Source organism: Cygnus atratus, chromosome 1 (assembly GCF_013377495.2).
Source record: "Cygnus atratus isolate AKBS03 ecotype Queensland, Australia chromosome 1, CAtr_DNAZoo_HiC_assembly, whole genome shotgun sequence".
Classification (NCBI taxonomy): domain Eukaryota; kingdom Metazoa; phylum Chordata; class Aves; order Anseriformes; family Anatidae; genus Cygnus; species Cygnus atratus.
In genome coordinates this window covers 189,083,955-189,156,043 of record NC_066362.1, presented here as the reverse complement: position 1 = coordinate 189,156,043, position 72,089 = coordinate 189,083,955, and the positions used below count along the sequence as shown (strand labels likewise).

The following is a 72,089-nucleotide window of genomic DNA, read 5'->3' as shown; positions in this document are numbered from 1 at the left end:
CTATTCCAGGCATATGCCCCCTCTCAGGCACAGGCTGTGCATGTTTTCTGTGCTCGTTCTGCATGAGAAACTCTCATTGACCCACATAAGGGCTCAGTGCACGGGCCATATGCTAAGAATATGGAAATTGCTTTGAGAATATGTGAATTTTCCATACCCCCATTGTAACTGCAGCAAGGGTATCACTGCTGGATGGTCTCTTGAAAATGGATAAACCTGCATCGCTGAAGTCAGTGGAAGTTTTGTCTCTGAATAAATGGGAGGATGCTTTTAAGCCTGTTGCCCCTTGGGCTGCTTTTGGCTGCCTCTGGTTCCTCTGATCAAGGCTGATGTGCACAGACCTGTGGTGTTCTGTGGGAGCAGGAATGACCCTCTCCTGGGTCATTCCTGCATGCCTGGAAGAACCCCAGAATAATTTTAAGGCCATTTCTTTTGCCCGTAGTTTCCTCACATTTCCCAATGAGCTCATTAAGGTTTGGGGTGAACTCCTTCATGAATGCCATTTGTAGCCTGATCAGGTGCAGCCCAGGCAACCTAATTCAGTGCACAACAAGGTGGGATTTATCTCACCTCACTTTTGCTGTCAGAAAGCTAGGCACCAAGTGTGAGTCAGTTGTATAAGTCTCTCTTCATTAAGAGGGGAGAATTAAGCACCACCTCACAGCTATTCATTCCATCTTTAGATAAGAAAAACAATGTAACAAGGAAATTAACATCTGGATGTACAATTATTCAGTTTAGAAATGGCTTCGGATCCTGCTGTAGAAAAGGCCATAGCAAAGCAGGATTGGGTAGTTGGATAATAACCCTGGACTGAACAGCCAGGATCCTGAAAATGATGGTATTATTCAGTGATAGCAGCTATAGGAGACAGCACAGATCTGATGTAAACAAAACCAACAACAACAAGGTGATCTATTGTGGTATAAGGGGTTTAGATGTTTGGTTTTATTTTCCTTTTAGAAATATTTATTTATTTATTTTTATTATTATTATTGAAGAGGAAATCACTGAAACGAGGAACAAGTCCTTAGCAACAGTATATGTGAAAATGTTTGTGCTACTATTCCCATTCGGATTTTAAAGTTTCCCTAATATTGTCTAGTCCTATTTCAGGTACCTTGGTCAGCTGACCGACTCCATGCATCAAGATTAAAATGTTTTCACAGTTTTTCTTGCACACTCTGCTTTAATTTTGAGTTCTTTTCTTGAGCCATTAACAGGAAAGTTATTTTAAAACAAAGATTCATCAATTTCTTAAAATGCTGCAAAAAACAAGAACCCAGTACCTCCATTTAGACTAACACTGATGCCACATCCATTAAAGAAATGTAGGTTCACTACAGATCTCAGTCCTTTTCACATAACCCATTCCATCCAAATTTCAGCTTGAATGGGCACATTAGCACTGCTTTAAAAGACATTAGCAGGGAAGGTACTGCCTTGGTACACGTTGGTGAACACTATCATCTTCTCAAGCAATGCTCATGTTTTATTTCAGAGATGGTTGTATTACATTAAAATAATCCCTTTGCAAACAGTTTGTTCAGAGCTCAGGGCAGCTCTAAGCTATACATTCAGCAATGTATTCTGCTTACTAGCAGTTGTGACATCTTGTTTCTAGGTCTGTATACCTACATGTGTGTGTACCCAAACTTATGCATGCTTAAGGCACTCATACTTAAAAAGCAAGTCTGCGCATCTGTCATCTTTGGGTGTCAGAACATCAGCCCTGGAGAGCTGTCTAGTTTTTCCATACATGAACCTCAGCATTACTGCAAAAAGACAGCTCTAATGGCTATGCTGCCATAGACCCTTATCTCTGGGCATTATACATCTGTATGACCCATAGAGGTAGCAGGAGATCATACTTCCAAGTACCTATTCCTATTCTTTTTGGCTTATCTGACAGCAGCACTGCCTGGCAGGGGGGTTTTGTGGGATGGTGAGAGTTCAGTAGGACGTGGGTGAAGCCACCATCCCATTTCACATCAGGCAAGGCCAAGTGCCTTATGCTGCTACACTCTGTAAGTTTCATGTTCTTACTGACTACAGATTTGGGTGGTGATATACCTCTGTGCAAAATGAGTGAAGGGTGAACAGAGAATACAGCAGCACATGTGTTTGCACTGCCTTTGTACTGATGCAAATGATGATGCAAAGTGAAAGGCAAGGGTAAATTATGTACCTTAGGGCAGGTTGTGAGCCTTTACATGCAACATTGATTAATTACTGACATAAACAGCCTGATTAACTGTAGTGAGATTATAATCAGGTCTCAAGCCTTTTGTTTTCACAACAGTAAATCAAAGGAAAGTGAAAAGGCAGAAATTAGATATATATGTTTCTGTATGTCTGTATATACACATACAAAGACACATCGCCACAGAGTAGGTAGAAGGGAGGAATAAATATCAGCAGGGAAAGCCTGTTGGCTTTCCTTATGTTATCAACTGTGTGGACAAACGTGATTTATTTTCCATATTTTGGATGCAACCGGTCAATGTGTGCTGTGCAGCTGTGACATAAAACTTTTTTCAAAGAGGGCTAATGCTAAAGAAAGATATTGCAAATATGTGACCTGTGTTCTGGTTTTGTAAAATATTTTTCTAATTTCATCGCTCCAGGATAAAGCTTTATGACTTAAGCCAGAATTGTTGAAAAATGTTGCTGCTTTGCTACTGCAGGCAAAATCTGTACAGAATAGGATTTATAATATATACAAACTCTCAGACAGTTCCTTTAAACTTACGGAAACTCCTATAATAGAGTTTTACTGAAGTCCAAAATAAGTCCTGGCCAAGGGTTTGCTGAATCTGTTGAATTCTAAAGCAGGTCTGGGTCTCAGCATGATTTTCCTACTGTCTCCTGAACAAAAACCACCTTATATTCCACCCAGGAGCATAACCTATAAAACATGCACAATAAGATGTATAGAAATCCATCTCTCCCAGCCTAATGAATTTAATCAAGATCAACAGTTGTGTGAGATCAGTTTTGGCAGAAACTTGTGCAGGTGCAGATTTCTATTGTTGTTCAGTCAAACCATCGAACAGCAGTTCTCTTGTGCTTGAATAACCTCTACCTTTCTTTTCGACGTTTTAATGAGTGAGTGGCGTATGTTTTAGACACAATATTGTGCACGATACAAAGCATGCACACCATGACAGACTCAAGAGGAATTCGTGGGGTGTTTTTTTTTTTTCCTGAACCTTTTTGAAAGACTGTATGTGTGCTCGTGTCTTGCAGCTGTCTTAGCTGTAGACCTTGAATAACAAGGATGTTCCCTAGGCACAGAGGGTGTAAAAGCAGGAGAAAAGCCACAGAAGAGGCCATTTGTCTGCCAGCAATATTCTTCTTCTTCCTCTTAATGTGAGTTGTAGTGCTGCATTGAATGTTTCTTGCACGAGCCAAAGATTAGCAGCCAGCTATCTCCCATTTTCCTACTTCTGTTGCCCTCCAGCAACAGAATATTATGTCCCTATTTGCTACCAGATGTTTCTTGCCACTGCTATGGTATACATGAGCCCTTTTTTTCCAGGTGCAATAGCAGGAAGGAAAGGTTTTGGCCAAAATGCCACCATTTGTCTCCTACTGCACCTTACCTTTGCTAAAGTCCTTCTGCACCCAAATGTACTACAGAGTTAGGGTGGCTTCTCCAATGAAAAAATCCCGAACTTTCTCTTTAAGGTTGGCATCAACATGTGCAACACAAGTGTTTGTCTTACGGCAACCTCCTTTTTGAGGGCTGTGGCCCCTCTATGTGGCACAAAGCATCCATCATCAGCTGAGAGTACTGACTTATGGGGAGGCATGGGCCAGCCGACGTGCCCTGTTCACGGCTGGGGACTGATCCAGAGCCCACCAGAGCAAGTGGAAAGATTCTCATTGACTCCGGTGAGGTCTGGACGAGATCCCTGTGGAAAAATGTGCTCGCCATGAACAGCATACAGGGAAATTCCATTTATAGAGGAGTCAAATGAAATGCTCAGATTGCTTCAATCCATGAACAAATTGCATTTCTATTTATAATGAATTTTGTCTTATAGGCCCCAGTCCAGTCAGGCACTTAGGCACCTGCGTATCTTTTAGCTGATGAATAAATCTCTCAGAGACAGTGTGACCAGGTTGCTGAATCTGGGCAGAAGTGCAGGTTTTCTCAGTGAAAAATAAACAGGGTTTATTGTTTTTTACCCGGATATATATTATATGTGTAATTTTGCATTAGCATGTGATTAAAAGAAACCTGACTTTTTCAATCGTACATTTAGTGCCTGCATGTTTAGGAAATTAGCTAGCTTAGCTTTTAATGTGTAACTGTATAAGCTGGTTCTTTACTAGAAATGGCACCATTTCATCTTTTTAGCTAATATTCTTCATTCATTTACATGTGTCATAGTCTTTCAAAATATGTTTAGATGTTGTATTTCATAGTATGTCTTAATAAATACTTAAGAGAAAATTAAAGCACAATTTTATTTTCAGCTGCTCACAGATGGCATCTTATGTTGCCAAAATCACCTAATGAAGCTTTCATCTGACTCGCAACATTCTGAGTTTATTTATTGTGCTCTGAACTGCACATAGTGACCATTTCAGTGCCATCTGATAGCTGAAGTTTCAGGGTTAGAGATGTAACTTCTTCTTTTATTTTTGTCCCCTAGTTGCAAAAGTAAACCTCAAAACCATTAGCTTGGGTTAGTCCAAGCTATGAACTTGTGGTTGTTGCTATATAAAAACATAGATATATATTTAAATACATGCTGCACTTTCCCTGCCCCAGACAGACATCTGGCCAGTTCCCATCTGCTGACTGTGACCTGAAGCATTTTTCTCTCTCTCTCATTAGTTTGGGCTTTTGCTGAGGTTCAGTAGCTCACACATGCTGATCCATCAGTTGTTTTTATTGGCAAACAGGTCCATCATTAATGATCAGATACTATAGCATCTGCTAATTTAAGTGGGAGCCACATCCTGTTGTGCATTAGGTGCCTAGCAGTGTGGACATCTATCAAAACAATGATTAAGTGAAATACACATGTGTGCAATGTTAAGGACATTTCAGGCTATAAATAACACATTTCATTTCTCTTCATCTTTAAACTAACATATGCACTTTACCATAGGGAAAAATTTGTCTAAATCTTTCTGGGTAGTTTAACACTGGAAACCTTGGTCAACACAATGCTTGTCTGCTAAAATCGTTTGCCTGCCTTTCTGGGCTGGGTGGGCTGCCCCTACCAGCGAACACAAAAGATTAGGAAGGGTTCGAAGACTGCAGAAGTGGTTCAGTGCATCTTGGTGGCACCCAGCCCACACGGGTGTTTGCTTCCAGGACCTCAGAACTGCAAAGTAATGAATTAAGTTCAGTCAGAAATGCATTTTCAGTATTGTAATGGCATCAGCAGCAGCACAAATTGCCCCAAACTTAACAAGTACCTTAGTGGAAAGGAAACATTTTTTAAGATAAACTGATTTCCAGAACTTGAATTTTGAACATGCATTTAGCAATCTCCATGAGCTACCAGGATCCACTTTTAGATATTAACACTATCAGATTTGGCTTTGTTAGATGACAGGGATCCATTAATTAATTGCAAACTGGTTTGTGGCATACCATTTACAAAATACATTCAAAACTCTGGGTTCAAAGCTGGTATTTTTGTCAGTCAGATGGTTTACTTAATCCTAGGACAGCTGGCACTCAAACAAAATTGAAAATATCAGCAAGACTTGCAAAGAAATAGAGCTTTGAAACAAAATTTCCCTTGAACTATGAGAGCATAAGAAGCATAACAAAACCAGTGGGAGGCAGTGGAGGTACAGAGGCTGACAGCATCACTTTCCATGGCTGTCCCTTCTCCCAGAAAAGTGGCTTTTGGTAGCTGTATCCCTTTAAGAAGCTAATGGCTGAGGGTGTGATGGACACATACTGCATACCAACTGCATTGAAACCTGTCTTTATTGTCAGTGAGGAGGAAAAAAGTTTAATCACAAGAAACTGAAGAACAAGCAGAGGCTAGATGAAATGTCCATTGAAGTCAATGGGAAGACTCCTGCTGACTACACCGAGATGTGGATTGGGTCCCAGTTTTAGACCTCTGAAACAAATGCAAAATGTGTTTAGTTTCATGCTTTTGAACACAGCTTTATTTTCCAAACAGGGCACAGTTATGTGTCTGTTTCTGTGATCCTCTCCTCTTATGAAGTCATTCCAGCTCTTCTATCAGTAAACTTGTTGTAATATATTTCATGCTTAGTCTTCAAAGAAATGTTAACATTCACAGATAAAAGACTCCGTATGCCGTCCATGCCACAACTGTCACCAGAAACCCAGCAATGATGACATGAGCGGATGATAAATATCCTTACACAAAAAAACTATTTTTCATGGGAAGCAAGAGAGCCATAAGCAAACCTTTGTTGCTCTCTCTCTGATCCAAGGGATGTGTCCGTGGAGATGCCTTTGGGCCAGCTGATGCCAGGGGCAAAGCAAAGCCTCTGCCTGTGGCCTGATCCTGCCATGGGGAGCAGGTGCCCCATGGATGCTCGCCTCTAGCCCCACAGTGGGAAAAAGCTGCTCATCAGCTCCTTGCTGCAAAAGCACGCCGTCCCCCACATCAAAAAGGCACCAGCAGCCTTCATACAGGTCTGCACTGTATAATGGGCAGATTTTCGGCAAGGGCTCAGAAGACAAATGAAGCTTTTATCTGCTTTCCAGCCCTCTGCAATAGGAGTTTATGTTAAAGCCACTTAACCGTCTAGAGTGCAGCCCTGTGGATTACCTGTTTGTGTGAATCGAGTACATTACCTGATCACATGAGCGCCGGGGATAAGTTTTCTATAACTCGCTTTTCTTTGAAGGGATCTTCAGCTACTTCGGGATTCTCACAAAGAAGTGCCCCAAATGAGGCAGGATTAAGAATAAGCAATACTTCACTTTGGCTTGTGTTTCTCTGGCTTCATTTATTTAGCTTTACTTACTTACTTACTCGGTCACTTATTTGTGTGTCATAATGGTGGGATGAGGAATAAACCTTCCGAAGTATGCAGTTCATATAACCTTTACAGCTCCATGGGTTAAATATTATATAAAGAAGGGAGTGAGAGTCATAAAAGGAAATATATCTTTCTGAGCTGCAATTCAAATGACTGCTAGTAATTTTCTAAAAGTTTCCAATTTAAAATACTAGAGTTAAAAACATTATTTTACCACACCTTTTTTTTTGGTTTTTAAGAAGAAGAAACATTAAAAAATAATTAGTTCTGCAGAACATTTTAAAATTAAAATAATGACAAGGGATGTGTAAGCTATTTAAGAACAGTTTGAATGATACACCCTTTTTCAGGAAATTGCATGTGGCGGAGAAGAATCAGGGAAGGCTGAACACTGGAGTCTGTGTTTATGGGGGCCTGGGCAGCTCTGCCCCCCCTGGCTTCAAGCTCACCCCTACACATGGTGCTATCTCAGGGCACCTTCAGAAACTGCTCTGCCACCCCCACTGCTCCACCAGCCTGAGGACTTTGGTCCCCTTTGTGGCTGGGGGACGAGTCCACATGTGCGGTCCCCATTAGGAGTGAGGAGAGCTCTGGGGGGCTGGAGGACACCCCACACCACCGCCACCACCTCCACAAGTAGCCATGCTACAGTGTGTTGCAGCTCCCTTTCTTTGCTCTGAAAATACTGATTTTGAGTTGTTACCCAACCGCCCTGGAGAAGTTTGGGGCTCTCAAGAGCCACTGGCTGCCTGTGTGAGTCCATTTTCCTCTTGCCAGGAGCAGCTTCAGGGAAGGGGAGACCATAACTCCCAGTCCCCTGGGCAGATGCTTGGTTCAGTGAGAGGTGGCATGACGGTCAGGAGTGGAGCTGCTCGCCCCAAAGCCCCAGAGAACTGTGAAACACAAGATGGGATTTCGCGATGTTGAATTCCTCATTTTGAGATGAGGAATTGCAAGGGTCAAGCTGCCTTTCTTGCCACAACAAGGAAGGAAAGCAAAGGGAGATACCTCCCAAACTTCCAGAGGGTACAAACTAGAGTTTGAGGGCATGGTTAGAAAGAGCTCGTTTTTCCAATCAGCAGTTTTGCTTTATTTAGTGAAGAACTTATGGCTTCTTTATAATGTTCCTTTAAATCTGAAAACCGTCTGCTATCTGAAAAGCAGCTCCAGCACTATGCCTGCTGCCTCGTCCATGCTGCCTGTGTACATGAGACGGCTCATTGTCTCTCTTTAGAAAGACATTACAGTTTTTGCTTCCTTGTCATGTTGTTGTAATAAATTAAAAAGACCATTTTGACTGCAAGTCAGTACTTCTGTATGGAAAATAACATAACTTATCACTCATCACTGGTAATAATACACTGCCTCAAGACATTCCTTTGTCAAGCCTGTTGGTGATCAGTTTATGCCCTAAGGGATTATACTTCTGACTCAAGATAATACAGCTTCAGATGATATTTTATTTATGAAAGTATAATCTACCTTCGAAAGAATCTGAACTACTTGCTCTAGTTATATCTTGTGACAATGAGAAGCCTTCTCCTTGGAGCTAAGTAAAGCCAAACTTCAGACTGAAGAATGAAGTCTCTGTGACAGAGGGGAGAAGGGCAGCAGGACAGAAAAGAAGGAAGACATAGGAACAGACTTACACATCCTTCACCTCCCCTCTGCAGTATAAAAAATACACAACTTCAATACAGTCTTATCTTCCACATTTTGTCCCTATTCTTCTGTAGCTTTTTTTACTTACTGCGATTAAAATTAAAAAGTATCTGTCCTTTTCTGTATTTCCTTCTTTCTTCTGCTCAGGTAAGTGTCAAAAAATGCTACTTTTTTCTTGTATAGCTTATATATACGGCCTCTTTAAGATTTTTTTTTTCTGAGAATGCTTTCCAGTTGTTTGATAATATCTCATAAACCTAAGTAAATAAACAAATAAGAAATCTTTTCACTGGAGAGCTTGTGGTTGCATCGTGTAATTAAATAGAAAACATTTGGCAGGTTCAGCTAAACAATGACTGTGCTTCCAAATGCTGATGGCGTAAATCAAACTGAACCAAAACACGTCATGTTTGTCCATCGCATGAGGACAGTGAGGGTCTAATGGTGTTATTTTATGCGTGGATTTGGCCATAATTCTCTTAGTTTTGGGCAAAGAGAATGAAAAAAATCTGAAAAGATTTCAAAAGATTGCAGTGTTGCCAATTAAATCTGTAAAAAAAGCTGAGCTAAGGACTTTAATTTAAGCTTACAGTTAGCACCATGCTTGTACTTCGATACTTCAGTTGGCTTTGGCAGGAAGGTGAAGATAAAATGCATCTCCGAATGAACCAGCCAGTATCTTATTCTCAAACAACATAACTACAAGGGTGCAAAATCTTTAACATGCATGAAAGCAAAAGGGGACTTTGCAGAGCCACGTGGCCAGAGCGCAGCGTGTGTCACTTCTGACCTGCACTCAGGCACGCATGGGGTAGGTGCTAGAGCTTGCAAAAGTAGATGCTGACCGTGGGCCCTACTTTGTGGAAATCAGACCCTTGGTATCAAGTTAGGATAGAAAGTCTACAGACAAAACAAAGAGTAGAGCTTGAAATGCACCACTTCCCCCTGCAGAAAGGGTCTGCCAGAACCCGCAGTAAATTTAGTCGCAGCACAATGCCGACTGCTCTCAGAGCATGATTAAAGCTGCTTTCTCTTGGACCACACACACATGTAGCCTGTCCCTCTCTTGGGAGAAATGTCTCCTTCTGCCCACGGCCCAGATGAATTATAGTCACAACTGCTTTGAAGATTTACAGAATACACAGAGGGGCAACCTGAAACAATAATGGTATTTTCTTAGAATGCAACTCTTCTCGGTGAAAGCATTTTCTCAGGAATACACAAGATGTAATTCCAGTTTTCCAAGATAAGTCTCGTTATTACAAAGCCGGTTCATAGAGAACTAGAATTTCTCATTACTCTAAATCCCATTACTTTATACCCCATTGCAGAAATGCTGGAGAAGAGGTGTGGGACAACAGTCCTTTGGTGATGTTCTCTGGCTTCAGGAATTTGGCTCTGTGGCTTGGCAGAATGCGTCATCACTCTCGCTGCATGCTGCGTACCCTCTCTCCCTTGGCCAAATATCTATGTCCTTTAGGGAATTTGTTCTGTGCACTACCTGCTTTTCCTGGGGAGTTACCAATAGGTCTTTAAATATGGTGCTCTAGATCTGGGATTCTACATAGAAAAATATGTTCATAGTGCCCTTACCAGGGTGTCCCTACTGTCTGGTTCTCCAGGTACTTGCATGCTGGGCTAGCTCACCCAGATGTGGACCTGGGCTCAAACCCAGATTCTACTTCAGCTTAGTCTGCAACTTGTCCTCTTGGAAAGGAAACCATATCATGTTAGAGCTGATGGTCAGCTTGTATTTTCCTGCAAAATTTTCATTATCTGGGAAGAACTGTAGCACAAAATTTCGGTGATCACAAGGGCAAATGTACCATGCAATGGGGTCACATCAGTGGGGATGAGACTTTGCCATGGGAAACTGTGGATTGTCAAATCTTTGTGCCATTCCTCCAGATTAATTCAGGGTAGGTAGGCACTGGCTTGGCTACTGCTTCTTTGGGGAATAATAGGAAGCCCTATAAAAGCTGGATTGTCTCCACCATCTTGCACAGGTTAAGAAGCTGGACTGCCCTTCAGAAAGATCAGAAAGATCTTCCTACTGATACTGTTTATGATAGACAGTGTTGCAGACTAAAGATTTGACTATTAGGTTGCTTTTAAACATCAGATTTCTCAATTTTATTTAAAATGATTCCTCAGACATTAAAAATAGACCCCAAAAAATGTCATTTGCAACTTATATCCAATGGGGAAAAATATATATATTTCCAAAGGAAAAAAAAAATTAAGAGAAAGTATTTTATGAGAGGTATTTGTTTTCCATAGAAAATTTCAATACTTACTTAGAGCTGAAGAGGAACAGACCTAAATCTGAAAAGAGGTTTTGAAACTGAAAAGGTTTTGGTCAGAAAGCATAATATTTGGTTTTGGAGATGCTGTTGTAGTATCTCATGGGAGACGTGGTTCAGCTGCCTCAAGTTTCCACCCACCTTATGCAACAGACTGCTTGGCCAAAGGGCCTCTTTCACAGTGCAGCGTGGGCAACTGCTGCTGAGTCCTCTTTCCTCACCTAGAGCCCTGTTCTGCAGGAAACCCCACTCACAGCAGATGCAGACACATGTGGCATGGCTGTCACAATTCTTACAAGGTCCCATGGCAGCATTGCTGATTCACAATTTGGTGTGTTCACTGGAGAGGATTCGGGTTTTGATTATTTCCCAACAACACCAAACTATTCCTGGAGGAAATAAAAACAATCGGTTCTAATTAAAACTCTGACAGATGGACTTCCCTCTCTTTTCTAAGTATCTGGCTGTTATATGTAATTATAATGTATGTTTTGACAACTGATTGAAGACAGACTCTCAGTCATTGCCCAGACATCTCAGGTGACCAGGCGATGTGTTTCAGCCCCTCCAGGCCTTGTGGGCTGTATGTTGAGTACCAACATGCCATCTATCCCCAGCTGGCAGGAGGATATTGGGTGTTGTATTGACAACCAAAACACGAGGATGATAAAAAATGTGCCCACTCTAATCCTGCTTTACTATGAAAATGTTTTGACAGGTCAGCCATGATATTTGTTATAAAGTAAACCAATTTTAATACAGAAACTGGTGTAATGAATTAATCATTAAAATGTTTATCTTTATTTTGCGTGTTATCACTATAAACAGAAAAATGTAAATAATGTTAGTGTATCGTACTTGATTACAGGAATTTCACCAGTTTTCAGAAGAACTGGGAAAAAATGGAATTTGAGGCTTTCTACAAGATTTTTCCTGATTCTTATCAATTTCTGCTTGTACTGCTGATATTTTGATTACAATCATAGAACTCAGCATAAAGCTGCTGTATGTCCAGCCAGTAATCAGACTGCGTAGCTTGTGGAATTTCATTACCTGATTTTTTAGAAGATGTTAACAAATTTGTAGGAGCCGACTATCTGCACAGAAGACCTTGGTGTATATGAAATCTCTGCATAGGGTGCATAGAGAACAGGTACTGGAATTACCAAGGGGTTGTCAGTGTTACTGCAGCAGCAGCCCACATCACTGTGGTTATATGGCCACCATGTGGATATACAGAGAAGAGCTAGACTGGATTTTAGCTTGCTGCTTCTAATTTTTCTGTGAATGACCTGCAGAAGTGTATACATTCCTTTCTCTCAAGGACATTCCTTGAATACACTACTCTTCATTTACAGAGCAAAGTCAGTAAAAAAACTAGATCACTTCCATTGCAGGACCGGATTCACAGTACAGGAATGATCCTTACAATGGGATTCCATGTGTCTGCCTGCAAGTCCAGTTCATTTAGTGGGAAAAAGAATCCTGTGTTACTTGCAAAAACACTGATGGATATACAGTCAAAATCAAGACCTGTACCTCAACTCATAGACAGAAAATGGTTGTCCTGAAAATATATGAAAAACATATATTTGAAGTTGAATCAATGTATAGTTTAATGGAGAGCTGCTTGACAACTATCAAGAGTAACGAACAGGCCCTGAAGCAGTTTGAAATAACATTCATCTTTTTTTTTGCAGAAATTGAAAAGCCCCATGTCTACATTCTTTTGTATGAACACAAATAATGATGTTAAGGATACACGTGGTAATATGATTTGCATACAAGTAGTAACTAATTAATCCTCATTTCTGTTGACATACTCTGGTCACAAGCAGGAGGGAATTTCACTGGATGTCCAGTTAGAAATAACACCCAGAATTTAAAAGTAAGTTTGGAATGATTTCCTTACTGCTAAAGATTCACACTTCTCCGGTATTGTTGCATTATCATCTATTAGCATTAGTAATCATAAAACCAATCATACAAAAATTAAACCAAGAGCTAAATTATTGCTGCCACATCTAGGAATATTAAATTCCTCTTTGTCCTCTAAGTACAGGTGTTCTCTGTCACACTGGCAAACTTCCTCTGGGCTATCAGCATACTCTGTAACAAGGGAAAAACATTGCCAATTTGTGTTGGCTTGTTGTTTTCTTTCTTAATTCCAAGAAAGTAAAGAGTAAATGTCAAAATTTCCATTGTCCCATCTCTCCAGTGCTCAGGGACACAGGTCCTTGAAACAGAGTTAATGAAAGGCCAAGGGAGAAATGTTCATAGGAACTCCCTGTTAAATATTGGCAGATATCACTGTGAGATTTATTTGAAGTTAATGCTCAGCTACCATTAACTTGCAAAGCAAATATTGACCCAAACTATGGCATTTTGGTAGTGGGAACATCACTTGCAGCTAGGTGGTATGTCCCTCTCCTAAACACCTCCCCTGTCATTTTCCCACCAGCCTCCCAGCATAGATTTTGGTGTAGGTAAATATATGACAGTTTTCTTCCTTGTATGTAATTTCCCTAAATCCAGTTACTTATTCTGCATAAGCTGCATCAGATGCTTTGGGTAACTAAAACTTTCAAATCAAGGGGTTTAGGACACCAGATCTAGAATGGGCTGCTCCCAGGCACATTCTTGTTTTTGCCTCAGAAGTCACTTCTGAGAATAAACAAGTCAAATAACCATCATCCAGCGAAGACCATAGGAATGTTCTTAATGCTGTTTCTATTCAGCAGAATACATAAAAATACTTCAAGAATTGAATAGAATTAAGCATGTGCTTATGTGTTTTGCTGACTTGGGCTCTTTATACCTAAATTTCAAGTCTGTCAAAGGGGATAATACTACTTTATGCTTATCTCTTTTTCTCTTTTCTACTTAGCATTTAAGCCCTTTGGCACAGGAAAGATCTTTCTTTTTATTTTGTAGTTGAACAGAAATGAGGCATTGAGCTATCTCACTTGCTGCCTGTAGGCACTACTGCTAAGAGGTATTCTAAAATAAATTCCATGAAGAACTTACATATGTACATAAGTATCTGATTTAACATTTATTATTTGTACGTTTAGCCTATTCATCTCCTGTGGGATATTTCCTGCTGATAAAGCCAAGGTTGCTTTTTGTAATCAAAACTTCAGAAGTGTGCTTGCTAATAAATGTCAGCGTAAATAGAGTTTACATCACTTTTGACTAGCACCTTTCCACATTTTCATGAAAATTATGAATACTTTTAGAGCAGTAATAACTGTAAGGTCTTTTTATGGTTATATGTACTGGTTATATGGTTATATAACTGTTATGTAACTGGTATATGGTTATATATACTACTAATTTTCCTAAATAGAAGGTACATACACGGGAATATCTCTATATCTAATCTTTCAAATGCAGGGGTATGACCTGTTCTTTGATGCCCTGTCTCAGAAAGACTACATTTTGAAAATTCTGTCACATATAGGCCTAAAATTTAACTTTTCATCTACAAAACATGTCCCTGTCCTGTTCAGTCCCCTCTGCTCTTCTCCACTACAATAGGAGACCATTAGGTGCAGACATACAAGTGCTGTGCTAACCATTAACCCTGTTACCCTTTGAAAATGTTTTTTGCCTGCAGGGTACAGGATTTTTGGCAGCTTACATTCGTTTTTATCATCTGTGTGCTGAAGGTACCCCCTGATGAGGCAAATGTTGCTCGACTTCCACCAGAGAGCACTATCGCACTACTTGCTATCCCCCTGTTCTCTTGCACTCAACTTTGAAGGTAAAGTTTAAACTGTGGAATGTTCTTCAACTTTGCATGTAAAATTTGTTATTTTATTACAGTTTTGCTTGTATTGGTCTAGTGATTTATAGATAGATATGGTATAGTGGTATGATATAGTGGTATGATATAGTGGTAGGATAGATATGGTATAGATATAGTGGTGCAGAGCCATCCAGACAATGTAATCATCCTTTTGTCTAATTGCTCACTTGCTGCTTTATTTTACTGTAAAACAGAACTTCCACTAAAATATTACCTCTGAGTGACAACAGCAAATTGAAAATGGCATTCTTCAGTTCGCAGTTTTCATACTTACAAAGCACTCTTGTAAGATCTCACCTGATGAATATGTCTGAAGATCTTGTCAACCCTTTCACAAGCCTCCCAGTTAACTTTTGTCTTTACCTTCCCATTTACGACAAGGTCTGCTGAATACTGGCTTCAGTATTTCTACAAGCAACAGTCTGCTCCTCATTGCTTCTTACACTGTTTTTCATCACTTCGAACCCAAGCACTTTCCATTGTTGTGACCATGAACGCAGTTGCATCACATCCTCAGGCTAGCAAAGACGCATCTTTGTTTTTCTATTTTCTTCACAATGTACAAACTCTTATACATCAGTTTAGAAATACAGCAAAATCTAATAAAATGCAGCTTGCCCTTGGAAGAAAGGGTTTGCAGACAGACAGCATTCCCATAAGCAGAAAGAGGTCCCAAAAGAGCTAAGGTTCCTGTGTAGTAACATCCCCCCAAAAGGTCCTGCTACAACAGCAGCCCATCAGTCAAGCCAAGGGCACACTGAATATGCAGCAGCCAGAATCCCAGTAAAAAATGTCACAACAGGGCTTCAGGTTTCTGAAGCATCTTTCTCAGGGCATGAGGCTCACAGTGTAAATGCAGTTTGGATCGTCAGGTTCAGACTTACCACTCTCCCAGGCTTTGTCCTCCCCATCTAAAACCACACTACCCCAGCCTGAAGGCCATGCTCCACTGCTCAATCTGGTAGTCTTCATCCAGGTTCAATCTGGTGCTGCAAAAGGAGGTTATATGCACTTGTAAAAGAGGGCACGATGGAGAAGATATAAAGCAGAATGGCTGATATTTTTACGTAGGACTTTGTTTTTGAGAGGCTATGAGAAAAGTGTGTTGTGTTTAATTGTAAAGAAATGGACACTACACAGAAAAGCTATTGCTGCCTTTGGAAATTTCAATATGTAATTGTAGCTATTGGAAACATAAATAAAACTTTTCCTTGAGAGATGGGAAAGAGATGCCTGCAGATTTCTAAGCTTTAAAAGCTGCTTATTCAGACCCAATTAAAGTGCCTGAGCCAGACCAAAAACAACAGCTACACATTTTTTATTTTTTTCTGGTAATTTGTTTTAGAGTAAGTGCACAGGCTGGCTGACTACATGACAAACATTTGCTTTCCATGCTCAGGATCACATTCATGTGATTATTTTTCTTTAATTTGGGGCAATTTGGATTTGGCAGAGTTATAGGAAGACTAACTTCCACTAGCTGTTCTGAATGAGTGAAGCGAACACATGTGTTATCAGTTTAGTTAGTGTTTAAAGTTCACACAACAAAAAACATTGACAACACTTCATCTGTTTACGGCAGTGTGACTAGCAATGTGGTGAAGCTTTACTGACAACAAAAATACCCTGGTGTAATGAACAAAACTATGTTTATGTGCAACACCAGGTCAGGTCAGGTCAGGCTCCCTAAAACTTAGTCCAATTTCAAATTTAATTGTAACATTCAGGTCTTGCTTGATAAGTGGTGAAATTACATGGGTTCATGGATGTTTTGCAAGCTTGTAAAAATCAGTAATTTTGTCTTTAAAGTAAGGAAAAGTGACTTGAGGGGAATCTCTCTCCAAGGAATCTGTTTTGTTTGAACTCAGAAGTCCAGTGGTACAAAAAGAATTGAAAAACAAATTGAAAACCAGAAAGTGAAACCAAATCCAATGAGTTTCTATCAGTTCAGAATAACAAATCAGACTGAACAGCCTTTCAAGTCTGTGCTTGAAGTCAGAGTTAAAAAATTAACTGTGGAAAAAGTACATGTAAGTAAAGGGGGAAGAGGCTAATACATACTCTTTGAGTACATTTAGGATTTGTTGCCTCTACTTCTTGTCTCAGATATCTCTAGCACAGAAAAACATTATAGATTTATTTTTTGAGGGTGGGGAAGGGAAGGAGGGAGAAGCATGAGTATGGAGTTGAAGAACACTTCTTTCATTGTCTTCTTTTCCTCTAAAATGCCTGAACTGTCACAGTACTTTAACCCGGATTACAACACATGTTTTTTGGATCTTTTTTTTTATTACTATTCCAAGTAGTGTTTTGTGAGATGTTTCAAATGTCAAAGGAAATAAAACCATAGTTTCCAGCCTTTAAACAGACATCATCCCTGCTCTGTGACCCATGCTGTCCACTAAGCCTGTGCTCCTTTCTGTGACAACATTAAAAGCATCCCAGGACTAAAAAAATGTGTGATAATTTTCAGATGGAATGGTTGCTAGGGAAAAATTCCTGGAAGCCAGCAGCTCTTCTAGATAAATATGTCTTAACTGTCCTTGCAAGTTGGACATTATCAAGACACAAGAAAAAAAACTGTTGCGTAAGGAAAAGGATCTGGGTGTGCTGGTTGACACTTGCTTGAACATGAACTGGCAGTACACCCAGGTGGCAAAGAAGGCCAATGGCATCCTGGCTTGTATCAGGAATAGTGTAGCCAGCAGGACCAGGGAGGTGATTGTCCCCCTGTACTCTACTCTGGTGAGGCCGCACCTCGAGTGCTGTGTTCAGTTTGGGGCCCCTCACTACAGAAAGGACATCAAGGCCCTGGAGAGTGTCCAGAGAAGGGCTACGAAGCTGGTGAAGGACCTGGAACACAAGTCCTGTGAGGAGCGGCTGAGGGAACTGGGGTTGTTTGGTCTGGGGAAGAGGAGGCTCAGGGGAGACTTTATTGCTCTCTACAACTACGTGAAAGGAAGGTGTGGGGAGCTGGGGGTCGGCCTCTTCTCACAGGTAACCAGTGATAGAACTGGAGGGAATGGTCTCCAGTTGCGCCAGGGGACGTTTAGGTTGGAAATGAGGAGACATTTCTTCTCAGAAAGAGCAGTCAGGCATTGGGATGGGTTGCCCAGGGAGATGGTGGAGTCACCGTCCCTGGGGGTGTTTAAGGAAGGGTTGGGCCTGGTGCTTAGGGACATGGTTTAGTGGGTGACATTGGTAGTAGGGTAATGACTGGACCAGATGATCTTGGAGGTCTTTTCCAAGCTTAATGATTCTATGATTCTATGTGCAAACTTGCTTAGGGTGCACTGTCCGTCATCGAGGTCATTATGGACTTATAAGAGTGGGTCCTGAGATGGCACACAAAAATGATCAGAGGGCTGGAACACCTTTCCTATGAAGAAAGATCTGAAAGAGTTGGGTTGGAGTTTAGCCTAGAGAAGAGAAGGCTGTGGGGTGACCTGACTGCAATCTTTCAATACTTTAAGGGGGTTTACAAGAAAGATGGGGAGGGACTCTTTACCAGTTTGTGTAGTGATGGGACAAGGGAGGATGGCTTTAAACTAAAAGAGGAAAAATTTAGACTAGATATAAGGAAGAAATTCTTTACTATGAGGGTGGTAAGGCACTGGAAAAGGTTTCCCAGAGAAGCTGTGGATGTCCCTCCCCACATTCAACTTCATACAGTCTTTGACTTTCTGAATGTTAACTGTACATTCAGACAGTGTCTCTATATTCCACCCTGCTCACTTCCCTGCTTCCACCTCTCATATGCTCTGTTTCTGATGTTTGAGTTTAGTCAGGAACTTCTTTTTCATCCATGCAGGCCTCTTGCCACATTTGCTTAACTTATTGTGTATGGGTATGAACCACTCTTGAGCCTGGAGGAGGTGATTCTTGGAAGTCAACAAGCAATCCAAGACCTCTCTCTCACATATCTACTGAGGTAAAGAAAACTTCTATTAAGTCATTCAGAAGGTTCCTACTTCTACTTGAGAAACTCTAGTCATTTTTTCTCTAAGGATAAAACAAACTTTTGACAATTTGGTATAATTTATTTTCTTGAAACCTAGTACTTCTGTCACTATTCCTTTGCTCTCTCAAAATAAAAAATGGATTTTCTATAGAAATACCTAGTACTGAGTCAAACAATGTATAGTGCTGTCTTGAGTGTAATACTGTGAATCCGAGCTGTTGCACACAAAATAATTGGGAGATACCTTCTTTTTTTTTCTTCCTCTCCACACTCTTGAACTCAGAGAAGTCTTTGACAATGAGGCTGGTGAAAATATTGGATGGGAAATTTTAGTATAGTAAGTTGCAATCTATTGTGCTGTAGTAAATGGTATAAAACAATAGAATTGTTTTTGAATCAATTACTAAGAAGTTTCTAGGCATCAGAAAACTGGTAAATGCATAAACCCATTTTTATTTATATACCACCATTACTTATACCCTGTAAGTACAAGTGCAAAAGCATTCTGACTTAAATAAAGAGAAAGGAGTGAAATTCATCACGTTCTTTATCAACAACCTCAGGTGTCTTTTCAGTTCATCTGAGGATGCAAACAGAAACACTGGAGAAACTGTTTTCCCTAATAAGGATGTTTTTGATGGCAAACAAGGAATCACTGTGCAGCATAAGGCTTTTCAAAGCACCAGATGTCTATGGTGATTTTATAAATTATCAGAAAGTAACATGAGCACTTCACAGCAGTCAGTAAGCTGCAATTAAAGCTGGCATACTGATTACAGGCAGGCGAGGATTTCTGGATGTTAGAGATGTTCTTTGGTACTTTTGCAGTAACCAGGGAAAAAAGATAGAAACAAATGGGGGAAAAAGTTAATGAATGGCATTCCTCAGGGGTTGATACTGGGACCAGTGCTGTTTAACATCTTTGCGACATGAACAGTTGGATGGAGTGCACCCTCAGCAAGTTTGCCAATGACACCAAGCTGTGTGGTGCGGTCAGCACACTGGAGGGAAGGGATGCCATCCAGAGGGACCTGGACAAGCTTGAGAGCTAGGCCTGTGCAAACTTCATAAGGTTCAACAAGGCCTGGGTCAGGGCAATCCCAGGGACAAATGCAGGCTGGGTGGAGAATGGACTAAGAGCAGCCCTGAGGAGAAGGACCTGGGGGTGTTGGTTGTCGAGAAGCTTGACATGAGCTAGTAATGTGAGCTTGCAGCCCAGAAAGCCAACTGTTGCTCAAGGGGCTTTGGGCAACCTGGTCTGGTGGGAGGTGTCCCTGCCCATGGCAGGGGGATTGGAACCCGGTGATCTTTAAGGTCCCTTCCAACAAAAACTATTGTATGACTGTGAATTTCTTCCACAGGTTAATCTTCTTCTGCCCACCTTTCTGCAAGGTTTAAGGGATAATAAATTAGGAGATGGGATATAATTCCCAGTTATATTGGAAGTCAGCATTCAGATTAATTCAGCAGGCTTTTGCTTCTTCTCCCTGATTCATGCAATGCTTTGACTTTAAATGAACTTGAAAGCCTCAGATCAGAGACAGATGCAGGCTATTTTATCCACTTACAGTATTTTGAATAATGCAAACAGATTATGCCATCCCCTGCACCCTTCTAGCAGTATAAAAATCAGAAGTCAGAACAGAGTTTTCCAGTACCAATGTGACCCCTAGTTTAGCCCATGCCTGTCTGATGCTTGCTTTCATCTGCAATTTAATGACTCATACTCCTGACAGAGATGATAGCAATAATACTTTTTTGAAGGAAATGTGGTAACCTATGTGACCAGAGATATCATTTCAGTTTTGGGTAGTCCTTACTGATCATATATATTAATCTATGTTAGCTACATTTATGCTATTTTATAGGTATTATGCTTGAGCCAAATGTTTGTTAAGACAGGTGTGCCAGTCTTTTCTATGCTTTCTATACTTTCTATAACTTTCCTCTTACTGCTTTTGTTCATTATGCCCATTCAAAACAAAGATAACATTGATTTTTTTCCTGAACTGCCTGCAGAGCTCTCTCCAAGTTATTGTGACTTTTATTTTCCAAAACTTACTGTTTCATGCACACCCTCTGCCAGAATTCTGTACTGACAACACCACGTAGCAGAACAAAGTCCTCTGGAAAATTTGGAAAATATACTAAAGACCTTTGTGGTGTTTTTTTTTAAATAGGATGTAAGAAGTTCAAAGATATCTTTAGAACTGAGTTGGAAGAAGCAGTGACTCAGTTATTTCAAAACTTCACAGCTTGGCACTACCCTTAAGATTTCTGCGACTTGTTCAGAGCTGTTGCAATCAGAGAAGAAGCCAAAATCTGCCATGAGCAAGAGAGACAGGAAAAGAGCCTTGTAGCCTGGAAACACTGCACCAGCCTTATGGGGAAGAGCTTCAGAAAGATTTACTGATGCTGACTGACTAAGGAAAGAGTGTTCAGCTCCAGCTAACTAGACAAACAAAAAACAAAAACAAACAAACAAACAAACAACAACAAAAAAAACACAGGTATAGATGAGGAAAACTATCTTTACACCTACAGTGCGGGTTTTTGAAATGGAGATTACTGCCCTTCAAAGGGATCTTAGAGGCATAATAGCTCTCTGTGGAAATGTCAGCTCAGACCTTAACAGTGGCCAAAAGCTAAACAGAATGTCAGAAACTACTCAGAGAAGGCTAGAGAACAAAGCTGAGATGTCTCAGTGCTGCTGCATACATCTGGGATGTGCCAGGTATTTAAACATTCTTTGCAATTATCATTTTCTCCCATTCGGAAAAGGCTGTAGCAAAATGTGCAAAGGTAGAAAGGATAATGAAGCTCCCTCAAGGTGGGGAACAGCCTCTGTTTGAAGAATGACTGGGGAGGCTGGGACTCTGGTGGCTGGGAAGGAGGCACCTGGGAAAGCGGGGATGTTGTGGGTGCTTTTTGAATCCTGAGCAATACAGAGAAGGAAAACTGAAGTAGCTCCTTAAGGACACAGATTAGGAGGCGATGAACGTAATGAGTAGGAAATTAAAAGCAAGGACAGGGCAATTATTCCAGCAGCACACAGCTAAATTTAGGAATTTGCTGTGGATACTGCAATGTACATGAGTTCAAAGTGGACCTAGCTTTTATTGTTGCAACAAAAGCACAAAAGGAAAATCTCTGTCTTTTTTGGAGAGGTATATGCAGAAAATTTCACTATATGCTTTGCCTGTTCTAATGTTCTTTCCCATGTGTCCATTCCTAGCTGCTATTCAAGAGAACAACAAACATGTTAGGCCTTTGGTTTGATCCAATACAGCCATTTCTATCTTCTTTTGGCTAACTAGTTGGTGAGATTATGCTCACAGCATAGTTCCATACTGTTTCATTTACTTAAGGTAGTGTAAAGAAAATAAAAACGTGCCAAGACCATAGTGTATATTGGGTTTCTCTGTTTACTGATTACCACTGGCCTAGTTTTTAATATTTGAAATAAGGTGATGAAGAAACTATATTACCATTCTTGACCCATATTATTTTTTTTTGTTAAGTCAGAAAAAAAAAAAATTGTAAGAGCCCCAAGATGACAGAAATCAGGTACCCAGTGTATCTCCAACCACTTCCAGCTAGAGCTGCACCAAGTTGCACACTCTGTCGGATTCCACAAATAAGAGGATTCAGAGGAGAAGGCAAGAAACTTTATATTGAGCAATTATGAAATAAGTGGTTGTAAAAGAAAGTTCTTCCAAAGCTTCATCACTCATAGCTTTGTGCTCTGAAGCATAAATGTTTATAGCCCATGTACATATAAACTGCTGGTTATAGGTACTTAAAGTAAGACTTTTTCCTGCCCCCACCCTTGATTAGAGCCTGTCACCAGCATAATTAATAAAATCAGGTGGATTTATTGGTAGTCTCTCAACTAGATTTGTGCAAGCACGTGTGACGGTTAAACAGCTTTTGACACTCTGGTGAACAGTGGTTAAGCAATGACAGAAAACTTAAAGAATTGAACTGGCAGGTACATGTGGATGGGCCAATTCCCTGACACCAAGGCAATTAATCAGAGAAGAGAGGCAGACAGCTCAGCCCATCATCCCCTTGTGGCACACCTCTGTTCTTCCCTATAAATGCATTAATATATGTGTGTGCAAATTTAAATAGATGTCTCTTTTTCTCACCTTTGCTTCTCCACCTTATTTTTGTCGCTATTTGTTCTCTACTAACTTAAACTGGAAAAGTCATTTTGAAAGCTTTTTCTGCTAACAGTATCCAGCTTTTCTGAGAAAGTAGGAAAAAAAAAAAGAGGGAATGGACAACTATTTTATTAATAATCATAATCAGGGGAGTGGAAATGTAGGCAGAAAACTCTCTAAGCTGGCACATAGGCCAAAATGGCAAGCCTCATGTCCTACAGGTTGTGTGAAGAGCTTTTGGACCTTCAGTGGTCTGGCACCTCACCTCACATTTCATTCTGTAAGATTCAGCACCATGCTTAAAGAGCTCCTTTGTGTAGAGTCAGGAGGAAATCTTTTTTGTAGACAAGGTGTTAGAACAAATGTGGCAAACTGAAAATATTTCCTGGTGTGGGCTTTGTCTTACCAACACAGACCACACCTAACAGTTTTATTTCCTTTCCTCTCCTCCAGAGGAGAGAAGTGGGCGCTGTAAAATTCATCTAACCTTAGAAGACATTAGGTCCAGGTTATCTGAGGCAGCAGCAGACCCTGCCTGAAGACCTCCCTCAGCACCAGGGCATCTGTACTAGGGCAAATTTAAGGATGTAAAGAGGAGACTGTCCTTCGTGGCCACCCCTTGGCTTTGCAGGCTCTCCATCTGCATTTCAGCTGCCTGGTGTGAGGGAAGGTGGGCAGGAGGTTACAGGGAAGAACCAGGGCTGGGCTATGGCAGCATGCTGGGCTGACAGCTGCAGTCTAACATTTAAAGGTAGCCCTTATGACTTTTTAACATACCCTAGGAGCTACATGGCGGAGATCAAGAACAGGCAATCAGCTCCCTGCTGGATGCTTTTCACTCTTCATTTCACATAAGTTGTTCAGTGGAGAGCTAGCCTTTATGTTTAAAGATGAACCTGGAAAGACCTTTCTTGGAGTTTTAATAATTAAAGGTGGTATTTAAAGAGCCAGTGTAAGGAAAGTTTTCTTATATCATGCTGTTCTTTTAATTTCATGGGAGAAGGAGAGTGAACAATAATAGCTATACTTTCATTGATTTGAAGACTAGCTAGAGCTTTAGGGCCAACTTTGCAGATTATATCATATCTGTGACAATAACTTCGGCCTCTGGTGCTTATTTCTGGTGATAATGCCTAAAGATATTTGTGTTTTAACTGCAGATGATGCTGGAGGACACACACTGGCTCTAGCCAGCCATGAATTAGTGAACCTGAAGGTGAGGTAACCCAGCGAAGAAAAAAATCGCTATTTAAGAGGTGTTAAAATTTAGGCAGAATAAAAAGCTGGAGAATGTTGTCTCCCCACTCTCCTTACTCCTAACTCAGTGATAATTACTGCAGTAAATAATTATTGCAATTATATTTTAATTTTCAAAGCCAGGATTATCTCAGAGAAATCGGTTGAGATGTTTTTGTTTATTGCCAGGTTAATATCTTATTCAACATATGACTTGATATATCCTTTTGTTTAGAACCATATCAAACAGATAATAGGAAGTAAGCAGTTCTCTGGAATTATTAGCATGCTTGATTTTGCATTCATTTGTAAAACATCAAGTGTTCCAATGCAGTAAAAAGTGGTGAGAAAGCTGGCGTTCATTTCCATGTTCAGGAGTGTCATACCTGAATTAAAAAAGCAATAGAGTGAAAAAAAAAAAAAAAAGGAACTAGCATTTGTGTAGAGAGTAATCAGTGCTCTTAAGTTGTGAAATATTTAGTGATTTATTAGAGGCACAACAGTAAAGTAAGAGTGACAGACTGCCAAGTAAAGAGAGCAGTAATAGTCTGGTACTTTAACACAAGCAATTACGCAGTGATGTCTTGAAAAATACAATTCCTTTGGTTTAGCTCATGATATGGATGGGCAAAGTGCAAAGAAGATGCATGAATTGCAAATAATCACATTTAAAATGTAAACAATACATCGTTCGATTCTAGTCAAAGAGAAAATGAAAACAAACAAACAAACAAAACAAATGCACAAGAGCAGCCTAATAAAAGACATTCTGCAAGCATTGATTGTAGATTTGCTCAGGAATCTTTCGAATCTTTGCTGTTTTTGACTTATACCATAGAACCACCCATAGAACCACTTGGGTTGGAAGGGACTTTAAAGGTCATCTAGTTCCAACCCCCTGCCATGGGCAGGGATGCCACCCACTAGATCAGGTTGCCCAGAGCCTCGTCCAACCTGGTCTTGAACACCTCCAGGGATGGGGCATCCACAGCTTCTCTAGGCAACCAGTTTTAGGGCCTCATCACCCTCTAATACTTTATACTAAAGAACCATGCACAGAACTACTGTCAATTGCCTGAATGTCTTTCATTTCACTAAGCAGGTATTGAAGTTTAAGCTATATGTCCCTCCCGAAGCAGGTAGCAATTTAAGAGGTTGTAATTCACCTGCTCCAGAGCACGTCTAATTCTTTCACTTACACAAGGAGAGGCTTTAAAACATTGTGATCTTCAAGGTCTTCCTCTGGAGAGATGGGTTTTGAATTTCATTTGAACACCCCATTTATTCATGGAGATGGGGATCAGGCAGCACTGTAGGCCAAATCACAGCTGTGAGAAGTATATTAAATAAAGCCTCAACAAACCATCTCCAGAAAAAAAATAAAATAAAAAAGAAATCCTGGGCTTTCTGTCTGGAAAAGCCAGCAGTTGTGGTCCAAAACAACCACAGAGAGAGCCATCAGCTCTGCACTACCATGCCAGTTCTCTCCAGTCCTCATTTATTGATGTAGGTGCAACCATAGCCTACTTGGTAATTTCTATTGTAGTTCCTAGGCCCTTGTGATACTCAACATAGAGAAAAGTACAGTGGTTACTCTGAAATTCAACTAAAATTTTAACTGATTTTTTCAAATATTTTCAGTGCAGATTTTCAACTTAAAGCAAAAGATCAGGGTCTTTTTCAAATTTGGTACATAACAACTGGATTTGGTAGAAGTCTTCCCATCCTAAATCCTTTTTAAATGTCTTCAACCACATCTTGTATTTTAAAAGTGAAGATATTTAAAGCATGGATCACTTGCTAATGCTCTGGCAGGTCTGGATTCTCAAGAATCCATCACTATGGAAATAAAAAGGAAGTAAAAATACTGAGAGGGGAGATGTGTTTAGTTACTATAGAGCCTGGCTCTGTGCTAACAAAACCAAGGAAATAATTTCTGAGGCAAGGCTATAACTCGAAGCTTAATTCAGAAAAAAGGTCCAGTTCTGTGTTGTGCATTATTGAACACCTGTGGATTTGCAGGGCCATCACATGTTGCCATATATGCACCCAATTCACCTCTCCCTCTGGACAAACACCCTGGCAGTACACAGTCATAACTGGTGGAGCCTCTTGTGCTTCAGCTTAAACTCTGAATTTCATTTTGTGATTTGCTCAGTCACTTGATTTTATTTGAACATAATTTATCTGTTTCTAAATTGACTTCATATTTCACGGTAAAATTTAAAAGAAAATGGGGGAGATGGGGCTCTGCTATTACCATACCACTGTATCAGAGGCCTCTACATCAGTAGAGCTACTGCAATTTGGTGGTGTCATTAAGCACAGAATGCAAGAAACTCTATCATGTTATTATAAATACACAGTTTATTTCATTAAAATCTTAGAACCATAACCTCACCATTTTCCAGAGATGACAATGCAATCACAATAGAAATTCATTTGCAAAACTTTTGCAGGTGAAAATAGTCAGCAAAACTGAGAAGAAAGGAAATCAGAAAGAGGTTTATCTCCATTTATAGCTATTTCCAGAAAAGGGACTGTTTTTCTCTGGACTTTTTGGCTTGTGAGAAGCCATTTGACATTTTCAGGCACCTCTTATTTTGTGTTTGACATTTTCAGGTGTCTCTTATTTTCTTTGATGGGCAATCACCTACAAGACTGAATACTTATCACTGACCTGAAAACATAAGGTGGTGGTATCAAAATATGCACTGTTCTCCTGAGCCAGTCACCTTGTCTATCCATTAATAAACTTGTGTTCTTTCTCAGTCACTTGTTCCTGAAGTCCAGGGGAAGTTATCTGATTTTTACACAAAATGCCTTTGCATTGGACAGCTTCCAGGGCAAGTAAAAAGAAGTGATCAGAGCCTTTGGAAACATGATGGATGCAGGCACCTTACAAGAATTAGGGTTATTTAGTCTAAAGAAGAAAAGCCCGAGAGAAGACATGATAACAGTCTTTAATAACACTTGCAGAAAAGACAAATGAAATGAACTATTCTTTATGTCAAGTCAGAGTAGGACAAGGAGTAATGCGCTTAATCTTTGACAGGAGAGATTTAGGTTAGACATTAGGAAAAGCTTCCAAACAACAAGGAAAGGAAAGCAAAGGACATAACTGCCTGCGGAGGAGGAGGAACACCTATTAGTAGAGGGTTGTTGAATGAGCTGATCAAATATCTATCTCCCAGGGATGGTTGACATGATCTCCTTGGGCACCAAGATGGGTTAGATATGTCTTCATGTCCTTTCTGTCTGCCTTTTGTGTGATTCTTTAGAGAAAAAGAGAGTAAGATCTCTTAGTAACCTCAATTACTACATGAAGATGTCTGAGATATATACTGTTTAACTTCGTTTAGCACCAGTTAGTTGAAACAGCCATGCAGAACCTTTTTTGTTGTTGTTGTTTCCTTTATGTTCTTGACTCAGATTATCTGTGTACCTGTAATCAAGCCATTAATGATCCAAAGTGCTTGTTCTGCTCTTTATGGTACATTTTGATTGGAATTGCAGTAAGTTTTTCACTTAGCACTGGCTTTCCACTATAGAAATGAAATATTCTTACAATCTGTGATATTTTTGATATTCTGGTTCATTAATCTACTTTTTATTCATTCATTTCCTAGCCCAAATTCAATTTAAAAAGAGCAGATATTTTTCATAGCACTTTGTCAGTAGTGTCTCCTAGCAACCTAATGTCCTCCCAAGCAGACCCTGATCATCCCCACAAAATCCACATCATCTCTCTTTGGACTTATAATAAGCATTTCTGAAAAAAAAAAAGAATCCAAGTTATTTCCTCATTCTCCCCACTAACCCAAATCTTCTAGAAACATATTGTTTAAATCATATACAAAATTAAAATGTAGATTATTGATCCTCTGATAAAAGGGAAATTAAAGAAGCTTCAGTCCACAATGTAGTGGGTTTACGTGGCAAGGTTTTGGTAGCAGGGGGCCATAGGAGTGGCTTCTGTGAGAAGGATCTAGAAGCTGCTCCATGTTTGGTAAGGGCCCCACTGCTGACCAGAGCCGAGCCAATAAGCGATGTTGTTTTGCGCCTCTGTGAGAGCATATTTAAGACAGGGACAAAAAACACACTGCGCCACACAGCAGCTGGGAGAGTGAGAGGAGTGAGGAACAGCCTTGCAGGCACCAAAGTCAGTGAAGAAGGAGGGGGAGAGGTGCTCCAGGCACCGGAGCAGAAGTCCCCTGCGGCCTGTGGTGAGGACCATGGTGAAGCAGGCTGTCTCCCTGCAGCCCATGGAGTACCACGGTGGAGCAGGGTTCCACCCTACAGCCCGTGGAGGAGACCACGGTGGAGCAGGTGGACCTGCACCGACGGAGGCTGCGGCCTGTGGAAGACCCCTGCCAGGGCAGATTCTGGGCCGGACCTGCAGCCCGTGGAGAGGAGACCACGCAGGAGCAGGTGACCTGGCAGGAGCTGCTTCCCGTGGGGGATCCAGGTTGGAGCAGTTCGCTCCTGAGGGATGAATCCTGTGGTACGGACCCATATCTGGAGCAGTTCTTGAAGAGCTGCTGCCTGTGGGCAGCCCACGCCGGATCAGTTCAGCAAGGACTGCGTCCCATGGGAGGGACCCCACAGCACAGGGGATGAGAGTGACCGAGAAGGAGCGGCGGAGAAGAAGCGCTATAGACTGACCATAACCCCCATTCCCCCGTTCCTCTGTGCTGCTCAGGGGGAGGAGGTGGAAGAGGGTGGATGGGGAGGAAGGTGCTTTTGGTTTCTTTGTTTCTCACTTCTCTAGCTTGTTAGTAATAGGTAATAAATCTTACTATCTCCCTATGCTGAGTCTGTTTTGCCTGTCACAATAATTACTGCGTGATCTCCCTGTCCTTATCTCAACCCTTGAGCCCTTTTCATCGTATTTTCGCCCCGTTCCTCTCTGAGGAGGGGAGTGAGAGAGCAGTTGTGGTGGAGCTCGGCCACCCACCCGAGTAAAACCACCACACACAAACTGAAACTTCCACTTTATCTGGCCACATCTTCACCAACCATAATGCCAAATAGGAATGCTCACAGATTATTGACAAAAAATAGGGACCTGTGAAAATGGAACTGAAATTAAGAAGAGGGATTAGAGTTTGGGAATTAAAATCTCACGGTAAATCATACAGCATGATGTGTGGAGTCCAAGTAGAGCAGTGGAGCATCAGGCTGCTTCAAGGATGCACAGGTCACCAGCCAAGATCCAGGGGCTGGTTCTCAAGCCCCAGGACGCAGGAACATTCTTTACTCCTCAGTGGTCTTTGCAATCCTGAGCTCCTCTCCAAGCAGTACTTTGGGGATGCACTCTGCTAATGGATGAATGCAGGTGCAAAGTGGGTCTGGTGATGCAGCCATCTGTAAAGGGGAACTAAAGGACTAAAATGCACTAAAGAGTTTACAACTGAAGTTGGCTATAACTAGCAGGCCTCCTGTTATTTCTCCTCAACAGATACATTTGTAGATGACCCTCTCTGAGGCCAAGAAAACTGACACAGACTGGACTTGCTGGCCTTCAAAACAGTCTTTTAGACTAAAATTGTCTTTTTATTTTATCATTTTATTTTTAGACAAAAAATGATTGTTTTTTCAGATTTTAAAGAGGGATTAAAGGAGGTAAGGAAATGCTTTATGGGGAAAAGGAGTGGAGAAGCTAAGTTTACAACCAGTGACACCTGGGAGGTCTGGAAGTTTTTCTAATTTATGGCTGAATTTGGATGATATCTTCAGCCAAAAAAATGACAAGAGAAATGCATGCAGCAAGATTTCTGTGGAGAGGTGGTATCTTTTCTCTGAGCAATGGATGCAGCTGGAAAAAAATAGGAAAAACTCTTCTACCTGGAATTTTGTCTCTTGTTTTCCAATCCTATCAGTTGGCCAAGCCAATGACACCCATGGCCACAGTTTCAGAGAATTTTACAACATCTTAATATTTTATGGATGAATATGGATGTCACAGCTACAAACCTGCCTTTCCTGCCATGCTGCTGCTGAAGAACAGAAATGTTTGTGACCATCACACCTATTGCACGCCTCTGAAAGATTCCAAAAATTTGGACCAAGGAAAGTTTACTAAGGCTGAACAAGTATGTTTCTATCATAAGTTTTGGAAGCCTCTTGCAAGTGTAAAGAAAATTGTCATTAACCAGTAGATAGGTACTAGATGTCAGAGTAACTCATGTTCCTCACATGCCCTGAGGCCCTCTCTTCCTGTCCCAGTGAACTTTTAGCTTTAAACATTTTTAGTGCATGAAGTACACTTCAGCATATTCCACGGGAAAGCACTCGGTAGTAGAATTCAACCTATTCTGTGGACCATGAAGCAAATACATTTGTAACTAGTTAATTTGCTGAAGTACTTCTTTCTGCATGTTCTGATTTTTACAGCTTGTTACCAAAACAAACAAATGGTACTAAATTACAGTTATAATATATTACTAATATTTGTGTGCCTGTGGTTTCTGACATTATGTAATTGCAGTTGTTTGGACAACACCTCTTTGGATATACAGCCCCTACATAGATGTATATCTGTGATAGAATGGCCATACTTTACTGCAGTAAAATTTGTCTCTTTATTTCAACTTCACAGTCATTTGAGTAAATCTTAGATAAGCTGAGACAGATGCTATTTTTTTTTCTATCAGCATGTTCGCTAATACTGTGAAAACACAGAGGGCTTGATGTAGAATTTGGAAGTTTCCTATTGCCCTATTAACAGAGAAAACTGATGCTGTGCGTACCATCCTTGCAGCAAGCCCTGCCAAATACCCCTCTGTGTTGTACAGCATTGATATAATTCTTCACAGTGTTTCTATTTGTAACTGGGTCCGAGCAGCTTGTACTACGCCGAATTAGTTTCTTGGGTTACACTGGTGGCTTCGTCAGCCACCAGAGCTGGGAGAGCATAGAAGAGGACTGACACCTTTGCATGGTCTCCTGCAGTCTGTGCTTCACCTCCCAGACTGTGGCACAGAATATCAAACACTGCATTACAGAAGCTGTTTAAACTCTGGTGAGGTTTATTCCTGTGCAGAAAATCCTCTTCAGCACCTCAGCACCCCACCAATTCAGACAGAATTGATCTGAGCACCCTGATCAGGAAACAATCTTGAAATTTAAGGAAAAAAAATCCAAGGCAGAGAAATTGTAACCAAAGACTGTCTACTACTTTATCTAGATGTTGACAATTGAAGGCATTAGCAAAAATAATAAAGCTGTTCAATTTTGTTGTTGTTGTTTGTTTTGTTTTGGTCTTTTTCTGGCATTGTTTTTTTGTTGTGTTTTTTCCTACTCTTTGTAGGAAAACACTTGCTGTGATTTTCCCCTCTTTAGTATTCACTGTTCAGATTTATATAAGGAGGCAAAGAAAAAGAGACATTAAATCATCTAGTCAACCCTGTTCAGAGTGCAAACCTGGCACTATGTCAGCAGGAGACACTGCCTACGACTCAGTGAAGGGCAAAGCAGCAACAGCCCCTAGCAGCCTTTGCTCCAGGAGCTGGAGGGCTGCTGTTACACAGCGTGGGAGGGCAGCCTGCTCCTTCTCACTGCCTCTGCTTCACTTGTAAGTGGGAATCCTCAGGCTCAGCTGTGCGAGTCACTGCTGCAGCTTGCTGTGCTGTCAGTAACGATAACCACTGTGCCACAGCATCACAGAATGGTTTAGGTGGGAAGGAACCACTAGACATCATCTGGTCCAACCCCTGCTCAAGTAGGGCCACCTACAGCAGGCTGCCCAGAACCATGTCCAGGCAGCTTTTGAAGATCTCCAATGAGAGAGACTCCACAGCCTATCTGGGGAACCTGTTATTCTCTTCTGTCAGGCAGAACATTCATTTTTAATTCTTCACTTCTTCCCCAAAGAACAAGAATGGAATGAGAAACTCCTTTTTAACTCATCGAAATGAAGGGCAAGTTACTAATTCCCCTTTCCAGGGGATTAACGAGAGACAATCAAGTCATTAATGTTGAAAGTAGCCTGACACCCACCTTGCATCATCTGCATCATGAAGGAAATGCAATTTCTGAAGGGTTGCTAAAGCTGTCACAGACTGCTAAGTAAATGTGAAGTTTTCCATGTGCATGTGTGCAGTCAATAGTGTCTCTTTTTTCATCACTAAACACTGACACACAGGTGCCTTCTGAGTCGTGTCCTGTCCCACTCCTGCCCAACAGAAACACATGTGCCATGCCAGCAGGGCTTGTCCACTGAGCCTGTCATCCCTGCCAGACCTCCAAGCAAACCTTCATTTTATTGCTCTTCAGTTCCACATCTGCAACACAAGTTTCTGTTAGGTTTCCTAATGTCTCTTTTTTGAACTTGCTCAGTCCCAGCCTGATCCTATGGAGTAAATGGAATAGATTTCACAGGACTTTCTCCATAGTGGTGGAGGTATGAAGAAAGAAAGAAGAAATAGGATTTATATAAGGCAATCACTTACTTAAAATCCCAGTATAAGAACTATGATTAATTGCATTTATCAATATGCTGCTGTTATTTTTGTAGCATTTATGCTGTGAATAGCTCAATGGGTGGCAAGAAAAGGGTCTGGTTGTTAAAAATTCGCAGACTCATGCCTTTAGATCTAAAAATTATTGAGCTGCAGCTCAAAGGTAAAAAATTTACCCTTAGGTGAGACAGGGCTACATTTGTCAAGCTTTTAAATGTCTTTCACTGTGCAGCCAGCTCACTTGCTATATGACTACTCCTGTTCAGTTTGCTGTAGGTTTCTGTCTTCAACTTTCTCCCTCTGTTCCTGTGGTTTTAGCCCTAGGTAGCCTGGGGTTAGAGCCCCAGTATGCATGGTGATATGCAAGACATGGGCCATCATCCCAATATAAAATGTACATACCAGGTATATGAAATAATCAGAAGGTGCTGTGGGCAGGGAAAGGGCTACAACAGCTGTGACACTTGGTCTTGTCACTGGTCTCACACTGGCTATTCATTACTTGTGCACTTTGGCCAATTTGTGCCTCTCTTACCCATTCTAAATAATCCCTTGCCCCGTAGTCATGAATACTGATTGGGACTGTATGGAAACTGAGGTGTTACCACTGTGAGGCAAGATAGTCCAGAAATGTTGTCTTGTTTTCCAGTGTCCTTGTAGATAACTTTCTCTATTTATCCTTGGTTGATATCACTGGAATAAAATACTCGATGCAAATTTAAAGGCAAGTTTTGTGTGTGTGCTGTGTGTGGTGGTGGCGGGTGTATTTTTTAACCACAGATACGAATATTTTGACCTTCAAAAGGTTATTTTGGGCCAGGTAAAGCTTCAGAGCTTTATTTGTCTCTCCCCAGAAAAGTCAATAGGCTTTCTGCTCTACTGTGATCAAGCCTATTTACCTGACAGTTTAGAATAAACCTAGAATCAATATCTTTATAGTGTCATGTGGAAATGTATATATGTGTTAGATAAAGCCTTGTAGTTGCAGCAGTGTGAGAGACATAAATATAGTGATTTGAACTTTTCAGAATCGGTTTTAGGAATAATATATTATATATGGTGGAGACACTACTGATAAGAGGGAGACTCAACTAATGGACAATGACTAAGAAATCAAAATGGTGTTTTCCTTAAATTACAAAAAAAGTGAATATTATGACTCTTCCAGAAGCTGTTGTAATGAGACAAGCACAGTAGTTGAGCAGCAGGTATTGCTTTTTACACTTAAAGCAATTATAAGCCTACCCAGCAATGATCACCTAATATTTTTGAAGAAAACCACAACTGTGTGTATCTGAACTTGCATTCAGTCAGCCTATGATAAGACTATCTCATGATTACTGTATACATTTAGCCTAATTTTGAATGGCTGCTTTCTAATTCTAGCACACTTTCTTAGAGTACAGTAACTTTCTGACAACACCACATTTTCCCAAGGCTAATAATTACCCAAGGGTAACAAAACTTAAAGGTCAGCTTTCTGTTTCACTGTGAATGCATTTTTCAGCTGTAGCCAAGTAACATTTATTTATTTTTTCTTTCTGGCTGATTCTAAGTCTTGTAGGCCACTGCTACCTCAGTGGAACTGTTTTACCAAATAACAAAAATGGAATCAGTTTCAAAAGGTACACAAGGGTTTTCCAATTGGTAGGCAATATATGTTTTCAACACCCACCTGCCAGATTCAGCATTTGTCAGGGGAGGAAAGAGTAGTGTCAAGTGTTTTGCATGTGCCTATGTTCTGCAGTTTAATGTTTTCTGGAGCAAAAAGGAGCTAATTCCTGGCTCGCAGAGCAGTTTGTGGTGACTTGCTGGCACCCGCTCAAGACAAACTCATTCTGTAGCATGGCACTGTTTATAAACCAATTTACAAATCCTAAATATTGGGTTTCATCTGACCTACCTTTATATGACCCTGATGGACAGAGCAGAAGAGGAAAATCCCTATTTCCCTTTCTTCTCCAAGAGCTCCAGAAAGTACAGGAGTCTGAGACAGCCATGCCCAGGTACCTTGTGGCAGAGTGGAGAGAAGATAAATGAACGGGTCTAAAACACAGTTGTTTAGTTTCTTTGTTTGTTACCACATTTTAGAGTGATCTCAGCCAAAAAGAAAGCTACAGAAATATATGTGAACTAACTCTCTGTAAACATGTTTCCAGCTTTGTAATGCGAAGCCTAGAAAATGAGGAGCAGAAGAATTTGTGTGCTCAAGGTTTAAGTAGAGGTGTGAGAAGCACTACAGCTGCTTAAGAGTCTCTCATGACCTGACAGTCTGTTTAGTTTCCTACACACACTTGCATCACAGCTGAAGTGACGAAAGCTCCTTGAGCAGTTAGGGGAGCAAGGAGGGGTTGGGGGTGATGGCAGAGTGAGGACTGCTATAAGCCACAGTCGGAAAGGTGAGGAATAACTACAGGAAATAGATCAAACTGCCTGATCAGTTTGGTACTGGGGGGCTGCAGAGGTGGCATCTGTGGGAGGAGGTCAGGGCCTGCCCTGTGCTGCACACAGCCAGGTCTACAGTGGACCCACTACAGGGAACACATGATCCCATCAGCAAAGTTGGTGGTGCCTTTGTGAAAACATGTTTAAGAATGGGTAGAAAATGCCAGAGATAGAGAGGAAGAAGGAATGAGGGAACAACAGGGTCAGAGGAACTGGAAGTGCTGCATGGTGGAACAGATACAACTCCAGAGGGACTGCAGCCCATGGAAAAGTGCAAGCCAGAACAGGCACACCCCAAAAAGTATCCATGGAGGACCAACACCAGAACATAAGAAATGTGTAAGAAGGAAGGAAAAAAGAGTGAGAAGAATAGCAGCAAAAAAGCTCTTTGTATTTACCACAAGCCTTTTCACCTGCCATTGACTCACATGCAATGGTCCTGAGTGTAGCCTGCAGCAATAACAAGGGGGGAGGGATGTCTGTAGTGAAGTGACACTGGGAATAAAATTAAACCTGGGTAAGGTTGAAGAGAGGTGTTTTAATGTCTGCTTCTGTGTTTCCTAACACCCAAATTAGCAATTAAATATTTATATTAATTGACAATAGATTTACTTCCCCAATTCAAGTCTGTTTTTCCTGCAACAGTAATTGGGGAGCTTGGCTGTTAGCTGGGGCCAAACCCCAGCAACCTACACAGCTTAGACTGGCAGTGTAAATGCTAGATGGCTGAATTCTGTGAATCTGGCACCCACAACATGCTATATGAAAGCTTCACCAATTAGTCAATGCATTCTTTTGCCCACAGATATGGGACTTAGTATGCTAGCTTAGTATATTAGTTGACTATGAAAACCATAAGCAGTTTAGAAGCATGGATGTGACTAAAATTAACCAGTGGCAATTTTCATTACCACTTTCTGTTAGTGATGCAAGGGAAATAGCTAATCACATTGTATCTTCAAAATAAAAGTAGGTAACCTGAAAATGGAAATTGTAACCTTGCAAACCTTGATAGTACAATTAAATGAAAGACTGGCTCAGCCAGAGTATCAATCATTAGAAGCTGAAAGTGGGAGCACATTTTTTTGACTGCAGATGGATTTTCAGCTATGAAAAAGATGAAATCCAAGCTAAGGTCAAACTTTTGAGATGATCATCAGGATGGCAGGGACACATTGACACACTAGACCTGCAAAAAGCCTTTTAACAGGCTTTTTCATGATTTAAAGAAACATTGTATAATACGTTCAGTGTTCCGTCTTTCTGAAATAGGATTTATTTTTTTCAAGAGGAGAGGGGGTAGGTTAATGAAGGGGTTCTAATTCCGGCTATATCGTTTATGGCTTTTCATTACATACCTTGGATTCCCTCTTCTGGTAAAAATAATGCTGACAAATATGAATGGTTCAAGCATGTGTATACTGCACACAGCAAAGCCCATTTCTCCCAAATTAACAGGCAAAAACCAACAACAATAACAAGCAACAACAAGAACATGCAATCACTAAACCCCAAGAGGAAAGAAAACAGAGGCAAAAATACATCATGCTTAAGAAAACTACAGCAATTTCAGACAAATTTTAATAGCAATCATAGAGATGTATAAGAAATATATAAATGCCAAATAACACTTTTTAAAACTACAGAGCTAAAGCAGAATTTCCCTAAACTAAAAAAATATTTTCTGGAAATTTGGTCTAAGGATCGTCCTTTGAGGTCAGGCCTCTGCCTGGACAACACTCCTCTTCCACCTCTAGGTCAGCCTCATCTTGCAAAACTAGGACCCCATAATCAGAGGTCCGGACTGGTTCTTTGGAAGCCAGGACAGCTTTGAGAGGTCCTAAACTATGTGTTCAAATCTACCGAACTCCAGTTAGTCAGAGATTGCTCAAAGAGAAACTGAGGCAAAAATGATGAAGAAACAGTAGAATTCTCTAAATATTCTCTACAGTTGATCTATTCTATTGCTGTATTTGCCTACGGGAAAGCTGAGGAGGGACTATTTATCAGGGCGTGCAGCAACAGAACAAAGACAACAGATTTAAACTAAAAGAGGGTAGATTTAGATTAGATATAAGGAAGAAATTCTTAAGCAGAGTGTGATGAGGCAGTCAAATAGGTTGCCCGGAGAAGCTATGGAAGCCCCATCCCTGGAGGTGTTCAAGGCCAGGTTGGATGAGGCATTGAGCAACCTGGTCTAGTGGAAAGTGTCCCTGTCCATGGCAGGGGGGTTGGAATTAGAAAATCTTTATGGTCCCTTCCAACCCAAACCATTCTATGATTGTATGATTCTATTCCCAAGACAGTATAAGATGGGGAACCTGTGATGTCTCGTCTGGATCTTCATCAAGGTATGAAACTAGAATGTTCTGCATCACAACCCAGGTCTTCATAGAATCACAGAATCATAGAAACACAAGGTTGGAAAGGACCTACAAGATCATCTAGTCCAATCATCTTCCCATCACCAATACTACCCACTAAGCTACTAAATCACATCTCGTAGCACCTTGTCCAGGCACTTCTTGAACACCGCAAGGGATGGTGACTCCACCACCTCCTTGGGCAGGCCGTTCCAGCGCCTGACCACTCTTTGACAGAAAAAGTTTTTCCTGGTATCTAATCTAAATTTCCCTAGGTGCTACTTGTGGCCACTTCCTCGAGTCCTATCATTAGTTATCTGAGAGAAGAGACTGACCTCCTCCTCATCACAACCTCCCTTCAGGAAGTTGTAGAGTGCAATGAGGTCTCCCCTGAGCCTCCTCTTCTCCAGACTAAACAATCCCAGCTCCCTCAGCCACTCCTCATAAGACTTGTGTTCCAGGTCCTTCACCAGTTTCATTGCCCTTCTCTGGACTCGCTTGAGCACCTCGATGTCCTTCTTGTAGTGAGGGGCCCACAACTGAACACAGCACTCGAGGTGCGGCCTCACCAAAGCTGAGTACAGAGGGACAATCACCTCCCTGGTTCTGCTGGCCACACCATTTCTAATACAGGCCAGGATGTCATTGGCCTTCTTGGCCACCTGACCACACTGGCAGCTCATGTTCAGCTGAGCAGCGATTAACACTCCCAGGTCCCTTTCCTCTTCACAGTCTTCTAGGCACTCTGCCCCAAGCCTGTAGCACTGCATGGGGTTATTGTGGCCAAAGTGCAGGACCCAGCACTTTGCCTTATTAAACTTCATCCCATTCACCTTAGCCCAGCAGTCCAGCCTATCCAGATCCCTCTGAAGGGCCACCCTACCCTTCAATACTAAAGCTAGAAGGAAAATCATTAGCTCATAGAAATAGCTTTCCTCAGTGAAAAAGTCACAACAAGTGGACAAGCCCTAATCTCTCTGTGGAAACATTATATTCATATCAGCCACAGTTTATGGTGCAGTTAAAAGTGTGCATCAGCAGCCCCTTCAAAGATTTAGGTCCTTGTAACAGACCATAATCATTAGTTGTTGACATACACATACAATGGCCTAACATTTTGCAAATATTTAAAGGGGTGAGGGGGGGATCTTTCTTATTAAAAATATAAAAATACATAAATATATTTTAGCAACATAATAGAAGGTGAAATATGTTGTTGTTGATGATGTGTTTTTTTTGGGGGGGTGTTGTTTTAGCTGATTAATCTCAGTCATTTATTTGGGGATATCCAGTGGGAAAGGCATTAAACTAGACGTTTTTTTTATTTTAACTTTGAAACCATTTTCATTACATGCAATTTCCTCCAGCTGCCATTTAAGATTCAAAGGATCCCCTTGGTACCGCCAAGGATTCAGAAAATATAAGGTTCCTAGAGACCATTTTTATTCAAGTGGTTGTAAAATTACTACCTCTCCATGGATTTTCACAAAGACTGTTTTCAATACAACTAATCTGCAGTATCTGACCTGAACAGCCCAAGCATATCAGGGAAAACTTCATTCTTTTCTTATCAAGCTTCAAGAGCTTTTAGAGCTGATAGTAAATATGCCACTACATTCCCTCTATCACTCTCAGAGATTTCAGGAAACAAATCTGCTCAGTTTGTATTCATACACAAATACAAATCTGATCCCAAACCAACCAGAATATGAATTAGCAGAATGACCTCTGAGAACAGTTCCTAGCAAATGTACAGAATGTCTTCTGGAAAGGGTCTGCTTTTTATTTCTGCTTTCTAAAACTCATCCTTGAAACTTTATCAAAATGTTTTTTATCTGTCATACTCCTAAAGGCAGCATATATGATAGAGAAAGTTAGGTACGGAAACAAGAAATAAGAACACAAGTATTATTCCCTAGAAGGTAATGTATGAAGCTCATGCTTGGTTATAAAAAAAATATGTAACTGTGGTTCCTTCTTAATCCCAGAACAAATTGCTTTCTTGTTCAAAATCTGATACTAAGGGAAAACTGAAGTGGTTGAGAGAAAAACAAAAACAAAAACAAAAACTAGACTTAATAACTTACATAAAGATAAAAAATATATATAGCCTTATCTTTCATTAAATTGTGTAATATTCATTTGGAGCTAATTTGCTTAAGAACAGATTTTTTGACAGGTCAGGGGAAAAGGTTTTTATTAGGTATGAATAGGTTAGTAAAATAGTGATTTTAAATATAGTGAAACACCTTTAATTTTTATTTACTGTGTACATGAAATCTATTCCTAAAGCAGTTTTGTTACTTTAAAACCTACTCATTCAAGAAGACCTCACTGCAGGTGAAAAATTGCTATGAAAGTCCTCAGAAAAGGGGATGGGACTTCATGAATATTTCTTTCGAAAGGAAGCTGGAATATTTTAGTAAATATTTTAGTTACAAATAACTGTCTGTACATAAAATGCCGTTTATATTTTTCTTCCCTGGAAAACTTCACAAAGAAAAAAGTAAGTATTAAGCATCAAATTTGTGTTTAAGAGTGTCTGATCTCTTTTCCTTCCACATTTTTTCTAATGCCTAGGAATCTCATCAAATGTAAATCGTAGCTACCTCCAGGAAGTGAGATTATGTCATTTTCTACAGTAAGGTTTTGCTCCCTGGCTAACTACTTATGCCTCTTTTTATCTATAGATGTATTTCTGTCTTTGATGTGCTGGTCTGTTGATACACACAGAAAACTATAAGGTTCCCCATATTCACCATTATTTTCCAAACCCAGTTCAACCTTCTAAACTTGTTGTAACAGTTAGCACTGAGAGAAAACACTAGAGATGAGAGGACTGTAGGTAATTTTTAGCACAGATGATTCAAAAGACTTGAATCCCTAAAATTTTATCTGATAACTCTAATTCTGTTGCTGTTTGATTGTTTTCAAATCAAATTTAAAATAATGCAAATTTAAAATAAAGGCCTTAGTTAAAATGATTTTTTTTCATAAACTGAGTAAACTTTCTGTTTTCCCTTTCCCTTTCCTTTTTGTTCTGAGATAGAATGAGGCTGAAATCTTAAATAGTACATTCTGTCAGTGTTGCAATTGTGTATGTCAGTCAGGTAGCCCATACAGATAATCTACCTTTGTAAGGGAATAATGTCCTGTTTAAATCCTACAAAAAATGTGGGGTGGGTTCCATTCCCACGAGGAATGAGGAATCATCTGAATAATGACAGCATCTGAACCTGGATTCCTGCATCCTCTTTGCATGACCTGCTACTCTATATGTTTTCCCCAATGACTAAGGAAACAACCGGATTGGGGTTACTGTATGTAGGCATGACTCATTAACTGAATAACACCTTTGGGGTTTTGGTGTGGGTTTTGCAGGATCAAGATATGTGAAGGATACGTTGAAGTGAGGGAGGTGGGTTCATTTTATGCCTAATACTGCTCTTAAATTAAGCTGAGATACACCTGGGCTATAATAGAAATTCTTTAGATACCATAAATGTCTATAGGACAGTAATGTTGCTTTAAATTTTGGAAAGCTGCAAGGCTTCAGAACAGTATGAGTGTATATCAGATCTTTATGTAATGAAGGGGTGGCTGGTGCCACCGGTCAGTCGGGGCAGGCAGCGAAAACAGCGGTTGGGAGATACAAAATGGCGGCACCCCAGACCCCTTTACGGGGGGAAGCCAAGTCAGTACATGATGGGAGAAGGACAGGCAGGCCCCTGGGATGAAGCTTGGAACAGGGCAGACACCGCTGGTCCTGGCGCCCAGTGTTGTCCAGGTTCCTCTCCCTGCCTGCTGGCTCCTCACGCTGTACATGAACCAGAGAAATGGGGATGGCTGTGGGCATGGGATGGCTCCTGTGAGGGCAGAGGTGGCATCATTCAGGACAGCCAGTCCTGCCGGCAGCACTGTGACAGACACAAGGATTCCTTGCAGCAGGCAGCTGCCATCTTGCGGTTCCAGCGCTCCCCGAGCTGGACCAAGCCATGAACACGAGGCTGGGAGTAGTCGGATGCCCTCACTGCCCTCACGTTGTAAGGCATGTTGGGGACAGAAGCCACTGGAGAGGCTGGGGAAGGCCCCAGCTGGGCTTGAGAGTCCAAGTTCCTCTCTGAACAGCTTGGGGCGCTGCCTTCACAGCCAGTCTCAGGCAGTACCTCCCCTCCCCACAGGGCTTTGGGCCTGAGAAAAAGTGCACTCTCATCTCTTGTATGGGGAAAGGCAGAGAGGGGTGGGACTGTTTAGCCTGGAGAAGAGAAGGCTCGGAGGGATCTTAATGTCTGAAGGGAGGGCACAAAGAGGATGGAGCCAGGCTATTTCCAGTGGTCCCCAGTGACAAGAGGACAAGAGGCAGCGGGTACAAGCTGAAAACACAGGAGTTTCCCTGTGATCACCACGAAGCATTTCTTTAGGGTGGGGGTGACCCAGCACTGGCACAGGTTGCCCAGAGAGACTGTGGAGTCTGCCTGCCTGCATACATTCAACAGCCACCTGGACATGGTTCAGGGCAACCTCCAGATGGCCCTGCTTGAACAGGGGAGTTGGACCAGTCGACCTCCAGAGGTGCCTTCCAACCTCACCCATTCTTTGATGCTGTGATTCCGCAATCCTGCATCACATATGCACCTCTGTGTGGATATCCCTAGTATTCTACGGCATCCAAGGTGTATTTACACATGTACATTTAGGTATCCTAGCTGCTTTCCTACACTGAGACCTCTAAGTTGATTTACATGCTACCTGCTGAGGATAGAGACCAGGAGAGATTGAATTCTGCACCCTAGTGGATACAGCTCACCTGAACTGTTTCACAAGTGTGTCAGGATGGGGTGAAACCACTCCTTGAAACAAAGCTTTTCTTCTCTGTTTTATCACAAGAGATGACCCTTTATTTTGACAAACTAAGCATTTAATCTCACAAATTATATTTACACTAATAATTGTCAAATTGGTTATTGCAAGCACACGTATCTTTTAGAAACTCACCAAAAAAAAAGTCATGATGGCCAAATTGCCTCTCACTGTGGCTCATGGGGCTGGTGCCAGACACGTCTGCCAACATGCTGCTGCTGCTGCCCTCAAATAAGAGCTGAAACGCTAGACAGCTGCTGAGGTCATAGAGGGCAGCTGTTCTGTGATGCATGGTCTGGATGAGGGTCCCCTTGTTGCATCTCACAGGGCTGGTCTCCGCACTGCATGGGGCAGAGGTCGCACAGGGCCCCTCGGTGGCCTCCCAGCATAGGCTCACAGCCCCCAGGCACCTTCTAACACGTCTGTGCTCCTGACCTTGGGTGCCCACCTGAGCATCCTTCATCCCAAGGGCTGGTCCAGAAGACATGTAAAGTCGAGCCATGAGCTGGACTTTTACTAAGATCTAATTCTATTGTATTTTTCTTCATTTTTTTTTTCTCTACCTGCACTCCTACAGATATTAATTTAATGTGAATGTCTTTTTACAGCTGTATCTATGGTTTATATCATTGTGCCCCTGCATGTATATGAAATATATCTTTATCTAAAATCAGTGTGTATGTGCAGGCATTCACTGCTTTAAATAAGATCAGAGAATGGTTTGGTTTGGAAAGGACCTCAAAGACCATCTGATTCCACCACTCCTGCCATGGGCAGGGACACCTTCCCCTAAAGCAAGTTGATTCAAGTCCCATCCAACCTGGCCTTGAACACTTCCAAGGATCAGGCACCCGTAACTTCTCTGGGAAACCTGTTCAAGTGCTGCAACACCCTCAGAGAAAAGAACTTCCAAATGTCTCATCTAAATCTACCCTTTTTAAGTTTAAAGCCCAATCAGGGCTGGTTTCAATCCATTCTCCACCCAGCCTGTATTTGTCCTTGGGATTCCCCCAACCCAGATGCGGGACCTTGCACTTGGCCTTGTTGAACTTCATGAGGTTCACATAGGCCCACTTCTCAAACCTGTCCAGGTTCCTCTGGATGGCTGCCCTTCTCTCCAGCATGTCGACCAGATCACTTAGCTTGGTCCCATCAACAAACTTGCTGAGGGTGCACTCCATCCCATTGTCCATGTCATTGACAAAGAAGTTAAACAGCGCTGGTCCCGACACTGACCCCCAAGGAACACCACTCGTTACTGATCTCCACCTGGACATTGAGACATGGACTACAACTCTTGAGTGCGACTATCCAGCCAAGTCCTTAACCACCACGTGGTCCATCCATCAAATCCATGTCTCTCCAATTTAGAGACAAGGATATCATGGTGGACAGCGTCAAATGCTTTGCAGAAGTCCAGGTAGATGATGTCAGTTGCTCTTCCCCTATCCACCAATGCTGTAACCCCATCATAGAAGGCCACCAAAAATTTGTATTTAAAGATGTATATATTCTGACAAGTAGGGGCACTTTCTGGTGCAGAGATAATTACAGCCACGCAGAAGGTGATCAGGGATCACCTGGCTATGATGGCTTCAAACAACAGCAGCCAGCCAGTGTCAGCACAGCACGACCCCGCATGGGGTATGTCAGAAATGGCTGCTGTGGGCATGCAGAGGGCAGGGATGGCCTATTCTGCACTGCCCAGCACCCTGAAGGGACGGTTGGTGCTACCGGCCAGTTACAGGGCAGGCTGTGAGCATGGTGGTTGGGAGGTACAAAATGGCAGCACCCCAGGTCGGGAGGGAGGGGGAAGTCAAGAGTACAGGACAGGAGACAGGGCAAATGCTGGGACCGGGACTGGGACCAGGCTTCCCCGCAGGTGTTTGTTGCCTCTCCTTTATCTGTGAGCAGACGGATCTTTGCTTGGGCCTGACCAACCTGACTGGCCACACGTCTCAGGAGATGGGGAGCTGTGGGATGACATTGGCAGGATGGTGCTGCTGGGACAAGCTGGCTCCGACTGCATGCTGGAGGCTGTAAGGGGAATCAGTAGATTACCAACATGACCCCACACTTCTGAGTGCTGCCCCCAGCCAACCCGGAGGAAGACAGGCTCCACTGACCCCACCCTACACACAAACAGAGCTCCATGGAGGGCCCTAGGCTGTAACAGAAATTCTTTAAATGCCCTAATTGTCTATAGAACAGTAACGTTGGTTTAAACTTTGGTAAGCTGGCAAGGCTTCAGCAGAGGATGAGTGTATTTCAGATCTTTTTGTAATGAAGGAAGAGTATAAAAAGTAAACTTCCATCACTATTTGACTAGAAAAAAGGCCAAACCCAAAGCTGAGTTACATAGAGAGATCACATCACAGGTACAGCTGTGGAAAGCAGACCTGGACCATGAAGCAATCAGGACAAAGCCTGATGTCGCTTTAGACATTTAAGCAAAGATGACAGATCTCTTCAGATGCAGAGTCAGCTATTGCACCCTGCAAAGCACAGATGATCTGTTTTTGTTGCCTAGGCAAGGACACATTTTATGTTTCCACCTTCTGCCCCTGAGGCATGCATGAGGATGGCAGTGCTCAGGTGGCAGATGTCTGCCTGACCCGTGAGGACCTTTGCTGACCGAGGAGGAGATGGAGGCCAGGAGGCAGAAGAACCTCACGGACACTGTCGGGTCTGTTGAGTTCAGCTTGGCCACCACCGACATGTGGCTGCGCAGCTGGCATAGCACAGAGCACTGCTGACTCACACAAAAATTACACACTCCCTGAAGGAGAGTGTAAATGGATGACAAAACCGCCACGTTCTTTCAGGGCCCACAGCAGGCCAAGAAAGGAGACCTTTCAGGCTGTGGTGTTTCTGGGAAAAAAAGGACAGGCAGACTTCATGAACATGCAACAGATATTAAAACACACCAGTGGTGTTAAGTACATCCTAACAGTGCCACGCACATTAATCCAAGCATCGCTAGGCCACTGGTCTAAAATGCAGCGTATGAAATATCCTGAAATTGACATTTTTCAAGGACAATTTTAGAAGGAGACACATGCCTCAGAAATTACACACTGAGTAGGACAACCAGTCAGTGGGGACCATTTCTGAATCTACAGGAGCAATCAATACTATTTGCAGACATCTCATCTATACAATTCGGTAAGTTTTGCTGCAGGAACAACCTGAAGGAGTTTATGGAATCGCCAGATCCTCAACCCAAGTTTTTAAACAAAATTTTGAAGCACACAAATTGTTCCTAAGAACTGATCTGGGAAAAAAAAAAAAAAAAAAAAAAAGGAGATGCCTGGATTAATCTTAAGGATTGTTCTGAAATCCAACCTGAACAGCTTTTGTGATGAGTTGAATGCTGTTTTGCCAATGGCTTGGAGTTCTGCTAGTGAACTTGTCACAAACTGACCCCCTGTCTGCTATTAGACCATTAGTCCACCAGTCCAGAGACCAACGGGGACATTTGTCAGTAACCCACTGAATTTGTGACTTCAGTGAACTGAGTACACAGAACATACAATGACACACCATAATTTTACTATAGCACAAAGTTCACTTTCATCCTTCTATCTCATTTATAACTTTTGTGTTTCCCACCCTAGCCCTAACCCTAACCCCATCCAGTGCATGAAGGGAGCCCGGTGGAAGGCCCAGGATCTCCTCTTACCAGTGCCCAGGCCAGCACAGCTGTCACACTCCCAGGTGACTGTGCTGTCCTTCAAGGCAGAGCAGCGTCAGTGGGTGCCCGCGGCAGCACAGGAGGAGCACAGCAGCAGGTACCATGGCCTGGGGGAACAACCACATTGGTGAGCACGGCAGTCAGGGCTGGCTGTCACACCAGGGAGGCAGCCATGCACTGCAAAGGGACGTGGGTGAATGATTGCCCAGCAGAGCTCCCTGAGCTGGCCCCCAAGCCAACCACCAGTCCCAGTTTGCAAAGCCCTGGGTGAGCTCCAGAGCCAGGGCAAAGTCTCCACTGCCTGAAGGACCACTTGGCTAGTGGTAGTAGGGGCGTGCCATGTGCCCTGATAGCTCAGCACGGTCTTAAGAAAAGGCTGTCCCTTTCCCTGTTTTTCAGCCCCTGGAAAGCCTCCCTGCCCACCTCTTTGTAAGACTCTTTGCAAAGAGTGATGGAGAAAAATACATTGCACTAGAGCTGATAGCCCAAGAAAGACGAGGCTGAGCAGCCCCGTGCCCCAGGTCCAACCAGTGGAGAGGCTGAAGATGGATTCCCAGTAGGGACACATGTATACACTACATACATACACATATACCATTCTGGCCACATAGATCACGGGACAGACACACACATACCACTCTCACTAATATATATAATGTTCACTCATCTGGATAGATATCACAGGTGAACAACGGGACTGACAGCTTCTCTGGGACTCCCAGGGAACAGGCCTGGACTGGCTGTCCCTTCATCTGGGTCCTTAATTGAGGTCCCTGCCTGGCTTTGTACCTCTGTACTATTCCAGGCAGCTGGAGATGGGTATTTGATGGGCTGATGGCTCCTGTGATGGGCTTCCTTTGAGAAGCTGTGCCAAGGTCTTAGGTGGCTTCCCTCACTTGTCATTGTCTTTCTGCACTCTTGTGTAGGTGCGCAGATGAGCTTTCCTTGCACAACCTAACATAGGGATCTGGCAAGACTGAGACTAGAGGCATCTGCTATTTGATGTGGTTTTGCTGACTTACCCCTCTTCTTCTGCCTGCTCCCTTCCTTGGGCATAATGGCACCAGCTGGCATCGCAGCGGCTATGCCTTTGGTACATATCTATGAAGCCACTGTCTGCTTCCCATGCTGGTTGTCTGCATGTGAAGAAAAAGATGATGATGAGCCTCCCCTGCACCAGGCATAGGGCAGAAAAGGATGTCCTGCCCTTTGGGTCCCCATTTCAACCTCCTCAGGCCACTATGACAGCAGCACACTTGAGCACGGGGGGTACCCTGGGAGGCCCACGCAGCCACTCTGCGTTTCCAAACGCAGATGATCTTGCACCTCTGTTGTCAGTGCCTCAGGGGTTTCAGAAGAAAACTAGGAGGGAAGCAGGGGCTCCCTTTGCCCCACATGAGCATGGAGGCAATAAGTTCATTCAAGCACTGAGAAAAAACTTTCAGAATAGTCCTGGGAGGAATAAATTCCTTCCATGTGGATATCCACAAGCACCTACTTACTTGTTCAGCAGGATAGGTTCCTGGGACCTGGGCCATCCCTGCCTAGGGGCCCACCTTCCCTCCCCTCACTCTTGTTGGAGGAAGAGCTTGGGCAGAGAGCCTCTGGCCTTCCTCAGCATGGCTCGTCTGTCTTGTGGGCACAGTGGAAGCACAGAGGAGAACCCACCTGGTGGGGACTTGGATCCCCAGGGACAACATTTCTGGCAGGAATTTCTCCCTGTCATTACACTGCGGGCACCGGAAACAAAGCAGCCCAGCATGGAAAGCCTGTTGCTGCAGAAAAGGGACAGACAAGCCGTGTGGGTGTGGCACCTTTGTCAGGCACCTGCCATGCCTGAGGAGCACTGGAAGGGCCTCGTACCTGGATGCAGCCCCGGTGGAACCAGGTCTGCCTGCAGTTGGGGCACACCATGGTGTGGTAGGAGAGCTTGTCTCCTACGCGCTCCAGGCAAATGACGCACGAGGTTTCCCCATCTTGTTGCACCAGCACTGTTTATGCTGGGCTGTGCTCCTGGCCGAAGGACCTGAGGAGAAGATAGAAGGAGACATGGGCAGTGACAGGAACTGCCAAGTCCTTCTTGGTTCTCGACAATTTTACCCATAATGGATGTAGTGGCTGGCTGCTGGCGTGCACTGTATGCAAGCCCCTGTTCCCTCCCCATGGATTTCCCTTCATCATCTCTGTGGAGGCTAACAACAAGGGATTTGCAGGGCATTGCTGTACGTGGACCATCCTGCATGGCTCCCACACAAAGAGTGCAGCGTAGGGGACATTATGATCTCTCCATATCCTGGCTCTGGCTCAAGAAGGGCACTTGAAGGTGTCCCAGAGGGCATAACAAGAAGGTTCCTTGTTTGCCTGGCCAGTGCTAGGAGGTGAATGACAGAGACAGAGTAGGCCCAGCATGAGGACCATCATCCTTTACCTGTACTGCCCAAAGAACTGGGAGATGCATCCATTTTCATAGCCTCAGGGGTAATGGAAGCTGTGTTTACACCTCTTCTGCTGGCAGGTAATGGTGGCTCCCCTCTCGCCACAGACATAGCACATCTGCAAAGAGCACAGCAGCACCACCTCAGGGGTGTGCTCAGAGCCCCCAGGGCTTTTGCTAGGGTTGTGGGGATCCAGCCACTGCTGGGTAACATCCTGCAGATCCAGCTTGTGGACTGCAGTTTCTGCTTGTTCTGGAGCCTCTATGAAGCTCCTGCGACTTGTGTTTCCTGGAACTCACTGAAACACTGGAATTTCCTTCCCAAGGAACAGGCTGATTTCCCACAAATCCATTCTGGCACACTCCATATGCCCCCTTAGTGGTCCTTACCTTCCTGGTTGCCTGTTTCACTACCCTTTGGATATCCTCAGGGAGGATGTTGTACACTTCACTGCTTCTTGCTTGGTTTGAAGAAAGCCCACTGGCCAGATACTGAAAAACAGGATATCCCAGGAGCTTCTTAGGTGGGTGAGGCAGGGACAGCTAGTGCTGGCTGGTGCTGAGAGAGGGACTGGGCAGGACATGGCCTTTGAGCACAGCCCCACACCCTGATCCTGCCAGGCTGCGGACAGAGAGGCTGTAGAACCAAGGGAAGTCTGTGGGCAACCCAAGGGAAACTCACCAGGCAATTCTCATGAGTGCAGAGACCACGATTCCCACTTTTTTGACCATAAATATCTGGGTCTTCATCAGCACGGTAGCACAGCACACACACTGAAGAGGGAAGAGCATAGGCCACAATCACTGAGCACACACAGACCATCCTGAAACTCCCTTGGCCCAGCCCCCAGCCAAAGGGGGATATGGGATCACTTTACTCTCACCTTTCTTCCTCATGTCAGGGGCCCTGCGCTTCATTACAGATACAGTGATCTGGCAGCACACACTCCCAAAACCCAATTCCAGAAGTGTTGGGGCTTCTCCAGATGGTCCTCTGCTCACTCTGTGGGGGAAGAAGGATGATATGAGTCCCCAGCACAGGAACCACACCCTGAGGCCTGGGCACCTGCTGCTCCTGCCATAGCCCCCATCAAGCCCCTTGTCCCCTGCCCAGGGCTGCCTCAGGCCCAGGCAGAGAACATCAGAGCCACGTCTGCCTCCCCCACCCCAGTGCTCAGACCCCAGCAGGCAGTGGCTCCTCCAGTCCTGCCTCCCAGCCTGGGCCTGCATGAAATCAGTGGAGAGGACTCCAGGCCTGGGAAAAAATGCACTCCCATCTGTCTTGTGAGGGAAGGCTGAGAGGGCTGGGACTGTTCAGCCTGGAGAAGAGGAGGCTCAGAGGGGATCTTACCCATGTCTCTAAATACCTGAAAGGAGGGCACAAGGACGCTAGATCCACGCTGTTTTCAGTGGTGCCCTGTGACAAGAGGACAAGCAGCAATGGGTACAAGCTGAAAATACAGGTGCTTCAGTGAATCGAGTACACAGAATAGACAATGATACACCGGAATTTTATTATAGGACAAAGTTCACTTTCATCCTTATTTCTCATTTATAACTCTCTTTGCTCAGGCCTGGCTGGCCTGGCCAGCTGCATGTCCCACCTGCGAAGGTGTGGGAGGAGTGACTCAGATTCACAATTCCCCTCCATGTGGACTACGGTGAGATAACACTCAAGGTCCATGTGTAAACATCAACTTTCATAAGAACACAGAGAACAAATGTTCTGTTAATGTTGGTGCTCTCAACACAGTTATATCCAACTGAGCTATGCAGCTTTATGGGAAAACAAGGTAGGCCTAGCATTACTTGGCAGATCTGAGGAAAGAAGAAATAGAGAAAAAGGAAAGAGAGAGAAAAGGAGAGAAAGAGAGAAAGGTCACCAGTCCTGGATCCAGCGTGGGATCTGCCAGCAGGCGGAGGGAGCACAGAATGAGTTCCCCTGCAAATCTTTAAGTGCCCCCCTTTCTTGGCCCCAGCTCTGGGAGTGGCTGAGACACCAGTACTTTTCCATACCTTTTAGGGCAAATCAAAAGGAGTGACACCAGGCCCCTCCCCATGTCCCATCTGGCTACTGGGGCAATGGCCACCTCAGCTCCCAGTGCAGTCACTTCAGGCCATCCCCCACACTACTCATGGCTCAGACACTCCAAGGTCCTCTTCAGTAGTGGTGATTTGAACACACAGTAGTGAGGGAGAGAGAGGAGAGAATAAGTGGTCAATCAGGCACCTTATTATAAGAAAGCTGATAACTAGGTGTTGTGGTTTAGCTGTGCATCACTTATTTTGTACACATTATTACTATTATTATTATTATTATTATTATTATTATTATTATTGTTATTAATTTTCCTGTCTTAATAAACTGTCGTTATCTCAACTCACAGGCTTCACTTTCCCGTTTCTCTCCCCCATCCCAGGAGAGGGAGGGGGGAGGGTGAGCGAACGGCTGTGTGGTGTTTGGCTGCCAGCCGGGCTAAACCACAACAGTCCATTAATTAGCCAATTAATATTAACAAAAGCATTACCAGAGCTTCCACTATCCAACTCCACCGTCCCTGAAGTCTGAGCTTTTTGAGCAGAGTCAAGATCCGTGAGGCAAGGTTCCAATCCATTTTCCATTCATCTGGTAACATTGACTGGAACAGGTCTCCTGGTTTGTACGTGATTTCTCAAATCTTCTGGTGGGCATGCTTCCTCCACGCCAGTAACACAGCATTCTCAGCTCTATTGTTCAGCACTCCACATACACATTGTTCTTTGACTAACAGTATGTCCAGAGCCAAACAGTTCTGTAAGGCCACCTTCAATACCTTCTTAACTTATACATTTATTTCTCCAAAAGCGTGTGCAGTCCAATTACTCAAAACATGCACCTGCTGCATCAAATTTTCTCAAACTGGTGTCTCTGTAGACGCACACTTGGGTCAAAAATGGCCTAAAATGAAAGTACTACTTTCATCTCCCAGATATAGTAATCAGGTGCTAGGACTCCTATTACCCACTTGGATGCAGCTTAAGATGTTTGAGCATCCTGTTTTTTCCAGTTATGTTCAGGGTTGTTAAATGTCCTGGAGGGGCACATAGATGGAACACCAAAGGTTCAGCATAAACCTGCCATTTCATGTACATGCAAGTGCAAGTACATTTTTCCACCTGAACATGCCCAGAAAGTACCCTAAGAGACTGGATATTTAGCAGTGGAGCATGTTGGTGGATCATAGAGTTCAGTTATTTTCATTTCCCCTTCCTATGCAAAATTCCACTTTATCTCATGGGTGTGTGTTTTGGGTTTACATGGCAAGGTTTTGGTAGTGGGGGGCTGCAGGGGTGGCCTCTGTGAGAAGAGTCCAGTAGCTGCCCCTTGTTAGATAAGAGCCAGTTTCAGCTGGCTCCAAAGGGACTGCCCAGAGACGAGCCAATAAGCAATGTGTTTGTGCCTCTGTGAGGAGACGAAGTGTTTTGGAGTTTGTTTTTTTGTTGTTGTTTGTTTGTTTGTTTCGGTTCTGGGAGTGGTTGAGACACCAGTACTTTTCCATACCTTTAGGGTAAATCAAGAGGAGTCACACCATGCCCCTCCCCATGACCTCTCCCCTGTGTTGCACCTGGGCTCACAGCACAATCAGTTGGGGCTCAGAAGCCCCAAGTCTCACGAGCTGGGGAGCTGTGGGATGGTGTTGCATGGATGGTGCTGCTGGGATCAGCTGGATCTCACTGCGTGCTGGAGACTGTAATAGAGACCCAAAAGACCCAGAACAACAACAACAGCAACAACAAAGATATGGAAAAGTAAACTTCCATCATTGTTTGACATGAAAAAAGGCCAAAACAAATGCTGAGTTACACAGATCATGTCACAGGATGCACAAAATGGCGGCACCCCAGGCCCCTCCCAGGGGCAGGTGGGGGGAAGTCTAAAGAGCACAGGACAGGAGGCGGGGTGGGTGCTTGGGGCTGGGCCTCCCAAAGGGAAGAGGGTGGCTGCCACTCTTCTCTGGGCCCAGTGTTGGCAAGGTTTGTCTCAGCCAACAGCTACTTCTGCTGGCAGCACACTGACAGCTGCAAGGATTCCTTGCAGCAGGCAGCTGCCATCTTGCGGTTCCAGCGCTCCCTTATCTGGACCAGGCCATGAACACGAGGCTGGGAGTAGTCAGATGCCTTCACTGCCCTCACATTGTGCATGGTATAGCCTCTGCCAGCAGCCAAGTGTGCACCTGGGATGTCTCCTCTGCCACTGGCATTCCTGGAAACAACTGCCACAGATGGTAGAAGTGGGATTTACCCAGCTGTGACTCTTAAAACAGCATATTTGTGACTGCCTTCATTCCATAAGCTCTGTTTTCCCTATTGTCTAAGTTGATGGTCATCCTCCTATCTTACTTATGACTTGAATTTCATGGTTCTTGTAACAAGACTTGAGGATAATTATCTTTATTGATGATATGTTACAGTGTGCTTCCCCATGACTGGAATACAGCGTTCGTCCCAGGCCAAGCCCTGCACCACAACTGAACACAGGTGGGTGCACACAGCAGAACCCATAGGACTCCCTCCAGCAGGAGCTGGATGCCTCTGCCATATTCAGGAGCTGCCACAGTGCCTGGTCTGCAGAGCTGTTTAGGAAGTGCTGCTGGGGTGGGGAAGTACTGGCTCTTAAGTGCCAACTGTAACGTTTTTGTTGCCGACCCTTTATCTGTGAGCAGGCAGCTCTTTGCTCAGGCCTGGCAAGATCTTAGGTGGCCTCCCCCACTTGTCATTGTCTTTCTGCACTCTTGTGTAGGTGCACAGCTGAGCTTTCCTTGCACAACCTAACATAAGGATCTGGCAGCAGTGAGACTATAGGCCTCTGCTATTTGATGTGGTTTTGAGCAAGAAGTTGACTCAATCTCTGAGAAAAAACATTCAGACAAGTCCAGGGAAGAGTAAATTCCTTCCACGTGGATATCCACAAGCACCCTGCTTGACAGCAGGATGAGTTCCTGGGGTCTGGGCCATCCCTGCCTAGGGGCCCACCTTCCCTCCCTTGACTATTATTAGAGGAAGAGCTTGGGTAGAGAGCCTCTGGCCTTGCCCAGCATGGCTTGACTACCTTGTGGGCACAGTGGAAGCACAGAGGAGAACCCACCTGGTGGGGACTTGGATCCCCAGGGTAGACATCTCTAACAGGAATTTCTTCTTGTCATTACACTGCGGGCACCGGAAACAAAGCAGCCCTGCGTGGAAAGCCTGTTGCTGCAGAAGAGGGACAGACAAGCCGTGTGGGTGTGGCACCTTTGTCAGGCGCCTGCCATGCCTGAGGAGCACTGGAAGGGCCTCGTACCTGGATGCAGCCCCGGTGGAACCAGGCCTGCCTGCAGTTGGGGCACACCATGGTGTGGTAGGAGAGCTTGTCTCCTACACGCTCCAGGCAAATGACGCACGAGGTTTCCCCATCTTGTTGCACCAGCACTGTTTATGCTGGGCTGTGCTCCTGGCAGAAGAACCTGGGTGGAAGATAGAAGGAGACATGGGCAGTAACGGGAATTGCCAAGTCTTTCTTGGTTCTGGACAATTTTACCCATAATGGATGTAGTGGCTGACTGCTGACAGACAATGTATGCAAGTTCCTTTTCCCCTCCCCTCCCCATGGATTTCCCTTCATTATCTCTGTGGAGGTTAACAACAAGGGATTTGCAGGGCATCCTGAAGGTGGACCATCCTGCATGGCTCCCATACAAAGAGTGCAGTGTAGGGAGTATCTGTGATCTCTCCACATCCTGGCTCCGGCTCAAGAAGGGCACTTGAAGGTGTCTATAGAAGATTGTCTATAGACAATCCTTTAATTGCCTGTAGAACAGTAATGTTAGTTTAAACTTTGGTAAGCTGGCAAGGTTTAGCAAAGGATGAGTGTATTTCAGATCTTTATGTAATGAAGGAAGAGGGAAAAAAGTAAACTTCCATCACTATTTGACTTGAAAATGGCCAAACCCAAAGCTGAGTTACATAGAGAGATCACATCACAGGTACAGCTGTGGAAAGCAGACCTGGACCATGAAGCAATCAGGACAAAGCCTGATGTCACTTTAGACATTTAAGCAAAGATGACAGATCTCTTCAGACGCAGAGTCAGCTATTGCACCCTGCAAAGCACAGATGATCTGTTTTTTGTTGCCTAGGCAAGGACACATTTTGTGTTTCCACCTTCTGCCCCTGAGGCAGGCATGAGGATGGCAGTGCTCAGGTGGCAGATATCTGCCTGACCTGTAAGGACCCTTGCTGACCGAGGAAGAGATGGAGGCCAGGAGGCAGCAGAACCTCACGGACACTGTCGGGTCTGTTGAGTTCAGCTTGGCCACCACCAATGTGTGACAGCACAGCTGGCCCTGCCAGATCTTAGCACAGAGCACTGCTGATCCACAAAATGGCCCTGAAGGAGAGAGTTTAAATGGATGACAAAACCACCACATGGCATGGCTGTGAGCAAGCTTACAGATTATGGGGTAGGTGCAGCCTGGTGCTGTATGTGTTTCATTATCCCTATGCTTTATAGAAAGTTTTAAAACATGCCATGTGAGTGACTATGCAGGGAGAAGACTAAAGTGTGCACTGGTCTGGCCACGTCCTTTTCAGGAGCAAGAAAGGAGGCCTTTCAGGCTGTGGTGTTTCTGGGAAAAAGGACAGGCAAACTTCATAAATATGCAATGGCTATTAAAACACACCAGTGGTGTTAAGTACATCCTAATAGTGCCACGCACATTAACCTGAGCATCTGGGTTAATGTGTCACTGGTCTAAAATACAGGGTATGAAATACCCAGAAATTGCCATGACATTTTGCTAGGACAGTTTTAGAAGGAGGCACATGCCTCAGAAATTACACACCGACTGGAAGAACCAGTTGGTGGGGTCCATTTCTGAATCTACAGGGGCAGCCAATACTATTTTCAGGCATCTCATCTATACAGTTTGGTAAATTTTGCTGCAGGAACAACCTGAAGCCAGATCCTCAACCCAAGATGTTAAACAACACTGTGAAGCACACAAATTGTTTCTAAAGAACTGATCTGGGAAAAACAGGAGATGTCTGGAAGAATCATAAGGATTGTTCAGAAATCCAACCTGAACAGCTTTTGTGATGAGTTGAATGCTGTTTTGCCAATGGCTTGGAGTTCTGCTAGTGAACTTGTCACAAGATGACCCACTGTCCATTATTAGACAGCCCTTCAGGACAGCAGGGACAGCCATTGCTGCCATGTAAGCTGCTTACTTCTTGTTCTATCATCTGCGAGTAAGTGTCAATAAAAGTGCTTTACATAGCTATGGTAATAATCTTACCGTCACTGTTCCTCGTAGATAATACTTCTTAAGCCTCTTTTTGCTTCTCTGTGTTTCTTCCAGACTCCTCAATATATCATCCAGCAAGTAAGGTGCCCAAACCAGTCAGAATACCATCCTCTCCATCACTGAACTGAGCAGAATAATTGCTTCCAATGTCTCAGATATGACACTGATATAAATACTTCCCAGAATTTGTTATTCTTTTTTGATAAGTATATCTCATCATTGACTCCTACCAGGTCTGAAATATTGTTGAGTCATGTTCAATTAGCTTTTCCAATCAGAGTGATTTTAAGCAACCTCATCCAAAGGTAGGAGTAGCTCCTCCTAGAAAAAGCCTACTCTTAAAAGTGGAATTAGTCAATTTTACTTTTGCCATCTTTGTCTGGGGAAGTGGATTTCATGAATTTTCCATGTGTAAACCACCAAAACTTGGAAGCCATGGACTGGTTATAACAGGTTTGAAACATGTAGCTAAAAAAGAAAGCCTGTTTTCAGTAAGGTTAACTTCACTGTATGGATATGCATCTTCTCTGTCATGTATTGGTTAACTGGTGAAACAGCTGAAATTCTTGTTTTGAATAAACTGCTGAGTATATTTACTAGGTGATTCGTATGTTCAACATACCCACTGTCACTCAAAACTTTATGTTGTCATTTAAAGATAACAAAATATACTTGGGACAAATTTTCAAAGCCAGCTGTCAAATCTGCTGAGCTGTTGTGCATTGTCTCAATATATGTGTAATACATATATTTAAAGAAGAGTAACTGCATTTTTATCAACTTGCATTTGCAGGTACAGAGTTTCACAGATACAGGAGATACAGGCAGATGTTGGGAAAGATGGCCCAAAATGTTTAAAGTCTTTTCTAGTCAAGTTCCTGACTATTGTGAATGTTCTCCTTTCCTCCATTCAAATTTCTCATTCTGCAATAGTATCTAGTGAAAATAGATGAAGAAAAGAAGGTTGTCTGCATAAATAATTAAATAAATAACACCCCTGAAATTGTAGAGGTTACAATGCAGAAAACTGTCAGGATAATCAATATTTAATTAACACCTCTACAATACGTATAATGTAAGAGAAGCTTCTACTACGTTAGCTACCAATACAGCTTTAGCTGTGGGGTTAGCAGAAAAAACTTCACCTAAGGAACTTAAGCTAACTTAGAAGTGAACAGTAAAAAAATGAGGATAAAAAGCAGATTAAAGTGGGAGGAAATCTTGTGGTTCCATTTCTAGAATGCAAGCTAGTTGAATGACTTGAGAGAGAAATGAGAGTACGAGATAAATCTTGCAGAAAAAATTTGGATTTTATCCTACGTAAATTATACCTTCAAATTCTGAGCTTTCTGATGAGCAGATTAATTTACAAATTGATACTGAAAAGGCAGCAAGAAACTGATACCTGAAGAAATGCTGCTTTATATGAAAAGATTTTCAAGAGGTTGAGAAATCAGGTCTGTGTTATAGGCTTATGCTGGTTTTTGGGAAGGATGAGTTAGGCTTTGTCTTTTAAGCACTAGAAATCAGTAGGTGAATTTCTTAATTGTAAGTATTGTTATTTTTTTTATTGAAAAAAATTTTATATAACCCCATTGGTGTGATATATATCACCACTTGGCAAATGGAAAGGGAAACACACAGTTGTACACAATATGCTACCAGAGCTAATTGATATACGTGATAAACTACCAAAGCTAATTGAAGTTAAGGGAAACACTGCTAATTATTTCATTGGTCTGTGGAGAAATTACACATAAAATGTCTAGCAAAGAAAGAAAATGTAAATGGTCATTATCTTGCAACCACATGTGAGATTTTGAGCATTTATGTTTTCACACCTAAAGATTTGGTGAATCAGTGCCCCAGAGCCTGCCTGTGTTTCCCAAAACCTAAAATAAGCAAGATTTTGTGTGTGTGTGTTTGTGTGTGTGTAAGATTATGTTTTTACGTGTTATTTGTACATTAGTTTCAATCTTAAGAGGAGAAATTTTTTTGCTTCAAATTTGGCTGTGAATTAAGGCTGAATATGGAGACACTCATAACTGTACTCGGGTCATTATTTTTACAGTGGTAAACTTGTGCCTGTCTTCATTTTGTAAGCTGAGTTTTCCACACATCTTTCAAAGATGCATGTGCTCTTTTACTCACTCCAAATAGGATCAATCCACAATAATTTTCTCTCTTTTCTCACATGAAAAGGGTAACGGGAGGATATACCATTGAGTATTAAAATAATACTATTTAAAAATATTTAAAAACTATTTAAAAATAAAGACAGGCAGCTTTTTGAAATTAACAATTCATTCTGAAATTTTGGCTACTTGATCTAGCTTGTCCTGACACTTCGTAGAGTAGTTCTGTACTCCTGTACTCTTGCAGATTCAAATTCAGTGCTAGGACAACGCAACGACATTAACCTCCTCCAGTTACAATTCTTTTAAGGCAACAAATACTCATTTGTGCTTATTTGTTCGTTTGTTTGTTTCAAAATAGTCTAATTTTCCCCTTTTCACATTGTGATTTTTAACCAACCATCTTTGGGATGTCCCCTCTGCTCTCTCTGTGGTTTCTCACTTGTTGCGAACTGACAGTGACCTTTAGGTATTTTAGCTGACTTTTGGCTGGGTCACTTTCTGAACTTTGTTATTCTATTATTATTAGTTGCTTTCCTTGTAATCTAAACTTCATATGCTGCAGTTTCTTCTGCAATAAGTGATAACGATACTTAAATCACTTAATTCCTGGCTCTTGCTTCAAAAGTTTTTCATCCTCGATCGGAAAAAAATAGTTTGGGGCATTCTTTCCTTTCATTGGAGTTCACCTCTGGTTATGCCATCTCCTACCTACTATGAGTCAGAGCCTAAAGAGAATTGCATGGAAAAATCTCAAACCTGTTAGCATGAGAAACTTTAGCATCAATCCACTTAAGAGTCCTTTCAAATATTTAGATATTTCAGCCTCAAACATCTTCAGCTGTTGCTGCTGCTTTTTGCTATGCCTTACAGTGACAGATAGAACTAGCAGCCAAAAGTGTCCAGAAGAGTGAGAAAAAATGCATGTCATCATCTGTATGTAGGAGAAAATATTAAGCAAAAGGAACATGTGATTGAGACTGGAATCTGTAACCAAGCAAATAATTAACACACCATAATTCATTAGGTTAATTCAGCTCTTGCTGCACTTTCAAAAGCACAAGCTGACAGTGATATTCTTCATGGTTCGCATTTTGCAAGCATAATGTGTTTTGCAAGCACCACGTATCAATGAGGAGAGGGACTCTGCCAGACTTCATAGTCACCTCCAATGAAGGGCTTGTTTGTAATGTGAAAGTCAAAGGCAGCCTTGGCTATTCAGGATCCTTTGGGTAGGGAGAAGGAAGAAAAACAAGCTCACAACTGTGAACTTCAGGAGAAGGGACTCTGGCCTTTTCGAGGATCTGCTTGGAAGAGTCCCATGGGATAAGGCCCTGGAGGGAAGATAGGCCCAAAGAAAACTGGTTAAAATTCAGGGATCACCTCCTCCAAGCTGGGGAGAGGTCCATCCCAGGTGATAGGACATCAGACAAAAATACCAGGAGTTACATGTGGTTGAACAGGGAGCTCCTGGCCAAACTCAAACACAGAGGAAGAATGCTGAGGGTGGAAGCAAGGATGGGTAACTTAGGGGGAATACGGAGACACTGTCCAAGCATACAGGGATGAAGTTAAAGCCCAAATGGAATTGAATAAGGCCAGGGACAACAGGAGGGGATTCAGTAAGGACATTGATGACAAAAGGAAGATGAAGGAAACTCTAGGGCCATTGCTGAACAGGATGAGGTACCTAGTTACACAGAACATTGAAGATGCAGAGGTACTTAATGAATGACTTCTTTGCCTCACTCTTTACTGGCAAGGACCTATCCCTGCTGGGCCTTCCAGAATTCCAGGTCTCATACACCAAAAGAAAAGACTTGAGCAAGGAAGACGTACCATTGATGGAAGAGGATCAGGCCAGGGAAAACTTAGGCAAACTGGAAATACGTTGGTCCATGTGAGGTGTACCCATGACTACTGACAGAGCTGGCTGATATAACTGAGGTGACTTTCAGTAATCTTTGATCATGGCAAGTGGGAGAAGTGCCTGAAAGACTGGAGGAAAGCAAATTTCACAGGGCAAGAAGGAACCATTCAGACCACGATAGTCCACTCTTAGTCTCCACTCTCCATTAGACTTTTGCACTGGCTGTGTAGGATTATTAAAGGGCGAGCAAGTCTTGCTGATCAATCCTTGGCTCTCCAGTCCACAGATCAGCTTATGGATGGGAATCAGGGAGTCTCGGTTGGTGCGATGTTGCCTATGGAGCACAGTTGTGGTAGTGATTGGCACCTGCTGGTCTTTGAATAGTGTTGAACAGGGCTTGGTAGGCATGGACCGGGCCCCATCATATTACAGTGATTTGTGTCTCTCTCCAATGGCCAGGGTGACAGCATACTTTTTCCAAATATTTTACTAGTTTCTCAGGATTCTGCACTTGTTCAGCAAAGTTCCAATGCGTTGGAGGTGTCCACTGTCCTAGGTACCTACCCATATCCTCCCCCACACTCCACTGCTCTTCACTACCCAACCTCGGGGAAGATCTCTCTGTGGTATTCTTAAATAGTTGTTTAACATTAAACAAAACCTGAAACACATTCAGGAGACATAGCAATAGGAACATGCTGGTTTGAACATCCCAAGGACATTCAAAGTCCTCAAGAGCTGTTGTAACTAGCCTGGAGGTGAAGGGGCAAGTTAGGGGGAGGTGAAGGACAGAGGAAGGGTGAAGAAGAGGGGGAAGGTGTCCACTCTTGTCTCCCCCCTAGACTGGCTCCCTGAGGAGAAAACTGAAAAAAAAAAAAAGGAAAAAAGAAAAAGAAAAAAAAAAGACTGCAATTATTAATAGTTTCCAAGAGATGGTTCCTGAAGTACGGAGATGATGACAATACTGAGTACAAATACCAGATTTTGTGACCAGCTTTTTTCTTGGTAAATGATACGCTAAACAACACAATTCTGGGAACAAACACAACAACCATGAAAGTAAAAAAAAAAAAAAAAATCAAAATTTTGATCAGCAGCTCTTAAACTGATATAATGCTTATAACAATTTTGTTTTAACACCCTCTGGACAGAACTTTCAGCACAAATTCTTACACTTTAAAAAAAAAAAAAAAAAAAGTATAAGTATTCTCAGGTGTATATGCATCTTTCAAACCCAATTTTCCATGAGTATGTTGTGCCAGGAAATGACAGTAACACCACAGTTTAACTCAAAAGGGTGTTCTTATAGTAAAGTTCATGTAATTTACTAAGAAATCAGTTACCTCCTGTCCCTTATATGCACCACTGGTGTAGATGGTTGAACACTTTTTTCTGCATGCAGATGAACTCTGGTGCAAAGTGAGAAGAACCCATTTGACATACATTTTCCTTTTCTCCAAGTGTTGCCAACATACTGACAGTAGACACTGATAGACAAGGCTAACTTCTGCAAATGAGCCTGGGAGGAATAAAAAGAGTGCTCAATTAGTAGCACCCTATTATCCCAAACTTTTTAAAGAAAATGCACTTTTAGTGACTTGTGTTAAACTGCCCATTTGCAAATTATTAGTATTATTTTCATTACATGAATGGCCTCGCTCAAAAAAAATCCCTCTGCTTTTTAATGGCAAAGCTACAGGAAGATGCCAGTATTGAGTGATCCAAGGTGTTTATAGTAGAGTACAGCAGGATCTGTTATTGCAGTAGGCACAGAACGCAGCAGGCGATGCACTCAAGCAGTAAATACAGCACCAAAACCCTGCTGGGGAAATGAGCCCCTACCCAGAAAAGCTCAGATTGTCCACTCTCCATAGTTCCCTATTAGTTTTTATCATCTCTTTAGTTGTCTCACCAGCAAAGTTTTAAGTCTGGTGAAAAAGTATCAACATTTTTTGAAATACATATACTGTACATTTCATTTTACTCTGACAATTTAATGGAAAATGGTGCTTCAGTGTTTAGGAGTTTTAGTCTAGGTCTAAGTAATTATGAATATAACTGAAGACCAATTATGAATATAACTATAGACCAATCTAAAGTACACTCGTTTAAGCCCATAGGCTGAACTGATGCCCCTCAGTATAACATTGTGTTTCATTGGATTGCTTCCTTAAAAACATTGTTACATAGACATTTCCAGCCTTAAGCCTTTCAAATTGCATGTATGTTGTACTACACAACGATACTAACAATACCAATAAGACACGTGAAATTCACTGGAGATCATTTTTTGAGTTCTGTACAGCCTATATTCAGTGCTGCAATGTCCTGTTCAGCATATACATTTATTATCCCAGAGACACTTGATGAAAATTTCCAGAGGATCACAAATTTAAATATCAGCTGCCTGAACAGCTGCAAATATGAAAGCATGTGATGTTCAACTCACTTGAATATGGAACATATTTAAAAGCTTAAAATAAATAATGCAGTGTCCATGGAGAGAATGGTTCATTTTTAAGCAAAGTATATTTTCCAGTATTAGAAGGTGCTTTCCGTGTAAAGTTCCCATATTCTAGCTGAAAGCAAAAGCTTGGCCAGACACATAAGACAGGAGGAAAGAGCAGTTTCTGAACAATGCTGCTATTGACCAGCCTTCTTAGATTTCCCTGGGAATATGAAAACAAATGTATATTTCAGGAAGTTGTTTCCCTAGCATCTGCTCAAGTCCCTCTACATTGTGGGGAACTGATGCTGTGTACCCTGATTTAGAGGACAAGGACCAGTTCTGTCAATACATGACCGTATGAAGGCTCTCACAGCTTTGTCTTGGAAACAGTGTAAGAACAAACTGAGTCTTGTGGGCTAGAAAAAGGGCCAATATAGGAAGGATGGATCTGTTCATCCTCTCGGTGAGGAACGCAGGCTGTACTAGCTACAGTATGGTTATTTCACTGCTGAAGCCAAAAAGGGAATGAAAGTTAATGCTAGAACTGTTGTTACTACTACCCTTAGCTGTATTCTGCACAGGACTGTATTCTCTCCCAAGACTGAGAGACTTTTCCACCTGCTCTGTGAGGAGGGGGGTCTATGGAGAAGATATTTCATGGGATGAGTTATGGTTAATTATTGGTGACACATTTTTGACTTCAGTCCTGCTTTGAGGAATTCCTTCAGGTGCTGGTTGCTGATGCAGAAAGCCTGGTCAGGTTCAGCCAGGCCATGCCTAAGACTGTGGAGGAGGACACTAGACCTCTTCTTCATCCAGGTCCTTCCACTAGCTATCAGGTTCTTCCAGAGTTTATACTAAGGTTATGACTACATCTTTCCTGTCCCTTGGTTCTCTCTGTTCTCCTCAAATGAATCCCCTTTATGGTACAGCAATACTGATTTGTGGCTCCTTGGATGTACTCAAAGTCATTCTACACTGCTCTCACTGTAAGCAGAATGAGTACTAAATGTTTGGATTTGCTCACTTTTAGGCTGTTCTTTTAATCTTTTTCTTTTTCAGAAGTTCCTGCCTAAAACAATTTTGATTCATCGTTATGTGGCATATGTTAGGTCCCCTTCTCAGCTCGCGAACACAAGGAGAGCTTCTAGTTTCAAGCTAGCCTCCCTTTGAGGAAATCATCAATGCCATTGTCTAGTTTATGCAAAAGACATATCCAACAGGTCTGAAGAGGAGAAAGCTTGCCATTAGAAACCTTTGTAGCTTTTATCAGAGATCTAGACAGTGCTGCAGAGAGACACATTCTCTGTAAATTTGTCTGCTGCAATCGTGAATCTATTTAAATTTGGGGGCTGCCCAGTGTTGTGAGAATATCCATTCCATAATTTAGCAATAAGTTCTATGAAAACACATATGGATTTAGCCTTATAATGTCACTGTCTGTCCCTGAGTTCCTGTGCTGTGATGAGAAAATATTGGTTATTTGTTTTTTCCGTGCCATAAAATATTTTATGGTCTTCTAAGTTAAAATGGACTCACTGTTCTCCTATAGGGATTATTTCATATTTCTGATTGTACTTGGACAAATCCAGCACTTTCTTTGTTATCAAATTTGGACCATAAAAGCCATGAAATCTAGATAAATGTAGCACTTGTGATGAAGGACCAGAAAGAACCTATCTCCTATGGGGAATGGATCATTTTATCAATCTTCACCTGCCCAGAATGGGTCTCCTCATTCACTTTGTCTTGCACTTCTGCAGTGTCTGTGCCCTGTCCTTAGTCCTCTCATTCCTTTTTTTTTTTTTTTTTTTTTATCTTCCTGGTAAAACATATAACAACCACAACAAATCTATTTTCTGTTCAGTGGCTTAAGAAAAGAGATATGCATGAATGATCTGGAAACTCTAGTAATTATTATGAGACCAACTGTTGGTAAATATACATAGATCTACCCTAGGTAATTGGCCAGTTGTAGAGAGATACAGATAACTTCTTCTATTATTAAACAGGCTGACACCAACTGAATAACCAAAGAGCTAGCAGACATATAGCTGCTGGCCAGGAGATGTGATTCCTCATCATCTTGCATGCCATTAAAATAATTTGCAAGTTGATTTACCCCTTGGAAGCAGAGAGCAAAGGTTCTTTTTATTTTTAGATTGTACTTTCCCTGCTAAGGATTGTTTTGGCCTACAGTGACTATTTGTGATAGCAATGATGCTATTACCCAGGTCTCAGAGAACTGCTTGGTTTCTCTAGGCAAGAGGCCCAGAGTTTTTAATTTCTACTTGAAGGTTAGTGTTATGTTCCAGAAAGAGTACATAGGAGAACACTTCATAAATCAATACTTGCATACATGAAAGAATAAGCTGAGTGACAATTTTTAAAAAAGCATCATGTAGTCCATGAACTCTTTGAAAATAGAAAACCTTACTTTTCTTTCTTTTTTCTTTTTTTTACTTTTTTTTTTTCAGAAGTGGCGACTATTGCCACTACATTGCAGTAAAATAGATAGTGCTTGAATTTTCATATTGAATTGCCATTAGCATTCCACGTCCTATAAAAGAGCCTAATAGCCTCTTGAACACTGTAGTAATTTGAGTCCATTAGTCTAATAGGCAGGGATTAAAAGTAGAAACAAAGAGATCATTAACCATGGAAGTTAAACACATCTGTTCATATTCAATCATTAAAATGACAAATATTTCATCACTGAGAAACATAGATCTTAGTATGGGAAGATTCAATATAAAATCAGTTCAATATAATGTTCTGCCAAACTTACGTATTGCTCAGAGGAGGAATTTTATAGCAGTTTCCATCTTAGATGTCAAGTGAAAGTCCTAGTACAGTTTCACCTAGTGGATATACCAAAAGAACCACACAGGTCTGCATTGGTTCTATCATTGATTGTGAGATAAAACCACACATTCAAGAGTCCATTATTCTGATGCAACTTTCTAGTGCATTTAAAAATTAGGGAAAGACCAAAGTCATGTGTGCATTCTCCAAAGCCAAGCGCTTTTCCTCCAATATATGAAACATTGATGTGCTTCTGATGTTGGGGAGTCTATTCCACTGTTCCAGCCTCTGGGATCACCAGCTCCTAAGCTGATCCTTGGTAGAAACAGTACACCCTGGCTTTTGTGAAGCATCAAATACTTCACAGGCAGGAAGCGCTACAAAAAATTCTCTTAGTTTTGCTGTTCCTTGAGGGGCAACATACTCAGTGCTTATCCTTTCAGCTTGGTACTGTGTATAAATCGATCAGGTTGCAGAAAAGAATTAATCAAGGTTGCTGTAGAAAAAAAAAAAAAAAAAAAAAGAATGTTTGTGCTTAATCACAAAAATGGAAATAAAGTTACAAAATTGGAAAAAAAATGCTTAGTCAGGCAATCTTTAAAGTTTGTCCCTAGCCCTTCTTTCCTATCCAAGCTTTTGTTCCAGGACATATCAGAGAAACCTGTGCTGAGAGGAGAGTCCAAGCAACGTCTGAGCATTATTTCACAGAATCAGCTCTTTTATGGTTTACTTTTCATTAGCCAGTCCATCCTGTGTCTTAGCTGCTCCTTTTTCCCTTCAATCTACTCCCTAGGGTTACTTATAAGAATTACTGCCCTTCCTCCATGCAAAGTGGATTACCTTATTCTCTCTTAAATTCATACATTTCTTAGCTCTGTTATCCAGGAGGAATCTGTATTTAGGAAGATAAATCATTTATTTAAAAAGTACTTATCAAATAATACCTACAGAAACAACTACTATATACCTATATACTCGCAACTGATATTTTAATTTCTTTTTCCTGTACCCTCTGGAGGTGAACTCCATACATCTACCACTTTGTGGGAGTTTTAGCGAATTTAATCTTTTGTTGTAAATAGAAAAGACAACCAGGCTGGAAGAGATGCATTAATTAAGGAATACAAGATTGTAAAAAAAAAATGGGTTCATGAGGGGTAGGTCCTGCCTAACAAATTTGATTTCCTTTTATGATAAGATCACCCATCTAGTCGATCAAGGGAAACCAGCTGACGTGATCTTTTTGGACTTCAGTAAAGCTTTCGACACGGTTTCCCATAGGATCTTACTGGACAAAATGTCCAGCATACAGCTAAACAAAAACATCATACGATGGGTGAGCAATTGGCTGATGGGCAGGGCTCAAAGGGTTGTGGTAAATGGGGCCACATCTGGCTGGCGGATGGTCACTAGTGCGGTCCCTCAAGGCTCCATTTTAGGGCCAGTCCTCTTCAATGTTCTTATAAATGATTTGGACGTAGGACTAGAAGGTGTTTTGAGCAAATTTGCTGACGACACCAAACTTGGAGGAGTTGTGGACTCGGATGAAGGTGGAAAGGCCTTGCAGAGAGACCTGGACAGGTTGGAGAGCTGGGCAATCACCAACTACATGAAGTTTAACAAAAGCAAGTGCCGGGTCCTGCACTTGGGACGGGGCAACCCTGGCTATACATACAAACTAGGTGACGAGACGCTGGAGAGCAGCCCCACAGAGAGGGATCTGGGGGCTGTGGTCGACAACAAGTTGAATATGAGCCAGCAGTGTGCCCTGGCAGCCAGGAGGGCCAACCGTATCCTGGGGTGCATCAAGCACGGCATTGCTAGTCGGTCGAGGGAAGTGATTGTCCCGCTCTACTCTGCGCTGGTGCGGCCTCACCTCGAGTACTGTGTGCAGTTCTGGGCACCACAGTACAAAAAGGACACTAAACTGTTGGAGAGTGTCCAGGAGGGCGACGAAGATGGTGAAGGGCCTAGAGGGGAAGACATATGAGGAGCGGCTGAGGTCACTGGGCCTGTTCATCCTGGAGGAGAGGAGGCTGAGGGGGGACCTCATCGCAGTCTACAACTTCCTCGCGAGGGGGAGTGGAGAGGCAGGGGACCTAATCTCTGTTCTCACCAGTGACAGGACCCGTGGGAACGGTGTGAAGCTGAGGCAGGGGAAGTTTAGGCTGGACATCAGGAAGAGGTCCTTCACCGAGAGGGTGGTCGCACACTGGAACAGGCTCCCCAGTGAAGCAGTCACTGCACCAAGCCTGTCTGAATTTAGGAAGCGATTGGACTGTGCACTTAGTCACATGGTCTAAACTTTTGGGCAGACCTGTGCGGTGCCAGTAGTTGGACTTGATGATCTTTATGGGTCCCTTCCAACTCAGGATATTCTATGATTCTATGACATACTGTCATAATAGAAGTTTCTGGAGTGTGGAACTGCCCTGTATTTCATTTCCTCACCCTTACATGGCAGGAATTTTAGGGTACTCTGTTACAGGAGAGGAAAGTCATGCTCATGAAAATGAGTCCAAACAACAGATTTATTTATTATCATTTCAATTCTGAAGTGCTTTTCCTCTTGCATCAAGAGCTTTGAAAATGCTAAAGGGTGCAATAGAAATAAAAAACTGTTTATTGTGTTCAGCTTGAAGCAGTCAGTCCTGGATTGCTAACATCTGACCAGCTGTACCTCTCAAGCCTGAGTGCATGAAACACAGCTCATGACTCAGCTGAGCAGCAAGTTCAAAGCTGGAGACCTTCTGCCTTTGTCCTCCTGGCTGACCCTGGTTATTCATACCATGGGAATTTATCTCTACACAGTGGAGAGAAATCTGTGCTTCTAAAGTGCAGATTAATCTCTCTCTTCATGAAGTGGGTGTCTGAAAAAGTGCCTGCTTCTCTCTACTGAACGAATAGGGAGCTCACAGTTACTTATTGAGGTGTAAGCATCTATGAATTAGATATCTGAAGCTGTATTTCTGCAAGAGTGGTGAGAGAAATCCTGACTTCTCAGACAGACATCAGCTCTTCTTTGAAGAGAGGGAATTGCCTGGGATTGTTTTGCCTGTTGTTGAAAGTTGCTAAGAGAGGAGTATGATACATGTTAAAACAGCCTAGTCACTCTATTAGCTGATTGAATGAGAGATGAGGGTCAGGAAATGCTGTGAGAAGGGTGGATGTACCTCCATTTTAAAACATTTACTGTGACTGCAGCTACCAAAGAAGTTTGTCAGATAAACGTTGAGAACTTCAACCTCTACAAAGTTCAACATGAGTTCGGAAAGAGCAGTCTCCTGTTTGTCTTTCTCATCTCTCTTCTGTCTGTCTCTGGATACTCTGGCTCCCAGATGCACTTTTCTACATGGAATCTCTTGTTCCTGGAAACCAAGAGCATCAGAAATCTAATTAGATTATGTTTACATGAATTTTCCAGTCCAGTAATGCATATCTAAGTAACTTGGATCATTCAGATAAGTGTCCATACTATAATCTAAATTAAAACAATCCTTAAAATTGTTTTGGAGTGTTATCTATTGTTAGACAGATACATAACAGAATGAAATAATATAGTAAGTCATAATAAATACAAATCTCCCTGGTTTATGTATTATATTTCTCCTCTTTTTAGCTTCAGGCAACTCTTTAGTAGTGTGCTGTAAGCTGAAAGGACCACATCTAAATACCTGTCTATCATCTCTCCTTAAAGAATGTTGATAACTTAAAAAAAACAAATGCAATCAGTGGAAAACACAGCATATTAACCCCTTCGGGAAACAGGCTAGCCTATTCCATTTTCTTTCCATAAAAATGTAAATCACCTAAGCACGCTCCCAAAAATAAGGAGACCACTTTTAATTATTTGTGATTAAAAGATAAAAAGACCTGTCTCTTCATAAAAATTCACAGGGATATGGAGGTTGGGGCTGAAAAGGACCTTGTGGTGCAATCACTGTTATCCCTGATACCTCTCAAACTGTTCTGTCTTAAGCTAATGAAATGCTAGTCTGAGGGCAACACTTTGGGTGTTCCTAGTGTTCTGTTTGAAGGTAGTTCCAGAATTTCACTGCACTGATTACTAGAAGTCTCCCCCTCATTTCCACCCTGAGCATATTTATGACCAGTTATTTTTTATGCCAATCCTGCTCTTTAGTTTAGGCAGCTCTTCTTTTTTTTTTTTCTACATATACTTCCCAATGTATTTATAAACCATTCTTCCTTTTGCCAAGCTGCTTAACCCATGTTGTTTTTTTTTTCTCTCTCCTCACATCCTGAAGCTTTCCACTCGTCCCTTTATCACAATGCCTTTTCTGCACTTGTGCAAATGTGAATGCAGCTTTCAGGGACAAAGCTGAGCAGAATTCACCGCTGTTCCAGACGCAATCTCACCAATAGCACTGAGTCCTCTGCTGATGACTTTTACTCCCCAGATGTTGGTTTGCAGTCAATCCACAGTCAAATATTATACCAGGTCTGTATCTTCTGTAGTCCCTTCCAGATGATGATCTAACAGTTGATTTTCTTGTTTTTAATCCTCTGGGACCTGTCCTTGAATTTTATGTTTCTTGGATCTCCCTGTGTTATTCCTTCACTTATAAGAGTTGTGCACTCCTTTACCCATTTGATAACTCAAGCCTCCTTTTGCATTAATGATACTGCAAATTTCATGCATGCACTTCTTAGCTTTTAGCCAAGATCATTAATGAAAATATTTTTAAAAAATTTTTGTTTTGTTTTGTTTTTCAAAGATTATTCCTTGAGAAAGTCCAGTAGTGACTTCTCTTCAATATGGAACTTCTTCTTTTGACACTGTCATCTGCTGTCTTCATTCAGCAAGGTTCTTACCATTTTCCATCACTCCTTTAAGTAGTCTTTAAGGATTCTTGCTGTCAGCGTTTTCCTGTAGCTCTGGACACTTCTTAAATGGAAGCTCCTGCAGAAAACAATCCTATTTCCACTGAAAATGACATTCTTGGGCTTGCAGGCAATACCAGCCATCATGTTCTATGTGTATTCTTTGTCTGTTGTTCCTATGGTGCTATATTAACTGTAGTCAGAATTTATCAATCTTAACATGAGCAAGGACTGATTTATCTGAGGGATCCTCCAGGTCACAGTGTGAAGCTGTGGTCACCAGAGAAGCTTGCTAGGAATGAAAGTGGGTTAGTGCTTCCTTCTAGAGAACTCAAATTAGGTAGCATGATCAAGCTGGAAAAATTTTCTCTTGGGGTTGTTGGAAAAGTCTGTGCATGTGGATGGATGTGCACATGCCATAATAATGAAGGGAACAAGGCTTCTGTAAGTGTTCGTCTAGATGAATACCGCCTGAACAGATTTAATGCTGTTTCTACTTAGCTGGATTGTCAATTGAGCACTATCGTGTCTGAAGAATTTGAAAGGTGTCCTCTTACTTACTTAAACTGACACAAGGCAAACAAGATAAAAGCTGGAAAATTGCATTTCAATGATATGTATGAAGATTTAAGCAATCAAATTAGGAAAACTGGCATCAGTAATGATTCTGCTACAGAAAAAAAGAAATATTTACTTTAGAACTTAAATCTTTTTAAGTCATGTTGTACTTCATCCCTCCTCAGACAGTGATTTGTTATCTTATGAGACATCCTTCAGATAACAGTGCTTTCTCTTAGTGTAGAAATAGCATTTTCCCAGACCATTTGTCCTGTTTTTGGCCTTCATTTCTCTAACTCAAGGGTAGAGACAGTGTCTCCTTGGAAATCATTATTCTTTGTCCATTTATCATCATGCAAATACTTATCAGAATAAAATAAAATGGATAATTTAAATGCAGTCAGCTTAAGCAGTACATTGTGTTTCTCTCCAAATGAACATTACATTGCAATAACATGGACAATAAAACTATAATTTCTAACTAATTCCTAAATGTCATCTATCCTCTGGAAAGCTAATGAAAAATTTAATTGTTCAAGGCCAACTTAGACAAAACTTAGGGGAAAAATGTCACTATGGCCTGTAAGATCTAAATTTTATTAAAATAAATTAGTTAAGATGTTTAAATACATGAAAAATGATTGGGCAGATGACAAAATAGCTGAGTTTTACTCAGAGGTTTTAAATAAACTATTTCTGAAACAGATATGGAATTCAAGGGAAAAACACAATCATTTACAAAATTAATTTTAGACATTATGCTTCTTTACATTTTGGCTAAGTTTTCTCTCTTCCTTCCATCCCCAAATTTCTCCCGAGCACTCTAATATGGAAGAACTGAGGCATTCCTGGTTTTACAATGTAAGTATAAAGGAGCTAATTCATGACATCACACAGAAATGTATGCTTGTAGCTGGAAACAGGGCCTCAGCAGCGTCACTGGGATTTTTGTGATATAACTTCTGCTAAAGGCAAGTTCTTTAAATGTCTAAAAGACTAGCAAATGGTTTAACAGGGGGATATGCCTCAACTAAGACTCAGATGTACTTGGCATGTGAGCTTTGCCCTTTATATCAGTTCAGCTCTAAATGATTCTTATTCTAATGGGAAAGTGTAAGGTTTGATCTAATATCTCAAATCTGCACTAATGTCCTCCAGCTTCTGATGAATATGCTCAGCTACTTGAAATCGTGTGGTGTTAAAAGAGAGCGCACCTTTTCCACTCAAGTACCCTTTTCCCTGTAACAAGATGTGAGAAAATCCTCTTGACCTATACAAAGAAAATTGGGCCAGTAAATGTTGAATAGAAGCTCATTGAAAGTTCACCAGGAGATAGGCATCTTTCACTTGTTAGAAATGATTACTCTGAAATTTCTATGAAGTTTATAATGTATGTGTTGGATTAAAATAAGAGAAATGATTGGCTTATGCATTTATTACTTTTTTTTTTTTCTTTCTTATTTCAGCTTTCTCCCTAAGCCCATGCAAATGTAGGAGTATGGCACTGTTTTTGTACAAGTCATAAAAGAACACAGACATTATGTAAATAGTTTCGGTGGAGAAATGAAGTGGAAAAACTCATTTTACAATAGAAAGAATAAATGGAATTACTTACCATTCGATGGGGCTGAAAACCACTGAGCTTTAGAGAAGTCTGATCATTTCTGTAAGCTTTTACATATAATAAGGAGCAATGGATTTTAGTTTGTGTC

General features: G+C 42.1%; 1 protein-coding gene across 1 annotated transcript; it reads right to left on the bottom strand.

Annotated features, from left to right (window-relative positions):
* Positions 1-46,017: 46,017 nt before the first annotated feature.
* LOC126913474 (PHD finger protein 7-like) lies at positions 46,018-49,293 on the bottom strand. The gene is made up of 8 exons (XM_050713579.1): positions 49,281-49,293; positions 49,079-49,170; positions 48,787-48,888; positions 48,461-48,515; positions 47,826-47,938; positions 47,631-47,737; positions 46,985-47,098; positions 46,018-46,069 (listed from the first exon to the last, which is right to left on the bottom strand). The coding sequence occupies exons 1-8, from the start codon at positions 49,291-49,293 to the stop codon at positions 46,018-46,020; spliced, it is 648 nt and encodes a 215-aa protein (XP_050569536.1).
* Positions 49,294-72,089: the final 22,796 nt, after the last annotated feature.

Bases quoted from the DNA above. Each gene is read 5' to 3' on its own strand.
- LOC126913474 (XM_050713579.1), bottom strand. The intron at 47,939-48,460 runs GTAAACACAGCT...TGGTGCAACAAG, and splicing joins TACCTGCCAGCAGAAGAGGT to ATGGGGAAACCTCGTGCGTC. The intron at 47,738-47,825 runs GTACGAGGCCCT...CCTTTTCTGCAG, and splicing joins TCCACCGGGGCTGCATCCAG to CAACAGGCTTTCCATGCTGG.